The sequence below is a fragment of the Epinephelus moara genome, chromosome 2, assembly GCF_006386435.1.
Source record: "Epinephelus moara isolate mb chromosome 2, YSFRI_EMoa_1.0, whole genome shotgun sequence".
Classification (NCBI taxonomy): domain Eukaryota; kingdom Metazoa; phylum Chordata; class Actinopteri; order Perciformes; family Serranidae; genus Epinephelus; species Epinephelus moara.
Genome location: NC_065507.1, coordinates 32642982 through 32714775, shown reverse-complemented (window position 1 = coordinate 32714775; position 71794 = coordinate 32642982). Strand labels below are relative to the sequence as shown.

Sequence of the window (71794 nt, the reverse complement as noted above, 5' to 3'; positions counted from 1 at the left end):
GCCTTGTTTCAAGATGTTTACACTCACAGAGTTCTGTAACAAGAGAACCCACATTGGATCGAACAGGAGTCTCACTCCACTCACTGAAGTTTTATTTTGGTTTCAGAAGGAGACATTGTTAAGACTCAGTGCAATACTAAACAGGCTCTGACTGTGGTGATTTTTTACAGTGTGCTGGTCTGAGTGGAGCTTGCGACATGCTAGGTTGGGTATGTAAACCACAGGACTACAGAGGGCCTGGCACTCTCCCCTCCTGTGAAGCAGAAAGCAGGTCCATGTCAAGGAACGTGTGTGAAGTCCTGGACGAGCTGACCTGGAAAGAGCCAGATGGGGATTGGGGTTTAAGCACCATAGAGGCCTTCTGCAAACAACATGTGGAAAGGCTTTGGCGGCTAATGTAGCGTGGAGTATTTATGTACTGAGTGCAGACTTGACCACTGTCCATCAGGATCTGGGGAGCAGATATGCCACATACAGCCACGACCTCTGCAACCATTTCCACAAGACCACCTCGTCTGGACCAGCCTACCCCCAACCCCATCCCCAACACCGCCCCCTTCTCCAGCCTTTCTCCCCACGGGACCCTCATACTGCTCCTGGTTCAGCTGTTTAGTGTACAGTAGCTCATACCCACAATCCTCTCTGAGCAGGTGGTCTGTCATAGGCCTCTTTGTTTTCCAGAGTCTCACATGGCAGCTGAGGACAGAGAACAAGAGGAACATACAATAATCCAGCACTTTAGGCTCTTTTGGCTGCCCCTTCTCTGATTTAATTCATTTAGTCAGAATGTCATCAGATTGGGAGAGCAAGGTTGACATAATGGTTTTCTCAATGAATATTTCATTTGGTGGTTTAACATACTTTGTTTTATAATGCCTATAGGGCCATATTGAAGGCAACAGTGACTGTAGCAAGTTCTGCTTTGATGTTACTGTAACAAAATGTATCCTTAACATATTCCTCCTGATCTTTACGATATTTGAGCCTGCTCTGTAACTATTGTAATTTGTGGGGTTTGTGTGTTTGTGAGAGGTCAGGGAAAAGTGCCAAAAACTCTTAATTACATTTCAGAAACCAAAAACCTTCATGTTCACAAGATACTGAAGAATCAGATGAATACATGATTTAGAGGACTACCTGTCAGTGTTCTGTGTTAAAGGGATAGTTTGGATCTTTTTAAGCGGTGTTGTATAAGGTACCATATTTAGTGTATCACATACAGTAGATGCCAGTCAGCATGCCCCCAGTTTGGAGAAGCAGGCTGGAGTCTGACACGAAAGCTGAGCACTGCCATGGGGTCAGCAACAAAATGGATTTTAGCCACCTAAAAAATGTCCCACCTAAAACAAATTAAAATTACCGTTTCTGTCAGTGCAGTCTGGTAGTTTTGATGAGAGCAAACATATGGCACTTCCACATCAGAATGGGCTGTCTGACGGAAAGGTAAAGCTGTGAAAATACTCTGAATATAGCATTACACCTAAATTCTTCTAGATTTTTTAGGTGGGACTTTTTTTGAGGTGGCTAAAAAGGCAGAACGCTGCCTAGCTTCTTTGTCTGTACTCTTGTCTGCTTCTCCAAACTGGGGACATGCTGACATTATGTATGTGCATGTGATACACTGAATATGGATAAGTACCTCATACGACGCAAAAAAAATTCTGAACAATCCCTTTAAATGTTTATGTGCCATACCAGAACCCATACGGACACTGGCCCCATAGCATTATTTTGTGTACAATTAAATGCTACATGTAGTCTGATTGACAAGAAATGTCCAACTTGACACAAACAAGTACTGTAACTGTCTTGAGACTAGGCGGCATGGTGATCATATAAAGGACAATGCCAGTGCTGGTGCACTTTTTTAAGTAATGGTTATTTGATGTCTTGCAGAAACTTCAATGAGAAGATCAGCGCATGTTTAATATCTGTACAATTAATATGTCACTACAACCAGCAGCTAGTAAACTTAGCTAAGCATGAAGACCGGAAACGGGGGAAACAGCTGGTTCTGTCCAAAGGTAGGAAAAAAAAACAGTTTTGTTTTGTTTCTCCAGCCATTCATACTTCATGACAATCAACACAGATTTAGAATGACAGAGACTTGAGTCTTACTCTATACTTAATGCAATGCACTTACAGTTATTGATGACATCTTACTATTGTTGCTAATAGGCTGAATGCACTCATTGACCCTTTGAGACAAAAGCTTGAAAGTAATGTAATCCGTTACAGTGAAAATCATATTTAGTTTGAATTTTCTGCAACAGTGATGATAATGTGTGTGTCGCAAACATTTCCAGCTATTCTGTTTTACCATCTAACAGAGTGACAATAAAAACAGACATGGAATAAAAAAGGAACTAATGGAAAGTTGGTAAAAACAAAGTTCATGAAACTAAAACTATAGCATGCTTTCAAAAATGATTAGCAGTAATATTAAATGTACAATATGTGATGTGTCTTAAACATGCAGAAACACAGGTGTTTAAATGGCTGTGGGCAGATGCTAACTTGATTTTTTTCCTTCAGTGTCAGACACCATATTTCACTGTCACTGTGACCCTTGTTTTCTTGTTCAAACTGTTTATACTACAACATTTGGGGAACACTTTGTATTATTATCCAATTTATCACCAGATGTACGACAGTAAATTATCAGACTCCCTCAACAGAAGCCAACACTGTGGCATGTCGACAATTTAAATGTTGAGACGTTTCCCTAAAACCAAAAATTAGCTGCAAAAATGCTTCAAACATGACAGTGAAATTACTATTTTGTTTCCAATGGTGTAATAGAGTTGTCAAACATGGTTTAACTCCTTCGTCTTCTGGAAAAAAATATATTCTGTGTGTAATTCACGAGCACAAGTGGGAGTGTGAACGTGCGGGATGCTGGTTGGCACGATACTCACTGATCCAGCAGGGCAGAAATCTGAGAGTCTTTGCAGCAGAGTCTCTCAGCTTTGGTAAGATCAGGCATGAGTTTGCTTAATATGCAGATTGAGATGTTTATTTTATTTTAAAAAGAAGGTTGAAAGTGCATCAAAATATCATTGAAATCATTAAGACGTAATTCCTTTGTCTATTTCTCCACACTCAAATTCACAGAACAACGACTACTGTGGACTACTAATTGTGGGTTCATGTGCATTTCTGGACTTAACAACATGTCTTCTCTGCTGGAATAAATATATCCATTATCTGTGGTGACTTAATGGAACCAACTATGATCTCAGCTAACATCAAGCCAGTTCATAACTCCCATGCTACTAGCTGCTAATGTGTATATGTATCACCCCACCCGTCTGTTGGCTCACACCTAAAGCACTACAGCTGGTGATCAACTTCCAGGCTGACATATTAATGAAATACAGCCGATGCTGTTGCTGTGAAGTAACACTAATGAAATCACATTTTTGCAACAGGGAGAACAAAAGAAATTACCATTCGAGCTTCATCGTCACTTGGAATGACGGAAAGCAGTATTAACTTGCACGCCATGTTTTTAAGAAATACAGCCAGCATACAGGTCAACCAGATAATGTGTTCCACTGATTTCATTTTAAACTTATGCATTATGTAGGAAAAAAAAAAAGCCATTACACAGTGGTCGTGTTTGAGATTGGTTACTTTTTAACACAGTCTGCCAATAGTGGCTCAATTTGTTGGTGACTCAGCCTGTAATATTTAATATGGAGGTGCCTATAATTCTGAGGCTCTCTACTTTATAATTTCCCAGATGTAAATGTAAAAAAATGAGAGGCTGCATGGTTCATGGCAATATTTTATCAATGTTTAAAATGTTAACGGCTATTAGGTGGGTATCTTGAATTAACCCACCAGCCTTTTATTTTCAACAACAGTAAGAGGCTAAAAGCTAATCTATATGCTTCTGAAACTAAATTTGAACATTCTAGTGATATTTTTTGAAGTATTGCCACTCTGAGTTGCACAAAGACTTAACAAAAAGGCCTGAACAGTGCTTTATACAAAAAAAAAAAAAAAAAAAAGATGTTAATAATGAACAAAAAAACTTAATTACCAGCTTGACATTCATCAGTCCTCAGGACTTGGCTGGACAGTTTCTTGTAATCTCAAGCACCTCAATGTAACACGTGACAGATGTTTCCATGTAAGACAGAGGTTAAAACCCACCATCAGTTCCTCCCGTCTCCCTGTTCCCTTCAGCTACTTTACAAGCTTCTAAAATGGATACTTGCTCATTCCGAAGTGGTTTCTACCATTTATATGAAGGAGGTCACGAGAGCTATTTGGATGGGAAAGGTGACTGTAAAGTGTTCAGTTACTGTTGCTTTTGTTTCTCCTCTCATTATTTGGACCTGATGAATATTACAAGAAGAAAGAGACCTGTGTTGTCACATTTGGAAAATAAACTCTGCATCTTTTATTTTTGAAAACTGTATTTTGAATGGAGAATACTGTTTCTCAGTATGGATTACACACTTAGATATGTATGTAGAGTTAAATTTACTGTAGGTGGTGTTAAGGTCTTTTTGCAGTAAGACCTGCACTGGAGGTGTGCAGAACAATGCTCAGACACAACATTTTACTTTTATGTGTAATCTGTCGTACAGATGGAATAGAAAAGAATAGATGTTAATACTGTATAATTTCACCATCAGCTGAAGTTTGCACACTCGTCGCAAAGGGAAACCATAGTCTGTGACTTTGTGCTATTCCACAAGCTCATACCTTTTCCAAAACTACTGACACTGTACCTGGCATGCTTCTATTCACACATGCAGTAGTCACGTAAACAAACATCAACAAAGATAAACTAAACTATCTTCACGGCCCATGAGTTTTACAGACTGACACAAATCTGTGACCGGTTGTATCGTGTAGGTTTCTCCGCTCACTGCATAGTTTTTGTAAGGTAAAGACATTAAAGCATTACATTTTTTTCAAAAACAAACTTGAACCCTGGAGTGCCTTCCCCATCTGGAAGCAGTAGAGTGCTTGTCTAAAAGATAAAAACGATATGAATTGCTGCTGGCAACTCAAATGTCCAGTCTGGGATCAATTACCTAGACAGGATTCAGAGAGAGAGAGAGGAGGGGAGCACAGATTCTATATCACAGTCTGGTCCAGCATACTCATGTAGCCCACATACACCCACACACAAACACACACGCACACACACACTAAACAAACTGCTCTGTGACCTGCAGCTTGTGCGCACGGTTCCCAGTGTCTGGTTATGGATTGGCTGAGACCGCATGCTGCCATGTTCCCGCCCCACTCGCACACTGCATTTAACAAGCGACTGATGGCAGTTCCAGATGAGGCCGCTCTCAGCCAGCTGCTCTGTCATGTGGGTTGGGGCAAGGATTTCTGCTAGGATCAATAGAATGAGATGGTTGTGTCTTTTACGGCTCTGTGTAGCTTTAAAGTATAAAAGAAATCTTATACGAACACGTTAATTATTCAATTTTAAGGATTATTTCCTGGCTTTATGTTCAATATCCAAGTTTGTCTAACATTTCTTTATGCAGGATTCATATGGTTCAGTACCATGAAAACATCTGCCCAGCAGCCTCAACGAAATGCATTGTGGGACGTTTGAGACAGAGGGGAGGAGGGTCGTAATGGAATGAATATGAATAACACAAAGTAAAAACAGACAGCACAACCAGGAGGGGAGAATGGGAGAGAGACAAAAGGATTTAATAGGATCCAGATTGTTTTGAGCTCTCACTGTTTCAAAGGGAGACGCTGCCATATGTACGTCTACACTCACTGTGTTTGTTGGAGCACTGAGCGGGCAGATCTAGGCATTCGGAGCTTGAGAAAAGGTCACAGCAACACCTTCATTCCCCATAACCTTTTTAGGGTCAAGCTCCAATGCACAAATAGTGCAGGACCTCACCTCATGTAGCCCCATTAAACTTCATAGGCATGGCCTGCTCTGTGTCTCCCATTACCCTCACAAATGTAAATACACAGAGTTGCAACTGGTCGGTTGTTACACATTATTGCACAGTGTTATTTTGATTTGCAGGCCAGTTACATGCGGTATCAGATTAGTCAGATTAATTTGAGTTGATTTCAAATAAAACATTACCCATTAGCATAATTAGTTATTATAAAACAAAATTACACCTGCAAAGCATCTGTCCAACTGAGAATGTCTTTTCCTGTCTTGTGCTGATGATTAGGGAACAGAATAATTCTTATATTGTCAGTACATTTTTTTTTACTTTTAAGCTTACTTTTTACTTTATTACTTTTTAAAAAATGTGCTTAACAATACAATCTTCATTTTATGTTTTCCGGTACTGGCACCAGTTGATTTCACATTTTTCATCTTTTCTTGTAAATTGTTTTAAAACTATCTAATATTAATTTATCAAATATTTCATGTTTAAAGACGAGTAATATCCACGGGTATGTTCGTGCACTAACTCGAGATTTGAATTTCATGCAGTTCGGTTGTTTTGGATGAGAAATGCTCTGCCAACATGGTACCCATGGCAGTTTATATAAAACCTGAATTTGCCGAATGTGAATATTTTTGGAATCTAAAGTTATCTGCTTTTCAGTGAGCCATACCTGCAAAGCAAATCTGTCACTAAAGGAAGGGAGCAGTGAATGACTGTGACCATGATTAAAATTCACCAGAGCAACTCTACTGCCATCTACTGTCTGCTCTTGTTTTCCACAATGAAAACTGTGCAATTGTTCTATTGTGTGGAGGTAAACCTTGAGCAGGAGGAGATTACTCTGACCCCTAGCATGATAAAAGAGGAGCAACATTGATCTGAACTGGCTGCAATGATAACAAAGAGTCTTGATCAGCTAGTTTTGTCCAAATTTGAAACCTTCTGCATTTCAGCTAGAAGACAAACCTCTCTGAGAACAATGTGGTCAACATGGGCTTCCACTAATACCTGGATTCTATCTAAATCCTGTGCCAGACTGCTGTGATTCATGCTTCGTGTTTTGGAGTTTGGAGTTGCTGCTTTTCCAACTCAACATAGCTCACCAAATGTCTTATGGATTATTGGTATTTTGCCATCATGGAGACAACATTCTTTAGTTTCAGTTAGGGGGTTCATGCAGCTAGTGTTATGAAATCCTCCTAATTCTTCCTGTCTTTATATGAACCTAATGTTTGTAAGTTTTATTTGGGTTCATATACTTACACTTTTTTGTCTGGCTTTAGTTGTAGTATATGTATAAAACCTCCCATGCACGCCAGCATGGAGACAAAATTGGAATATTTGTGTTTTAATGACCACCCTGCTGTCAGTGTAATAATTACTGAACCCAAAGTATCCAACTAAACATTACCTTCATTCACCTCCTTCCTGGGCCTAATCCAAGAAAACAAGTTGGCCATCTACTAGTGAATTGGCCACATGGGTATTTAGTTGTGCCAACAGCCTCGATCATAACACAAACAAGACTGTGGAGATTAGATTGACTTCCACAAGAACCCAGATGCTCATCTCCCCCTGGTAATCAACGATACTACCTTGTACACACAGCTGAGTCGATTAAATACATAAGAGCACTCAGATCGGAAGAGGACATTTCCAGCTTGACTGTAAGATGCTCTTCCTGTCTCAAACACGTCATGGCAGATAGTCCAAATTCTTATCTATGATCATCATCATCTTCCATCCCTGCTTGGTCTGGCTCCGCCTCCTCCGTCTCTGAGCAATTTGTCATTTCTGTGTGTGCTGGCTGTCCTCCATCAAAGACCTGCATGATTTTAAAGTAAGGGCAAGAGGGAAACATGATTGTTGCTGACTTTGCCCATCTGGGAAACCACCTGTTTGAGATATCGCTCCTGTGCATCGGTGCCTGCACCAGCCGCCACGGCAACCGCTACTCCCCAATTACAATTACCCTCTCTCCAAAAACACACACACCCACCGTCAGACTGACTGAACAAACAAACAAATCTGAACATGGCTGCTGGTTATTAGGTTATTCAAGCTATTTATCAATGTCAACCACTGACGCACCATTGCTACTTTGTTTTGTGCTTCACTGCATTCTCAAGTTGATCCTTCTCTGTTTGACATATTTAGGATTATGACTGATAATGGCAGCTTTGTATATCAAGACTATTGCACAGTTTCAGTATAGTTTCATTTCATCTTCACTGTTAAGTCCTATATTTTTCACGCACCTATGTCAGTTCTTATCTGTGTTATATATATATATATATATATATATACATACATACATATATATACATATATATATATAAATTCAGCATGAAAATATATTATACAATTTCAACATGCACAAACATACATTGCCTAAAGAATAATCTGAAGATGTATGATACTTTTATACAAGAGCGCACACACACACATTAGAGCACAAGCAGCTATTGTCTGTTGAGTACATGCTGTTCTCAAATGTACTCTGTTTTCCACTCTGAAACCGGTGGTAGAGATTGTAGGTGAGGGACTTGACTTCCTACACTGATACACACAATGGCATGGGTAGTGTTTGTCACCACGGAAACCATTAGTTTCTTGGCAACATTCCTATCATCTCTAGCCGACTAAAATCAAATCTAATGATGGGATTCCAGCAGTCGGCTGAAAGAGGAATGTTTGTGAGCAAAGTGCTGGTAAAGGCTCTGGCAGTATGAAAAAGCACACAGGTGAGAGGGAAAATAATGATGAGGTACAACAAACTTTTTCTGTTTTTGTCCCTGCATAATGGGTCGACACAGACTTCCTGCTGACAGGTGGCTTTCTTAAGACCAGACGTTTAGGCTTGAATCCTGTCATCTGAAATGTTCTTGAATGAAAAGTGTGAGAGGGTTAACATGCATCTCCATCACTGAATGTTAGCCTATAAAATGCAATAACATTTTTCGTATGCAGCAGTAACAGAGCCACAAGTTGTTTACCCACATTGGTAATTCACATTCTCACACTGACCTCTGCACCTCACAAGCAGATACATGTTTTTAATTAGTCATTTGTAAGTAACTGCACAGAAAGAGATTAGGGCTGATCCTCTCAACTACCACCATCTCAATCCACCATGGAGTCAACATAAGCCTCTACATTCAAAGATCCATATTTCTGTCATCATCATTACTAATATACATTTATTTTTGTTTCAGATCTCTTTATTTGCATAAAATGTTGTGGAAGGTCCTCTCTTAAATACATCTCCCTGCTTATTTCTTCCCTGTAGCGCCATCACATTCCCTAAGGGTAAACCAATTTACATTCTTGTTTTGCTCTTCAGATCCATGCCAGTTTCCATGACAACATAGTTTCACTTTCTCATCCTCTCTGTCTCACTCTCTCTATCTCCCTCCTCTCTCTCCCCTGTTCTCTCATTCCCCACTGCTCCTTTCTTATGTTCTCTTGACCTTCCTCCAATGTTTCATTTTCTATCTCTCCAAATACTGGGCTCCAAATTCCTCCTCTCCTCATTTCCTCACCTAATTGAGCTCATTCCTCTGCTTGCCATATACCAGCAGAGAATAATGGACTCAGATAAAATATATCTCAGGGGAGAACGGCGGGATAGAATTCCCAGCATCTTTTTGCATTTTCATCATAAAATACAAATGCTGCATACTCTGTCTGCAGGCTGTTTTATTCTCTCTTAAATATCCCTGGGCTGGTCTATTTGGCAGGAGTGATGCCTCAAGCCCAGAATTATTGAATCAAAACAATGTGGAGCAGAGTTTTCTTTCTTCTGATCGAAATAATATTCTTGTTTGGCAATTAGTGTCTACACAATAGCACACACAACTTAAAGGGGGGTAGGACAATGATAAAGACAAGATGCCTCAGTCAAATAACCATATACGTTTCCTGATCTGTTAATTTAGTTGTCCAAACATTAACAACAACAACAACAACAAAAGCTTTCATCCTAAACCCAGCCTGAGCTTTTTTTTTCATTCAGTTTGGCATATAATGACAGAACAATATAAAGTGCACATCTCTAACCAATGACATAATTAAAATCTCAAGCTATTTAATTACTCAATGATTAAAAATGTCTGGTGCCAACAGGTGTGATGGCGCTTCCTCGGCTGATTAATGCCAGTCCTTTCTGCCTTGTCTGGAAGGAGAAGGTCATGAAGACAGTGGTCCGTCTCCTGCACGACTTTGACCAGTCTGCCTGCTCACGCTCCATGTCTGCAGGTCAGGGAGTCTCAGCAAGGCACTTTTGTGGTTTGTGATTATTTTTGCTTCTCCACTCTGACTCACATCCACTGCAGATTGCCATTTCATTTCTCTTCATCTCAGTATACATCACTGCAGCTCCCCTCTCAATGATCTACAACTTTATTGTATGTGTCCTTCTCTATATTCAACTGGTTGCCTTATAAAAAAAATCAGGGTTTCTTATTCATTCTTTCAGCAAAAAAGGGGAAGAAATCCTTATACTAAGGATGGTCTACAAACCTACATCCTAGACATTAGAGAAGCAACTGCTGCAGGTGCAAATCTTTGTGACATCTGAACAAGAAAAGCATATGAGATATGCTCTCCACTTGAACAATGTCTTAAGTTGCCTTGATTTTGACAATTACTTTGGTAGAGCTTAGTTGTAGCCAGTACTGGAAAGGTGTAGATGTTTCATACTGCTCCTACATATAGTCTAATGTAAGTGTTCTTCCTTGTATAAATTGCTGCACTAAAACAAGTCTGCCCTGTCAGCCTTTTCGAGGTAACAAATAATGTATGAAACATAAGGCTCCTTAAACTCCTATCTAAATTCAAAAACACAATCAGTGTATTTGCAAAAAAGGCCTTTATCCCATGTTCACTTGAGTGTATGTTGCCAAGCCTACTTCTGCTACCCATACCACCAGAGGGAGTATTCAACTAAAAAAAGAGCAGGTTTAACAGTGCAACAACTGGATCTTCACTCTGAGTAACTTTATAATGGTTCCCCCAAACCTGAAGTGTCTGAATTCAGTTTGCAGTGTCTCTGATTTATTTCTACTTTGAATTTGAAATCTTTTGCAGGATAGTGTCCCATAGGGATGTGGCTTGAGGTGGAGAGGGTGATTTGCTGGATCAGATAGGCCCAATAAAATATAAATAAAACACCTAATATTTGCTATTTTAATGATTATTTTATTCTTACAAGTCCAGGAAAGGCACCTACAGTGTATTTCATGTCTGAAAGACAGCATTTTATTTCAGGGTGTTGCCATGTTCATCATCTGAAAATATTATAAATATCAATAATATTGAAGTGGCATTCATGTAACCCTTAGTGAGATTAAAAAAAAAAAAAGACTGTCAGCCAGCACAGAAGTCCATTATGACATATCAGTACAGTGACATACGGATACCCGTGTGGCCACACTAATTATTGTCAGCGGCTGGGAGTGATATGGACTCGCAGAGAAATGCAACGTCCTGCCCTTCTACATCTTGAATAGTGGGAGTCATGAACCGCTGCAAGGTGACGCGTCCCCTGATTTCAACCGAAACTTCAACCTAGACACGCCGTGTTATTTATCACCATTTGAACCTCCCGTCAAACTGCACCAGCTCCTTTCTTATCAAACATCGGGATCGGGACCATCTTGCGCAGTGGTACGGCGAACGGAGCAAGCGGTGGCGGCGGCCACTCCGGGGAATGTCGACTGGCCGTCAGTCCTGACATCGGCCTCTTCTGATCTCACACACCAGGTAGAGTACACAGCATTTCAAAACATTGTCACTGCTGAAGCATGCTAGCTGTTCGCCTATTTCGGAGTCGTCTCCCTAACGTGTGGACTCGTATAACTTTCTCTTCCTTTTATGAAGTCTTCGGGTCGCTAGCAAGCCAATAACAAAGTTCAAATCCCGTTAGCTAGCATTGGTTCGCTTGCAGATGTGTGCTACGGCAACGTCAGTTTACAAGCAAGTAGCCTAGCGAAGACATGAATTAGCATGCTAAGTTAGCCCATGGACCTGGCTGGCGCAGCAAGTCTCCACTCATGAGCGCAGGGGTTCACACCAGGGGCATGTGTCCTTAAATTCTCCTAACAAGAATGCGGTGCTTGCTCAACTTCTATGCTTTCACGTGGCGTTACGAACATGTAAATCCACAGTGTGTATATCACTAATATTAGCTTGTCAGGAAGCTAATCTGACAGATGCAGCCTTTGAATGGTTTTGTGCTAAGCAGCTACACCGTGTTCGGTAAGGTGACAGACTGCGTAACGATACCTGTCACTTCAACACAGACTCAGCGTGGGCATGTGGAGACCAACATGCTGTTAATAATGCCGCCGCTGCTTAACACTATCTGCCCCCTTTACTGCCACCGTGGTGAACGTTAGCTGTAATGTTGAAAAATGATGTCTGTGTACTTTAAAAATATTTATTTTCAAGAGGCATTTCCTGTTCCCGCTGTGATTCAGTGTCACAGAGAGGAGCAGAATGTGCACCTGGAGTTAATTCCTGAAAACCTAAAACGTTGTCTGGTTAGCTGTCAAAAATATATATGTTGAAATAATTATTACCATTATCATAATTGTAGTTATTATAATTGTATAGATAAATACTGCCATACAGTTTATGAAGTGTCATACACACCCCTTTTCCTGTCTTTCTTCCTCTCTCTCTCTCTCTGTATGTATTTATGTACGTATGTGTGTGTGTGTGTGTGTGTGTGTGTGTGTGTGTGTGTGTGCGCGTGTGCGTGTGTGTGTGGTCTCAGTTCAGTAACCTTATGACAACCCATGACCCCGCTCAGTTCAGCCTGTTGAATATGGTGTGATAATGCTGTGCTTCAACCTGTTCACAGAGAGATACTACAGCTTTCCTCGTTTGCTACACATCCTTTCTGTGTGTGTGTGTGTGTGTGTGTGCGCGCGCGCGAGCACCCAGGCGCTTCATGCTGTTTGTGTATCTACAATATCCTGGTGAGCTATATATAGCACCTAACAGAGTTTGCAACTTGATCTGAATTGTCTTTCAGGGCTACAGTACACTGTGCGTTGCTTTCCACTGGAGGTCAGATATCTTTGAGTTCAGAGCATCTTCTTCTTTTTTTGTCTTTTTTGTTGTAAGAAAAGGACAGTCTGCTGCCTACCTGTAGGCCTAATGCAAGTTTTATGTTGCACTTTTGTTGTGTTTTATCCTTTGGTATCCCCTTAAATGGGGTTCAGGTGGATAATAATAGAAACTTAATCTAACATGTCAGGGCTTAATGGACCAAATATCATTTTGTTTTTACTCCATCCTGTTCTCAGAACTTTACAAACTAATATTTTAGTAATCAACCATGTACACTTCTGTACATTTTGCTTGGACAAAACGTGACAGAAAATTGGATGATGAACCAGTCTTCTAGTAAAAATGAGAAAGCTAATGTGTCTATAATTGTACAGAAGAGGAAACTGTCAGCCTGCATGAATTAATTAACATATCCTAGGTGTGAAAACTCTACTACTGCCTTTTTTTGCATTGTCCAAAGTTGATTTGAATGAATAAACATGTGGCAGCCCCTGCATGTCCACACAGACTGCTCTAGTGCAAGCAGAGACAGATTTGGTGAGCTGCTGACAAAGTGTTTCTTATCTGGTTAAGTGATCTGAGAACTTTGGGGTGAGTTACAGGGAGCACTGCTAAGGTGAGCTATGAAAGAATAATGTGATATTGAGAACGTTTCCACACGACAGAATATACAAAGACACTTATGTACTGGGCTCTGTAGGTCTAGTGACAAAAGCGAGGCCCCACTCTAATCCCTAAATAGGAAGCATTTAGACAGAGCATTTTCATTACGCTTGCATTATGGTTCATATTTATGTCCCATGTCTGTTTTAGTTCTGTGCCTTTCACTGTGTTTATCTTTTGCATATTTTTGCATACAATTTTTGTAGACAAAATTACTCTGTCCACACTGCTTCTGAGCCTGAACCTTTCAAATTGCATTGATATATTTTGTCACACCAGGCGGTATATTCAGACTATTAACGTTAGTTTGTTTGGTGAGGTAAGAACAATGCCATTTGAGCTCAGCTGTATACAAAATAACCACAGTGAAACCTTGTTAGCATGCAGGTCTTGGGCAAACTGTGGTGCTGCTTGCTAGAAGTGAGAATGTAATATGAACCAAATACAGGATTTAACCCTCAGATACTGTGCCCAGCTTCATAATTGCAAGAGGACAGATGTTCACCTCTGTTTGTTAGCACTTACTTGTGCTTGGAAAGCCTTGTGTAACAAATTGAGTCTCAGTGGATGCTTATATTAGGATATTTCCTCATGTGTTCAAAGCTGATGTGAACCCAAGAAAATGTATGATTTAATAAAGAGCAGAGCCAAGTGTATCTCACTTGGTTCCAATTACAGGGAGAGGAATTTTGATTTGTTTTGACTCCTGTCACACTGCCAAACTGTGCTAATATCCAATACATTAGATAATTGTGGGTCTGTGTGACTTTTGTTTACAAGTTTGAAACATGTGACACTAGATGACTCAAACAGGAAAATGCATCAAAGTAAACCTTTCCGTACACAAAACCAACTGTGGGTGTGATCACAGGCTTGGTGATCAATACGCTCACATTTCACCTTTACCATAAGGCCTGAGCCTGATCCTGAGACCGGATCTTACCAGTCATCAAAGCTTTTTTTCAATATCACAAACAGAGTGAACTAAGTAAGCTAAATCTGCACTGTGAAACAAAAATGTGGGAACTGAGGGTTGGCGTCACATTATGCAAGTTTGATATGATAAATACAAGCCTTATTGAGGATGTAGAGAGAATCTTATGTTTGCTGTGGCTGCATGGCACAATGCATTTTCACCCACTGATGCCTCAACACTTAGTCTCCAAAACTTGAGTATTTGAACATAATATCATCACCTTATCTTAAAATCATTTGAAGGATTGTGTGATAGCTCGGTGCTTGAATGTATTTATTGCACATGCTCAGAATGATCAGCTCAAAGCTGCTTTAAAGTCCTTTGCCAAAGACAAAACAAGACAAATATTTTAAAGGCTCCATTAGAGGCCTCTTGGGTCTAGTGGTGCTTCTTACACCCAAACCAACCACTGTGTTTTGAACAGAGCTCCTCACAGTGCCCTTATTTCCTTTAGCAGGGCTAAAAATGTTTGTATTTGAGGAACTGACATTGTTCACAAGCTTAATACCTGTTTGACTATTAAAAAGACCAAAGAACTGTGAGTGCTGTTGGAGAATCGACACACAAAAATTTAATTCATGCAAGTTACTTCCTGGTATGTGAATGCTGAACTCTTCACAAGTTAACTCGCACTGCCTGCTGTATGAATGCACAATAGTATTTTATCTTTGCGTGCGTCTCATGAAGCTCTGTGTGGCTTTAACAATGGATACCATTATTCCCTCAAAGCAGTGTGTATTGCATTTTGTATTACATACAAATGCGCAAACAAACAGACTCTAACTGGGATTCTACAGCCGGATGATGCATCTGTCACCACCTCTATCCTCCCTAAGCTCTCTTGCTTTTGTAATCACACAATTACATACAGTTAGTGTGTGATATTAATGTTTGTTAGACACTTTATGTACCCAACAAATATGTTCTTAAAAAGGACACCACTTTCAAATTGAGGTTTATTTCTTTACAAAGTGTGTGTTAGAGTGCATACTGTAAATTGACCAGCAAAGGCCAAAAGTGTGCAAACACTTCGATGATCTGGAGGTAATTTCCCACCTTGTTTATATCTGTTGCAATAATTACTAGTATGCTTGTTTATCCAGGTGAATTTTCCTCCTTTTTTGGGACTTACTTTAATCTCATCTTCATTTTAAGCTCACAGCTCGCGTCATAGCTCAGGACACTTAGCTTTTTTTTACCTTCACCACTTTTTATTCAGTTATGCCTCATTGTAGGGCCATGTCTAGTTTAGATACAACTGGTGTCTATTTTGTGCTTCTAATTGGAGTAAATCTGTTCTCCAATTTGTTAAATTCTAGGATAATTTATTTTAGTTAAGGTCAGGTTATGTTTAGGCTAATGTTTTGGTCACTGTTTATGGATAGTTCAGTGTTGTTTTGGGAAAAAGATGCCGTGCACAACCTCTAATGCTCCCCAGGGAAACAACAGATACACTTATAGTTCTGCTTGGTTAATTTGCCAAATCTTAAAAAAGGGGACAGATGTAAAAAAAAAAAAAAAAAAAATTCTCTACAAACCCATGTATTGTACGATAAATCATGTGGAGTGATGTGTGGAGTGCATTCTTACATGATGATGATGATGATGATCTTTGACCTGTGGGAAAAACCAAGACTGTATCTGATTGGACAGACTGGTTTTCCTGTCCTAAGCAGACTGGGAGGTGTGTGTTCAGTTTGACACTGGATGGCTTCTGTCCATCAGCCTACTGCTTCTGTGCCATAATGCCTGCCTTCTGTCTGTTCTAAGGCTGCAGTTTGGTCGTTTTCCTTGCTCTAGTTGGCTTTTTTCCCAGAATGTGTTGGAAAGGATACAACCCTTGACCCTATGTACAAAATGAGCCCAGTACTTCCCTATCCCTGAGCTGAGGCAAAGCTATGGACTAGGTGCCCATGGTCTTCTTATGACTTAATTTCCAGCCCATTGAGGAGGTCTTTATTGGTGTTTGTATTGAATCGCCAACAAATCCTGTGTAAATTGCTTACATTGCCATGCCTACTCTAGTTCAGTCAGTCCTGAACACACGTTACAAACATGTCTGATATCCACCGTGATAGTTGCACATATAAACCAGAGGTGGCTTCGTTGAATCAGATAATATTTTAGCTAAAATGTCATCTTTCCTCCTCTGCTTAACTCAGGGCTTTTTGTGCAGTTCATAATGTTTTCTCCTGGTGTGAAAAGAAAGGTACATCTTAGGTCATCTCTTTTGTCATCACTGTTCAGCGAGGCCTGTTACATCAAAAGACAGCGATGCTTTGAGATCTTCACAAATGTCTCACTTTTCCTTTTTTTTTCCTGTGGCCTTTTCTCTGTTGCAGGCCCTTCTCTCCGCACATCGCCTACTGGTTAGCCTATATTTACTCAGCCCCGTGACATGTTTTGTTGCCACAGCAACCTGCCACAACCCCCCCAGTGTGCTGATTTTTTTGTTGGCTGTCACCTGTGTACTGTCCCACAATGCACTGCAGTTTAACCCCAGCAATCATTATGAGCAGACTGAGAACTGCGAGTGCAGAGAAGGCAGCTATGCAGATCACAGACTCATAAACAGAGTTTGTGGGTTAACTTCTCCCAAAAGTAAAAATACCTTTTTGACAAAGGTTAGATCAACGGACCAACCAAATCCCTCTCATTTTTAGATGTTTATTGAAATGACCCACAGTAACCTCTTGTTATGCTTGTGGACTAATACATTCCTACAACACCAGGCTGCAGAAAAACAAAGTGTGTGTTGGGAAAAGAGAACAAGCGTGCGATTGAAGGAAAGTGGGGAGGAAAGAGAAAAAAAAAGTTATAGCAAGGACGATAAAAAGCAAGAAATAGATATGACTATGGGGCTGAATGTGGTCAGTAATCCATGAACAGGGTTCCCCCGCCTATTACACTCTTAGCAGGCCGACTCCACTGCTCTGACCAAAAATGCCAAACATGCAGTATTCTTTTTTTCCTCCTGCAAGACTTTTGAACAAGTTCCAGTTGTGTCCTTTCCTTGCCTACAGCCCCTAACAGCATACAAATATAGTCTTCTCTCAACTTAAAAGTTATGAGTTTTGAATGTACCTTCTCTGTACAAAAAACATTCACACTGGCTGCATCAACACCAGATCAGACAGTAGTTTCTCAGTCCCTGATCTGGAATCAGCTGCCATATGATCAGAAATGGGATGGTTAGTGCTTTCCAATGAAGTGACCCTTTAGTGGTCGCATTGTTAAGAGATGCTTGAGGGAAATAGGTATTTTTTTTTACATGCAAAATCTGAACCTGCATTCATCAACGAGAGTCCAAAAGTTGTATTCTATTGGGTGCTGGCACCAATAATCACTCAAAATGTACTGATGGCTGTAACTTGGAAGCACTGTCACATTATTGGTGTCAGTTGGTTTTTCCATGAGTGGAAGTTGGCAGGGGCTTGATAACTGATTAAACATCTTAAAACCTAGCAGAGCTTGCTTGTCATCATCCTTGTTGATTTTCTAAAGTCGCATGGCTTTCAAATCAAGCTGGCTTTTACATCAGAATGGTATCTGACTGAAACATTTAAAATGCAGTCATTATAAGGCAGTAAAGAAAAGCTCACTATTGATGTCATATCAGAGGAGTGTCCGTTTTGATATTTAAAATTCATTAGCAGATCTTAAGACAATTCTCACTGAGTTGTGGGGTTTATTTTATATAGTGTTTTAGTTTATGGCACTCGAGCATGCTTATTTAATATGCAGGAGGGATTTGAACCACAGGAGAAAGTGACAGTACTTTGCTGTATTCTCTGTCCACAGGTCTAATCCAAACTAAGTCCTTATATGAACAACAGGCTAGTCGTAGCTTTTCACTATTGTCCTTGAGCTGCGTTTAGCTGTGATCCAGGATTGTAGGTTCTATTGTTGGTTTGTGTTCAGTTGCACTGCTGCTGCAAACTGTAGTTTTGATCATTTCAAAAGTAAGGTACAAAGCAGCCCAACCAGTATTTTAAACAGTGTGGAGAAATGACACCATTCATTGCTTTTGCCCCTAATTTTATTACACTATATCCCGCAGTATCGCAGTGCATCCCAATCAAACTGTTCCTCACAGAGGCTTCAATGTGGTCATGGTGTAGCATGGTTATTTCTAACATAAAAGGGTTCAGAGCTGTCCGTGTCACATCACATTTCATAAAATTTGTCACGGTCCACTTAAAGGTTGATTTCATTTCTTAAATAAGGCACACAGGTAGATTCGCCATCTGAAAATGAAAACTGAAATATAGAGCAAGTCTGTCTCAGTGGCAAGTGGTGGTAAGTGTGACAATTTTGGGTTTCTTTGAAACCTTTGTGTGTGGACATGAAGGGAGTCATTACACCAGCCACATAGCCCACATTACATGTGTGTAACATAAAAGCAGGCGAGAAAAAAAAAATCAGGGGTGTGTTGTTTGCTTCATTTGAGCAGGTTGCAAAAAACCAGAGCTGTATCGTTTTTAGGATCCAGCATTTGAGCGAAGGAGGTTCGATGTTTGGTGGCACAATAAAAAAATTAAGTAGTACAGTGACTTTACATTTAGACAGACTCTATAGCTAATATATTATAACTTTGAAGAACTAAAAGAAGATAAAAGTTTCAAACTTGATTTGATTAATGAACAATGCACTGGCAAGTGACAGCAGAAAAAAATAACATTTCACAAAAAATATTTATTAATAAATGTCCATAGTGATAAATAAAAAATAACTTTGCTTTGGAGAAATTTTCTTGCAAGTCAGGATTTTTTGTGTAAAATGGAGCTTTCTTTAATGGTACACTATGCGGGATTTTCCCAAAAACACTGTATAGACAAACAAAAGAAATCCTTCTGAGTCATCACCTGTATTTTCTTGTTTACTTCTTATTTTGCTGTGTTTGGGATGTATGGGTACAATGTGGAGGTGAGGCCAGGCCATTGTAAAAAGGGAGCAACCAGGTGCCAGACTGTAAGCAGCAGGCATCCAGAAGGAAGCAATGAAAATTGCAGGCACAGTGCTAAAAAAGATGCAAATATAGCGAGGCGAAACAGGAAGTGGACAAAGCTTTTTCCAAAATGAGAGTGCATCTGGGGTCTGCTTTCACTTTCGCTGGCAATACTGTTTACAAACATTGGTCGACAACTCCTGCACAGTGTAACTTTAAGTTCAGTTTGAATTCTTCTTGAAAGTGCACTCAGAGTCAGCCACTTCCTCATCACTTTAAAAACACCTAGTTTACTATTTTGTGCAGTGCATGTCTCAACACAGGTTTTCTAAAAATGCTGTTGGTTGAAAAATATATGCAGTCATTCGAGGTGATATGGCTAGACATTCAGATGATTATGAACGTCTTCATGATATGATTGAGCAGAAATTATGCCTTAGGTGGTGAGAATTTGCAGTGTATACCAGAAAACTCTACAGAAACAGTGCCAAATATGAATGACAGAGTTCAAATGAGGAAATGTGTATTGACAGTAGACAGCAGGCGGACAGCAGCAAAAACAAGTTTGACAGTTTGTCAGGACATTGAAACAAAACACGCATGAGTGTGTGTTGTAATGTCGATGTCGTACAGAATCAAATATATTATTTGAAATTATTTTGTGTTTGTTGATTTATGTAATTATTCTTGTAATGTCCAGTAATTGTCTTTTTTTTCTCGTTTTGTGAAGGAGCTACGTAACATGCGATTGTATGTTCCATTGCAGAGGGTAAAATATTTTAACTTTGAACGGCAATGCTGTCTAGTGTTACAGTTGCCGGTCTCACCTAAGTCTACCATCCTGCTCTCTTCTACTAAAATGAAACCCTGTTTGCCATCTACCATGTGCCTGATTCCATGTGAATGCAGCTTAACCGTAAAAAATATTTGGTTACATTGCCTTTGATAGTTATGTGGTCTACCCTCCTCTGGAGAAATCACTAATATTCTTACAGTACTCCAAACAGTGTTTTTAACATCATTTTTATGTGTTGGTGCCTGTCAAAAAAAAAAATCCTCAAGTGTTGCATACTAAGTCAATTACAGCTGATAACGTTTACTATTGTGTATTTGTGATGCTCTTGAACCTTGATAAAGGACCTCCAGGTCAACCCAACAAATGTCCTCTGGTGATCCTAACGTGAATGTTGGAAGTGGCTGTCCTCTTAGATCACCATATTAACTGATAAAAAATTAAGGACTTGGTAGACCATGCAAGGACATGTTTTAATTTAAGAAGTCCTTCACAGAGCATTTATTTTGTTAACAGTCACACATGTTGTGTTAGCTGTGGCCTTGTCCTCAGTTCGAGAGAAAAGTGGCTAAGCACATTCAACTTATTTTTCTTCTTTCAGGCTGTTTGACTGGCGCCATGTGCAAATGAAGTTTGTTAACTGTCAAAAAAGTCTTAACTGTGCATCTCTGTGTAACTGTGTGGGCCTCCGCATCATACACATTATTCATTCATCAGTACTGTTAAACACTTTGGCCTCAGTGTTTACTGGTGTCGATCCACAGTGCAGCACTGTGGCATCTGTGTTTTGGACTTGGCGTCGTATTTTGTTCTCGCTGTTGGCCCTGACTTCCCAGGACTCTCTGGGTCTATTAATACCAGCTCACTCTAAAAATACACAGTACTGTGTGACCCACTGGGACTAAATAGGAGCTCAACCTCTCACCGTAGGCACACTGACATAGACATAAACAGCAGTCATAAATTCTGACCTGTAAAATAGTTGCTGTACTGTTGTCCTGGGATTCACACTAAAACCTTTTTATTTTTTTAAATACCTGGATGGTCAACTGAAAAAATAAATAGTATATCAGTATTTTCCACTCAAAGACAAATAAATAGCTTTTGGGAAATTCATTTAAATCATTCATCAAACCTTTGGGTCTAACTGAGAACAGTGATGTTTTTTTCCTTTGATGTTGAAGGAATGTAGGGGCGTGTATTTGTGTGTGTTGGCCTGCTTTGTGTGTATATGTACTTATCATTATGGCCCTAAATGAGTTGGCCTCATACGTAAAGACCATGTGCTATGGATTCCAAAACTCATTGAATTATTTCCGTAATTTGTTTAGAGCAGCAGTTAGACGCATCTGGACAAGGTCCAATTATTAAATTGAATTTGTTTTCCAAACAACTTGTGAAAATGTCAAACGAGGAAAAGGGAAATGGAGAACATTTTATGCCCCAACACATTTCTTGATTGGGTAACAACTCACCTTTGCATAAACATGTGGCCAACTGATCCTTTCTTTAGCAGGGGCAACATGTTTCATTAATAAGTAACTCACATCCTTAAAAGAAACCAATAATACAAAACAATGTACATCAGGGTGTGAACATAATAATGCCAGCCCTCATATTTTTGTTTTCAGTTTCTCTGCTGGCTCCATGTCGTATGGGCACATGCTGATTTGTTGGTTTAGAAAGCTTCCTCCATGTAATCAACAGGTCAGTTGGACTGGATTGTCATGCATAGATACATTTTGCTAACGTTGGCAGTTAGACATAGTCATGAATACATTTTGTGAGGCATGCATGATGCTTTGGTTGCTGTGAGACAATAACTTCTTTGTTGCAACTAAAGGCACCAGCCTATTTGATACCATTTAATCCCAACAAACTGTAATTATCTCTCTTGCCTTAGTTGGAGACATCTTTTTCTGTGTTTATAAAGAATTGGCTTCCCCTTGACTTAACACCTCTGGTGTTGAAATATGCTAAATTCAGAAGTGGTGTGAGACTTGCTGGAAATTTAAGTAAGCTGTTCTCCCTATACAACTTGACTTTACTGACCTGTATAATTGCTGCACTATACAAGTTGCTAGGGATGTGAATCACCAGTTTCATCACGATAAGATATATGGATTCTTTGGACAACGATCCGATATTTGCCGATATTACAAAGTCTGCCATGATATGATTTCGATTCGATGTGATTTAGGGGCTTGTGATCGAGATGAGATGATATTAGATATCCATTTAACATTTAAGGGGGACTACATATAAGTAAGTATGATCCATATAATTCAACAGCACCATGCACTGCACGCCCCAAAATGACCATTTCAACAAAACCTGAACATTATAATCTTCACTGAGGTCAGACTTATTGTATTAGACCACTCAAGTTTAAGCCTACAGGGTAGTTTTCAGAGATAATTGAGTTGAGACAGTTTTAAAAGGAGACATTATTCCATTCTGAATCAGTCCACACAAGCCTAGTGTTGTCAGAAATATCAATTTATCATTACATATCAATTTTGAAGTTTCAAATTGTTTTTATACTCATTTTTTCGTAGTATCAATACACCAGTTCCAGTTGAGCTTTCTTACTTTCTCTCTTATTGTTAATATTTACTACCATCATTTTGTTGTCCTCTGTTCCTCTGCTTGTCTTTGTCATATTATAGTCCTATATTTATCTTTTAATAAACATTTTAAATGTTATGCCCTCAATGCACCAATAAGATTTGGTATGAAATATCAATATTTTCCAAGGTTTTGTATTGAAATTCCAGTATCGTGACAACACTATTTTAGTAAGTCAGTATCAGTCCACTGAGTGTACATTTTATTGAAATAGCTGCTCAGACAGACTTGTTTGTTGACATTCTCAGATGACTGAACAGACGCCTGAATGGAAAGCAGGATTTCTAGGTTATCCAGATAATTTGTCTTTGCAGAGGTAGGTTTCAAGGGTAACATTTTTTGATTGCGTGCAAGAAATAGTATTTCCTACCTCAGTTACTTTGATCATTTGTGCCGTTAAATCCTTTTTAAAATGTATAGTCATTTATCAGTTTTCACAAAAGAACACCATCAAGCCTCTTAGCAGTAGGAACTGAAGTTACACAACTTGCAACTTAAAAATCCAAAGCAGCTTTTTTTTTTCTTAGTTTATATGCCAGATTTGAAGGGATCCGAGTGTTGCTTAGCAAATGCATCCAGATAATGGACACTGCTTTTGTGAAAACATTAGTGTTTCCAGGTTGTTTTCATAAAGAATTCTGTACTCATATCAGTAGAATGCCTGAACAACATCAAGACTGCTAAATCTCTTCCTCTTCGCCCTCTGTTCAGTTGGCAAACAACAAAACTGCACATCACAGAAAACATCTGGTAAGGAGTGGGACAGACCGCCCAGCTGTCCAAATCATTATTTCATGGTCGGGACGTCATCTGACAGGATCAACATAATATATACAGGTTAATGACAACATCTGTGGTGTATGATTGGTTATACTGACGTTTGAAATGCGTCATTACAGAAAAAGAGACGAGAGGACGTTGTCTTAACTTTGCTGCCACAAAGCCTGTTTCTATGTCAAGTGACAGCCTGTTACACCTCTGTTCCCCTGCTTGATGTGGTCACCTCTACTGTGGTTTAATATAGATGAATCCACAATATAGTTGTACTTGTTTACAGATTTTTTCTGTTTTTGTTGTCATACAACTGACTGAGTATTAAATAGTTGTTTAATTGGGCCCCATATTAACATTATCATTTGCAGCTGCTGTGCTGCAGTTATAAGACCCCTTATTTTATAATTATCTCATGAAATAAACATGAATCCAGGTTAATGGCAACAGCTTTGATGTGTATTTAACAATCACAGAGAAAGTTAGAGGCAACCAGAAGCTGCTAGCTAAGGTCATTGTTTTGCAAAAGCTGGTGTTTTAAGTTTCACACACTCTGGAGGCTATTTTAAAAGAGTTCCCCTTTTGGGGGGGCAGAAAGATGCTGCTTTAGTCTTGATGGACTGAAACAAAAAAGAAAAATGTACATTTACTAATTAATCCTCTTAAAGTGGATGTACTCCCAGTAATTCGTCTTTGAAACAGGCCCGATTTCTTCTTCTACGCAGCTTGACCATTAGTAAGAGTGGCCTTGCAGCAGGTGTGGCCAGGTACTGTTTGGCATGACACAGGATCCCTGCATGCGTAGACCTCTACAGCAGACACAGTTGGCTCTGGTCTGTGCCTGGTCTCCCAGGGCATTTCTCAGACTTTCACCACATGATGAGTATCTTCTCTGTTGGTTCTGATTTTAGTTCTTCTCTGGAGAACTGTGGAGTTGGTTCAGCATCATTCAGCATCTCATCCACACATTTCCCTGTGCTCTGGTTTGACACTGTTGGTTCTTAAATGTTGAATCTTCCATTGTTATTATTACCTTAAGCCATGGAACTGTGGAACAGGTTCACCACCTATGACCTTCATCATGAAATGATGATAGCACATACAGTTTTACAGTTACATACAGTTTGTTTTTTCCCCTCTTTGAATAGAGCAGCAGACTTCAATAAAAGGACCTGCAGGGGTCTAATTATGATTACTGGTGACTGCTGTACAAGACTATTTTCTCTTATTTGTCACCATGAACCAATAAGGTACGAGGCAGTCCTGCACCCATGTGTTTGCACCTTATGAAGAATTACGTTCTTATTTTTATCTAGCTACTGTGCGCTTGCAGTGTGTTATCTACTGAGCAGTGTACATTTGAGCAAGAGTCACATGTCACCCTACTTTAGCTGTAATTATTTTTCAAGCTTTTAGTAGTGTGAGCAAAGATTAACATGGTTTCTTTTTCATGTGCTCTCTCAGTAAATGGCCAGCTGGGAGTTAGTATCAGTGATGCCAGGGCCTTGATTAGTCAGTCTCTGTACACACCAGGTATGTGTGATTATTAATCATAGGAGTCAGTGCCCTTTACATACCAAGTTAAACTGCGGTTTGTACATTTTCAAACTGTGTCAGCAGGCTCTTTTCCACAGTAAGATTTGGGGTTTTTTCAGGTTTCGTCTGTCTATCCATTATCGCTTCTTGCTTATCCTTTTCAGGTTTGCTGGGGGCTGAAGCCTGTCCCAGTGCAATTAGCATTTTGGACCTGCAGATTCAGACATATGAGAGCAACATATTTTCTTTGCCATTGAGAAGTTGTTAAACCATTAGAAAAGAACTGCAGGAGACCTTGTTTGATAAGGAAAGCTTCAGTCTGTCAGGCCAGATGGAGATTTGCAACCTTGTCAACATGAACACAAAAGCTAGACTCAAAAAATGAGCATTCAAACCTGCTTTGGCAGAAACTGTTTGACTGGATAAGGGGGAGGGAATGTGAGAAAGTCTCCCTTAAGGGACATTAACTTTAATTTTACAACCTTGATTTTATTGTAGATTAATTGCATAGCAGCCTGGATGATTTGATTTAATTCATCATTTAAATGTCACCATAATTAAGTGCTAATCATTTCTCAAGCTTAGGTGTAAAATGTCGTGTTAAGTTCATGTTTTGAGGTCAGAATGTAATGAATGCAGATGACACCAATTTGGTTTAGTGTTGGTTCTCTAAGTGTGTCTTATTAATCAGCGCCTTTTTATAAACAAAAATGAGAGCAGAACATGCAAGTCAGATTTTGCTTGTATCTGTACTGCCATTCAATGTACAGTACAGTACTCAAAACAACTATTGAACCCCTGGACTTTACTTTTCAATTTTGCAACATTAAATCAAAGTGGATACAATTTGGCTCTTTAATGATGATCAACAGAAAACAACTTGAGTATCAAAGTGAAATTCATCACAATTCAATGTAAATAGTACAAATACAATACAATAGTAGTTCATACTCTCCCATGACACACCCATGTCATCACCGGTGCGACCAGTTGTTTTAAGAAGTTGCATAATAAATTAAATGGAGATTGCTCTTGTGTAATAAAGGTGTGACAAATAAGTTTTGGATTAATAGGCCTCAAATGAATAACATGTACAATCAGATTACTTAATTTGTTTACTCAAGGTAATTATTTGTAAATTATTAGCCTCTTACAGGTCCAATGTGTAGGATTTAGGGGGATATATTGGCGGAAATGGAATATAATATAATAAGTATGTTTTCTCTAGTGTATAACCATCTGACAATAAGAATCGTTGTGTTTTTGTATCTTTGAATGAGCCCTTTATATCTACATAGGAAGTGGGTCCTTGTCCACAGAGTCCGCCATGTTGCACTGCCATGTTTCTACAGTAGCCCAAAACGGACAAATGAAACACTGGCTCTAGATAAGGCCATTCACATTTTCATGTCAGACACTGTTGTTAGCAGCCCCTTTGACAAGAGCAGCATTGGAAAAACAATGATTTTTTTTTTTACGTGAAACTACTTTATTCCGTGTTTTAGCATGTTTAAATTAACGGGTCTGTTTGTTTTGTTTCTGAGACCTCTGTGGTTAATTCAGCTCCAGGTAAAAACCCTCAGAACTTTGGATTTTAAGTTATCCAAGAGAAAAGGTAAGCATACACGTGCTGCCCATTTGGGCATGCCGAACAGCTTCAAAGAAACACTTTTGTTGTGTGAAACTGCTTTATTCATTATTTTTACTAGTTTAAATTATTGGGTCTGTTTGTTTTACAAAGGAAGAGACCTCTGCGGTTAATTCGGCTCTGGGTAAAAACCCTACTGAATAATGAACACTGGGAGTTCACGCTTGGCACATGGCAGAAGTTTCAGCTGGTTGCAAACTGCAGTCCTCCCAACTAGATGCCACTCATTCTCGGAACCCATCGGCTATATTCGGCATCTGACTTCCGGCAGGCGGCGATACAGCCTCTGGGGGCAGACCCCCGATTTTTTTCATTCCGGTTTGATTTGGGCGGAGGAGGCGAATTTCCGTTTCCGACTTCCGTTTATATATAAGTAAATATGCTGAACCACTGCGATGGATTCAGAGTTTGCAGTGACGGCAATTATGTTCTGCCTCGTTAGTTCACCGCACGGACCGTTTAACCTGGCAACAGCTGCAGCCAGCTCAAACGTGATTGGTCAATATCACGCGGACTACAAACAGTCTACAACCAGAGACCAGGGCTCTTCCGCTCTTCTTCCGGAGGCAAGATCTCCGGGGTTTGCCTACAGACTCTACATTCACTAAATGTAGAGTCTGTATAGAGACTAGATGCCACTAAATCCTACACACTGTTCCTTTAAGCCAAATCTACCATGTTACAGGTCTAATCTCAAGTAACAGTTTTGATTTTTAATTGTATTTTCCTGTCTGAAATGCATTTAAGCACTTTTCTCTAGATGTGTCTTGCGACTCCTCCAAATACATTGCATTTTTAAGCCTGTAAACAGCACTATATGAATAGAATTTCTTGGCATTAATGGAGAAACCTGCTTTGATTGAGACCTGTGACTGTAAGAGCTCAGTTAAACATTAATATGCTAACCAAAAATTGCCAAATCATTGCAGCACCTTGTCTAGCTACTTTTGCAGAAGGTCAAGGAAGAGCATTTATTGGTTTGGTTTAACTAGTTGTAATAATTTTCATACATTGATGTATTACCACTTTACCTAAAAAAACACTCTCAAGTAAAAACCCATCTACTACTAAAAAGGCTTTAGCTGCTCTAAAGTCCCTGTAATGTTCCTTGTGGCTGATTACCTAAATACAGGCTTCATTCACATGGCAAGGAGTGGGCATAATAGTAGTGCAAGGCCTAACTCCAGGTTTACAAAATGTTCAAATGAGACACAACATTTACTCGAGCCTTCAATGACTTGTACCTGCTTTAATGTTCTGTTACAGTCCAAACTGGACTCACTTTGATTTCTTCAGGCTGTTGATATTATCAACTACAGCAGAAATGACTGAGAGTCTCCTTGATATCTACTAGACTGGCATTCACTTTAGATAGGCCTATCTTTTCTTTACTGTCCACTCGAAGGTCAGCGACTCACCATATGATTAGTCTGCCTCCACTCTGTGTTGCACAAAGCAAATGAGTCACACTTTGTCAACAGGAGCGACGTCTGACTGTCCCTGTTTGGGTTAATGAGTGATGAAGCTCTCAGCCGACGAACAAGGCACCTTTCTGTGCTGACATGAGCCAGTGGTAGTTAATGACTAATTACAGCATTATGTTTACCATTACCTGTCAAGGTGAGTGAGTGGTACAGATGGTTTTGTCAGAGCGTGACAGCTGACCTGACTGACGACACTGTGTGCAGTGGTGAGATTGTGTCATCGCTCAAAATGGAAACCAGTGGAAATGTTTGAGATCTGCATCATGTCAGCCAAATATCTCAGCTAGATGTTTTTTGAGCAGGCTATGATGACTGTTTTGACCAACTATTGTTCACAGCAACAGGTGTGGAAGGGTCTTGTTGAGACCTGCAAATACTGAGGAACTCCTAAATGCTCTGTACACAAGCAGCTTTTATGGGATGCACAGCAAGAAAACTTTGTGTTCAACTAGTTTGTAGACTGCATACAAATTCTTCAACACACAGAGAAGAACACCCCAGTTGCAAAGGTTAAAATCAGAGCCTTGGGGTTATGGACACAGGCAGGTGGTGGTGTCAAGAGGGCGTCAGCTTGCAGCTATGGACTTGAACCCACAAGGAAGCCTCATGTGCTGGGAAGTGTCCTCCATTCTTAATGTTGAGCTTGAATCCTGCTCAGTTTACGGCTGGTTTTGTTCCCTAACATTACCAGTAAATGTAGAAGTAGATGTCTGAGAGCTGAGGCCTCGTCATCTGGTCTCTTAGGTCACACCAAAATAGATTAAAAACAAATGCTGATAAGCCCATGAGGTTTGGTGGTGTGTCTAAATAGGCCTTGACTAAAATCTGTAATAAGCAGGTAATCAGTTTTTGCCTGTTTGTGCCTTACACTCAAAGTGTGAAACTGAGAGAATGAGTCTCTCTGAGTGGGTAAGGGAGGGAGGGAGAGACAGGTATTGCTACAGACAGTGTTGTGGAATGTGTGGTGGAGTTTTTGTGGTTTGCAAAGTGTTTGGTAGGGGGAGGGACCTAAAACACTGCTGAGCTACTTCTGAGCTGCAGGTTCCTCCCCCAGCTCAATCTCACTCTCTGCTCTCTTTCCCTTAAAGGAACAGTTACCTCGCAGTAGGCCCTTATACACAGCCTGTTCAAGGTGGGACTGTTGTGCCGTTATTCCACCTCACTGTTCTGTATAAAAGGTACAAACACAGAAGGGGGGGGGGCATTGTTGCTCCGCTGCTAAACCCACAGCAAAAGGAAGTCACAGAGGCGAATCAAAATCTGCATAAAAGGGACAGCTGGCATGAAGGGACTACCCGCATACACACACACACACACACACACACACACACACACACACACACACACACACACACACACTGACTGTTGTGTTTACACGCCTTTTTTGCTTCCGGAGCGCAGGCGTGCTGTCTCAGTTCACACACTGGAGCATTATCTCAGGTGATGTTTGGTTCAGTGTAAAAAAGCAAAGCCGGCATAATGGCAGTATTGCAGATTCTTTGTTTAAAAAGGGTTTGTGTCTCTGGCCCAGCTGTCTTATCAAACTTTTAGCTCCTTCTCTCTCTTATCTGTCTTTGCTCATGAAGTTGATGTTGACCCACAGATATCTCTGACTGTAAAGGTTGCTATCTGGCTCCACTGAGATGATATTACTCTCTTGCTGTCCCCCAGGTCCATGTGTGGTCAGTGAAGTGTCCTGGAGATCAGCATGGCAATGTATCAGTTAAGCGTCTGGTTGAGATGAGGTGAGTGACCAAGTTGAAAAGTTTGCTCTTAAGGCCTAACCCTAAACCAGAGTGTGCTGCCTATCATCCACTCAGTTTAGGCAAGAAAAAAGAAAAGAATTAAATACATGTCTAAACTCTATCCAGTACCTTTTCTAAATTTGTAGTTTCACATTTCCTAATTGCTGCTTGTGCGTCGGCCAGATTTGTATTTACTCTCAGATCAGGCCTCGTAGAGAAAGGGGCTGAAACTTTCTTTCAACTCATACAGAATTTAAGTCTGAAATACTGATACTGATTTTTCTTCTCTCCATCAGTGTCGCCTGTAAGCAATGTGAGCTCCACTGACAAACAGCTTTTCTCCATACCAGACCTCCACCTCAATCACCAGCCAATCAAATGCACCCAGACAATAAACTGGCCAATCATGGCAAGCAGGTCACCAGTGACAGCCGATCTCAAATACCCGGTGTAAACCAGCAGGCTCAGCAGCAGCAGGGAGCTGCTGGCCACCTGGGTCCAAAGGGTGTTGGTGCCGGGAACCATGGAGTCAAAACCAACCAGATTTCCCCCGGCAACCCTGGACTGAAGGCGGTCAGCCAATCAGTGAGCAGCGTTGGAGGGATGTTGAAAACCAAATCCAAGCGAGAGCGGAGCGTCTCAATTGACTCTGGTGAATCAAGAAATGCTGTTCCTCCAGCGCTGGAGACTGATGCCAAAGGAGGTAAGGCCATTCACGCACAAACAAAACTGTGTTAGCAACTGGGACATATAGACAGTGTGCCTCTGTTCTAAGTATGCAGAAGTTCACTTCCTTTACCCTCCTATCAGCCAAATCTTTACCCGAAATACCAGATTACGTGCATTCACCTCCTCCACAGCAGGAAGTGAATGTAAGGACTGAGAGGACAGAATAACTTGTTTTCTCTCTAGCTAAAATGCCCTGACCTTTCAGTGAAGCGTCAGAATTTCCCCCTGGCTTTTGATAGTTTGTGCCGTGCCCGCGCGGCAGTGACGTGTCTCAGATGAAAAAGCATCTGGGCTTTCTGTAGTGCTCAGAGGGAGAGACAGGTCATGAGGTTGCGAAAACTTAGTAAGCCTAGAGAGGTTGTTATTAAAGCAGAGACAGCGAGTGGGTGGGAAGAGTTAAAGTTCCCTTTGTGAGTGTTTGGTAAACAATTGTGTTCATGTGGTTCAGTACAGTGTTTGATTTGCATTTGTTTGCTGTTGCTTACTTAAGCGTTCATGTGAGCGATTGACTGCAGATGACAGTATGATTTTGTGAAACTCATCTGGGCTTCCTGTACATGACTTGAACCTCTTTAAACACACACATAAACACACACAACTTGACACACTCAGAGGTGTGGTTCCAACACAAAGAGCAACAAACTGAAAGATGGAGAGAAAGAAAGATAGGGTGGATCATTTGAGGGGAAATCTCCTCTGGCTCCATTTGACCTCCACACACACACACACATACACACACACACACACAAACATACCACACACTGCCTCTGTCTCGCTCTTTCTGTCTCACTCCCTGTGATCTAATTTCTGCTTGTAGAAAAGTGCATTCAAATGAAACCCAAGCCTCCCTACTCTTCACTTCAAATCAATCCGCCATCAAACCCGCAGAGAGTCAGTGACAAACAGTCTGAACACGGTTAAGTTTCTTTTTCTTTTAAAAGTTTCTTGTTAAGATAAACCAGTAACTGCCACTAACAAAAACATTCACAGAAGAGGTCAGCTCTTTCAGACTGTCTTTCTGTGTCAAGGTAGTAGCCCTCCCTCTGCTGTCCTTTTCTCTGTACTGTCACTGCACACTTCCTTCCTTCCTTACTGTACATTTGCACATTTTATATGTGTATGGTTACCCAAGCTCATCCGATGTGTTTATTGGAAGGTAGTTTTCTGCCACAAAGTGAGTAAGATGTTGAGTAATGAACCTGAAAAGCCTTCACTGATTTGTTTAAAAAGTTTCTCTAAATATGTGACAGTAATCAGGGATATTGCCAGTATACCTTTCTCTCCCGTCACCATTTAAGTGAGATAAACCCACAGTTGTATTTGCTGTCAGAAGTTAGTTTTGCTTCTTCTACTGTGGGTTACCTTCTGGAAATGTTAAAGCTGCTGCATATTTCCTGCAGCTGCTTGCACCCACCGGTGCACAGCAGCTTGTGCATCCACAAAATCATAATTACACCATGTGAGAAAGCTCAGCACATGCTTCTCAAAACATTGCATCTGCAGATGTGATTAGTATGCATGGCATTTTGTTGTGAAAAGAAAAAAGAACCAATACAGAGACGAGCAGAACTGCAAATGATTCTAGTGTTTCATTTTTACCCGCAAGCATTTTTGATAATTCAGGTGTGTAAATTTTAGTAGCTCTGATTAACATAATATGTGATTACATGACTATGGCACATTTTACCAACATGACTTTATGATGCAGCTAATTTCCATTTTCACTGAACAACATTTGATGATTGATTTGAAGTGATTCTGACATCCTGTTCAGGTTTAAAGTGATTCCTTACCTTTGCCAATGCAGCTGTGGGGTGGGATTGTATAACTTACAGCACATTAGACAAACTGCATTAGCATGTCAGCTTCTGGCTCTGGGAAACATGGGGATGGCTTTTGACCTTTAGTGGTGAATTATAATAACAAAATTACATTGATGTGCTCTTAAAAGAGACAATACTATGGCAGTTGTTGTCCAAGTGTTGATGTGTGTGTATTGTCCTCTAGAGGGTGTTATGCGCAGCAAGCGGCGCTGTGTTCTGGAGAAGAAACAGCCATATAGTGGAGATGAATGGTGCTCTGGACCTGACACGGAGGAAGATGAAGACAAGCCACACACTGCGACACACCGTGAGTCTGCCCGCCTCCACAGATGGGGAAACACACTGTCAGTTGCTGTTGTCTGAATGTAGCATAGTCCTCACTAACAGTAGTGTCATTGTGACTATACCTTTGAAGGCCGCATGACTGACATGTAGAAATCCCCTGCTGCGTCTCAATTTTGTTTTCTCTGAAAACAACAGGTTAAAGCCATAAATTATCCAGAGCAGATCCTGCTCACACACACTGAAAGGAAGAGGCTGTCAGCTTGACGTGCCACACTACTACTTTCCACTGATTTGACTTTATATGTGTTTTAGCTCCATCTAGTGTTTAGATGTTGTAGCCAAAAGGATGTACTGCTATTAAAATTATAAACCAGGGTACCACTTTAACCAAATTGTGTGCTGCTGATGTTTTTAGGAGAGCGTGGGCTGGCAGGTCCTATCCAAGGGCTCTCTGATCGCCTGTCTGCAGGGCCTGTGTCTGAACCTGCAGGTCCTGTAATGGGATGTGGAGTGGGACCAGGGTTAAAGACAGAGCCACCTCCGCCTTCACAGCAAGTGGTGTACGTTTTCACAACCAGCCTAGCCAACAGGTAAAAGCTATTTGCAGGCTGTACATGCAGATGATTATTCACATCAGAAATGGAGATGTCGAGATTGTCTTTTTGATTTTGATCAGATCTCCAGTTAAACACTGAATTATGTAATTGTAATGATGATTTATTTTGTAATATTGCTCTGTTTTTTTGACAGTGCTGCAGAGGCAGTAATGAAAGGACAGACCGATTCCATCCTTCTGTTTCACCAGCAAAATGTATCACGCACCAAGTTGGAGCAGGTCAGTGGCAAATTAAATAAAGGGTCAAGTTTGTGTTAAACCACGGGGAGGTTAAAAGTGTTTTTCCACAGTAAAGACCACAGATGCAAAGCATGTGGGGAGGTTATTTCTTTAGCTATTTTGGTCTCAGAAAACTGCTTGTTCCTGTTTCCATCAGCAGCTGTTATGACTGCTGCAAATGCGTGTGTTGAGAAAGTGAAGTGCACTGTGTTGTTTAGGCAAATCAACAAACGGACAATATACTATATATACAATAACTAAAATTTCTACTGCTACTAGTGAAATACCTATTATGCACTTAATGTAATTGTTTCTTTTTTCCTTTTGTCTGCTACAGGGCCACACATCAGGAAAGCTTCCTAACCAGTCTGAGAAGGCAAACTCTAGCAGCTCTCCACCCACAGGCACCCCTAAATCCCAAAGTGGAACTCCACGGCCAGCCTCTGCAGGAGTTGGAGGCCCATTGCATCCTGCAGGGACACCGTCATCAGCGGGACACTCCGATAATGAATCCTCTCAGACCAGACCTGGCGGAGTTTCCAGCAATAACAATATCGTTGTCCATAGGTCAGAGGGAGGAAGCACGGCCACACCTGCAGGCCCAGTCCCAGGAACTGGAGATGGGGAGGGTGCAGGGGGTATGTCTCTTCCTGTTGCTACTGTTTCTCCCTCGGGCAGTCCCTCCATTCTTTCAGCACACCTACAGGGTGATACAGGCCAGAGGGGTGGCCCAGGGCACACGGATGGTCTTTCCAAAGAGCAGCTGGAACACAGGGAACGCTCTTTGCAGACACTGAGAGATATAGAGAGGCTGCTTCTGCGCAGTGGGGCAAGTGGAGGCCCAGGAGACACAGGAGGCTCCAACAACAATGCTAGTAATAATTCCTCCAACCTAAATAATAACAACAATACTGATAGGAGCGGTATACTCGAGGACAGTGACAATGGTACTAATAACTCTGGAAACTGCAGTAGTGGTAATATGCTATCCTCAGCCTTGGCTCCAATGGGGGGGATGAAGAAATATGAAGAACCCCTTCAGTCCATCATATCTCAAACACAGTCCCTTGCTGGACCTGCCCTTGACAGCCCTCAAATGGACTCTCACCATAACCTACCACAACACCCCCATCACCAGCTGTCTTCACCTGGGGTGGACATGGGTCCGTTACTTGGACCAGAAGGGCTGACCCCAGAGCAAATGGCATGGAGGAAACTTCAAGAAGAATACTACCAAGAGAAGAGACGACAACAAGAGATACAACCCCCCACACATCCACAGCACTTTAGAATGATGACAGAAATTGGCATGCATGGAGGTCCTATGATGATGAGAGGACCCCCTCCTCCCTACCACAGCAAGCCTGGAGACCAGCAGTGGGGTCCTGGCAATATGATGGGAGGAGGAATAGGTGGAAATGCACGAATGATAGACATGCACCAAGAGGGACCCCGTGGCCCCAGGTTCCTGGGACAAATGCAGAGAGGGCCACCGGGGGGAGGCGGTTTTCCTGGTAGTGCAGGGGGAGTTTTATCAGTGGAGGGTCTCGGACCTCAAAGGCCCACCAGGCCAGGGATGATTTGGCTTGATGATATGCCCAACAACATAGGCGGCGGAGGTCCCTTTCATGGCTGCTACCCTGGTGGACCTCCTCAGCACATGCAAGGGGACCCAGAACATCTGTTAACACATGAGGAAATGTTTCGCCTCATGGAGAAACGGCAAATGCAGGGGATTCCCAGGTTTGAACTTGACAGATTGGCTAAACAGCAGCAACAGGGCAACCTTGGTTCAAGAATAATAGATAATCCTGGGGGGCCAGACTTTCACAGTTTGGGAATGGGCCGGGGTCTACCCTCAACTCGAGGTGATCCTATGGACTTTCCTGGTTCACGGGAGATTATGGGCTCTCCTGGAGGGGGTCCTCAGATAAGAGACCTGGTGGATTCTCATTTAGGGAGCAACCTCCCAATGAACATGAACCCACAGATGAATGTTCAGCAACAACAGCAGATGATGCTATCTCAGAAGCTCAGAGGAGGTCCTGCAGGAGGAGGGCCTTTAGGTGACATGTTTAGCCCTGGAGAGATTTCAAGAATCAGGGCTTCACAGAATGGAAGAGGAGCAAATAAGGGAATGATCCCAGGACCTGATGGCCCCTTCCAGTTTCCTAATCAAGGTCCCTTCTCTGGAGGACAAGTAGATGGGCCTTATCTTCAACAACCTGGGCCTGAGATGTTTGGGCCTGAGCAGCAAGGTCATAATCAAATGGGAGGTACATCACGGCTTAGTCATATGCCAATGACTGGAGGCCTCAGGGGAGTAGACCTTGGTCCTAGGCACCCCTCTGACCTATCAATCAATGTTAACCCGCTGACCTCTCCTTCTGTGCCTCGTCCCCATCAACTCAAGTCTCCATCCCTCAACCAAGAGCCATCTCCTCTTCTACCTTCCCCCTCTGCTCCAGGACTGAAGTCACCCTCACAGATCTCCTCTGCAGGGCATCACCCCACTCTTGCCCCTGCGTCTGGTGCTGGGACTCCCTCCTCTTCTTCCATGAAGTCCCCCCAGATAATGGGGTCTTCCAACCTTGGGTTGCACTCTCCATCTGCTTCTCCTGGACGACTCAAGTCCCCTGCCATGGCTGTGGGCTCTCCAGGGTGGGCGTCTCCCAAAACAGCTCTTCCAAGTCCAGGTGGTCCAACGAGTGGGAAGGTAGTGGGCAATGGAGGAAGTAGTTCCACTGAGACAGGTACACTCAAAATCCAAGATGATGTTTGATCATTATTAAAGCGGTTCCTTTCATTAATGTGACATTAATTCTTTTTAATGTTCTTTGCAGGCCAATCACTTCCCCCCAGGAGTTCCAACTCTACACCTATTAGCCAGCCAGGCTCTATGAATCCTAGTATGCCATTTACTTCCTCTCCCGATAACCCTCCATCTCAGAATCCTTTATCTCTTATCATGTCTCAGATGTCCAAATATGCCATGCCCAGTTCTACTCCTCTCTACCATGATGCAATCAAAACAATTGCCACTTCTGACGATGAAATGCTGCCAGATCGACCTCTTCTATCTGGTGTCAGCATTGGAGGTATGAAAGCAAGGATACATTGTGACACATACGGAAAATACCCTATACAGTTCTGCAGTATGTAGAGAGGAAGCAGTAGAATGACTCTGGTTCAGTGTGTCATTAGTAGATGCTGCCATGCCATCAGAGAAAGACTGACTGACTGAATAAATAAATAAAATGTGTTTATTTGTAGATCTATATTGCTTTTCCTGTAAAAACCTTCTCTCAGCCAAAACCCTCATATTATAATAGTGCTGCTTGAAAATATGAATAGACCCCCAATTAATATTTTAGTTGAGGAAAAGGGCAGTCTATTTTCAAATGTTAATAATGTGATTTTCCACATGCTGGTTTTGTTTTATCACCAGGAAACATGGGGAACTCCCAGACCTCCCAGATACTTGTCTCCCAGGGCTCCATCGGTCCCCACAGTGATCCACAAAGCCCCATGGGTATTGTGAGCCAAGGTCAGCAACACCTGCCCCATGATGCCTCAGGACCTGTGCTTTCATCCCCAAACCAAATGGGCATGCCTGCCATGAATTCTGCCATGATGGGAGGAGGTGCACCTGAAGGAATGGGGCCCTGCAATGTTTCACCAATGTCTCAGAACCAGATGACAGGTTTCCCTCGCATCCAGCCACCACCTCATGGGCACATGCACTCACCTATTGGAGGAATGTCACAGAATTTCTCTCAGTCGAATGAGGATATTCTCCCACCTCAGCAGTTACACCTACTTAGAAAAGGTCATCCTCACCAGCGCCCCTCTCATCCCTCAGACTCATTTGCCTCTTTGCCCATGGGGGATGGCCCAGATCTAAGTGAAGTTATACGACCCTCTCACACAGGGATCCCTGAGTTTGATCTCTCCCGCATCATTCCTTCTGATAAGCCCAGTAGCACTCTTCAGTATTTCCCAAAGAGTGAGCCACATCAGAATCCACATCAGGGGCCACCATCCCAGCAACCTACTCCACAGCAGCTCCTCAAACAGCTATCATCTTCTGGCCCATCGTCTAACCCCCACTTAGCAAACCTACAGAATATGATGGCTGAACAGCAGCTGCCACTTCACCCCTCACATGGTGGAATACGCCAAAACATGGGCATTCCTCAAGGGGGCACTAGGGGTATGGTGTCTGGTGGGGGTATGGGCCCCATGTGCCCCCCTGGACATATGATGGGAAGGACAGGCATGGTGCCCCAGCAGCAACTCCAGCAACAGCAAGCCATGATGGCGAACAGCCTTCTCCACCATCCTTCCAATCCTTACCCTGGCATGATGTCCTCTCAGCAGCACCCACACAATCTGATGGCACAGCAAAACATTATGATGATGCAGGCTAAGCAGCGAAGCATGCCAATATCCGGGGATCCCTTTGGTCCCCAGGGTCCTCTAATGTCCCCTCAGGGTCCCATGATGGCCCCTTCCCACCCACAGTCTGGTATGATGGGCCCCCAGTCTCTCAGACAGCGGGGAATGTCTCTGGACAGTCCTATTGGCTATGGCCCTGGAGGTATGGCCAATATGCCATTCTGATCCAGCTAACATAAACTGTATAAAAAAACATGTCCACTAGGTCACCTTCCCATTGAGTCCAGTTTTTTCATTAATGTTATTCTTGCAGTTATTTGAAAAGAGGAACTGTAAAAACAATAAATCAGTGATACTCTTTAAATTTTGGATTACACCTGATGAAAACTGAATATTTAAAAGCACTGTAACACAGTTCAATAACAAATCTGAAGCCATTTTCTAAAATACTGTAAAATATGTATATTTCAAAGATGTGTGTATTTGTTGTGGGAACAGAGTGGCAGTCAGGAGAGGAGTGCCTCAAATTTCTATTTGTTTTAATATCATTGATTTATTTTCTCCAACTACCAAACTGTTGTGCAAAGGAATTATATATAATATATACTTGCTGTATATAAGATGCAATTTGTGATTGTTTGCAGTTGTTCTGTATAACAGTGTTTTAATAGAAGTCTAAAAATAGAATAATACTGATCTCTAAGGTGGTTTTAGTTTTGGTTATTGTGTTGTCAATTATTGTTGTTTGATAACACTGACAAGGGGACACAGTTGCTGTATAATATATGAAATCTTTATTGAGTTCAAGTAGCAGAAGCTAAAATACAAGCAAAAACAGTTTCCGGCCAACAATAACATTTTTTTCTTGACTGGGTAAATAAAACATCTTTTAAATGCAATCAAAGAAGCAATGGGTACTGTATTGTCAGAACATCTGATAAAATTTAAAACATCATTACAAATGAAATATTGCAGAACCAAACGGAAGCATTTTAGTTACAGCTGACATTGTATAAGAGTTAATTAGATGAGGATGGTGCTGGTTGTTGTTGCTCCATCAGAAATGGAAGGGCGACTGTGACCTTGAGGTCTAATGAAAGGTAGGCAAACTCGGCTGCAGCCCAGTTTACAAATTAAGTGTATAAGCTCCCTGCGAAACCGCACCCCAACAAAGGCGTACAAGAAAGGGTTCAGGCAACAGTGTGAGAACCCCAGGCTCTTCGTCACATCAAGGGCGGGAGGCAGGTTGACCATAAGTTCACAGTTTATATTATATTGGTCACTCACAGTTTTTATCAGTAAGGTGATATTATAAGGCAGCCAACAGAAGAAAAAAACGAGAGTGACAAGTACAGCCAATCGAATTGCCCCTTGCTTAGCTTTGCTTTTTTGACTGTTGCGCAAAGTAACTACCACTGCTGTGTAACAATAGCTCATGACAGCCAGAGGTAGGAAAAAACACAGATGATCTAAAACTCTGTTGGCCAAAACCCAGTTGTTTCCATGGATACGGAAATGATGATAGAAACAGGAGAGCCTAGGTGTGCTCGTAGGGTCTTCCTTTACAGAAAGAAACACAGCATTGGGTACTGATAAACCAAAACAGACCAGCCACAATAACATGCATGTCAGGTGCACTGTTCTCGGACGTCGACTTTGCATACTAGGAATAGCATGAACAATAGCCAAATAGCGATCAAACCCAATGCATGCTAGAAGGAAACACCCACAGTGGAGGTTAAGATTTTGCATCAGGCCAATAAGCTTGCAGAGAAACTCCCCAAACAGCCAACCATTTATATTTTCAACTACATAAAAAGGAAACGTGACAAGGAGCATGAGGTCAGCCAGGGCGAGGTGCAGCAGGTAGATCTCAGTGATGCGCAGCAGGCGCCAACGTCTCAGGAGGACTGTTATCATCAGGCCATTCCCTGCGACACCCAGCAGGAAGCTCAGGCTGTACAGCAGAGGTTGAAACATGGCATGAAAGGTCTGCAGGCCGATCCCCTTATTGTCCTCACAGAAGGTTTCTTCTCCTTTTGTGTTGCTGTAATTGTAGTCTGTGTCATTCCCCAAATCATATGAGTCACCCAGCTGTAAAATATAAAGAGGAAAATGTTCATATGAAGTATTTCATCACAGTTTGAGAATTATGTTTGTGTTGTGGAATAATACACAATTGTATAGTCAGTTGATTTGGGCTAAATTCTAATAGTTGTTTTTTTATAATGAAATGAAAAATTAGTTGTAACATAGTCTGTTAACGTAGCTTTAAAAGAACTACCTTGATTTGTGCTTTGTTCCTTGTGGTTTTCTCAGTCAAATTATTAGGCAGGAAACACCGAATATGCTGCTTTTTTCACTTCCCCTTCACAGTAAGTAGGAAACATTTTGGGGTGTATATGCCAAAACATCATACTTTGGCTGTATACTAGTAAATGAATCCTGTTGACTTTTTACCCCACAATCAACAAAATAATATTACATCTGCAGGAGAAATCAGAGCTGTTAAAACCTTTCTTGTTACTGTAAATGGCTACTGCTCAGGAAAAGATTTAGTGACTGAAGGCCTGCAAAAATTGCCATTTCTCTATGTTTAGTAATGTGTTAGATCAGTGGCCCAGACACAAAACACATCTATCTATCTATCTATCTATCTATCTATCTATCTATCTATCTATCTATCTATCTATCTATTGTCCATATTATTAAAATATGGGTAAAATGTTATATACGAACATTCATAGTATTACACATACTGAATATATCCTCTTAAATTTCATCGCATTCCAATGTATTATTAGTAACAGATTGCTGTGCTCTGGTATTTTTATGTTACTTCTAGAATAACGATGTCTTTGAATAAGACCATAATACATATTTTTATATTTAAATATATTCATGATTCTTTGAAAAAGTATTCTGTTTGATGAAACAAAACTTTATGTTTCAAAACTATAAACTGTAATTATAATTTATTCATGTAATAATTGTTGCCGTTACCTTTAATGTTATTATTGAGCCTAAAATTCATAGTGACAGTTACACTATAACTTGCTCTTATATCACTTTTTTTAATGTTAGAATGTAACTTCTTCACAATAATCAAGTTTGTAAATTACATACATTTAGATTCATATTATAAGCAATAATCATCAGGAAGATAATATGTTTTGCTGAACGACTCTGATTTGAAATCAGAAATAGTCACAGATAGAATTGAATTGTTTAAAATTATATTATTTTTTACCATATACACCAGTGTCATTATAAATGAATTGGAAGCTATTTGAAGCTTGTGATTAGATCCTCTGATGAATTACAGTACTTTTTCTCTCTGGCTTAATTCCCTAGTGAGTCAACGGGAAGGACACAATATGTAACAAACCCACATCTGTTTAGGTGCATTTTTATGGTTCAGTAATTCAAGCCACTGTAGTTCATGAATTATGTTTCTCAACTTTTTGGCAATTTTAAAATCCTATAGTTTAAGCTTAATCATAGAGAGCACTAATATGTTGCTTGCTACCTTGAAAAATGCCAGATGCTGCAGTGGAGGTTTAGAAAATGTTAAAGATTTATGCAGAGTTATGCTGTACTGTTCTCAATAGTAAGCTGTAGCATCTGGAAAGTGTCTACTAGAAATTTAAGGATATTTGACAACAGACCAAATCAAGCCTTTTGCTATGACACCCACTCTTTTAAGACTAAAAAATACAAACTAAACATACACACAGGCAACATTTCAGTATCTCAAATTAGATGTGAATCAATCTGTGACCTGCTATAGACCTTTACAAACATCTATAGCAGTTCACAATTCACTTCAACAATTCTTAATTATGTCTTACCTCATAAACTTGAAAGGTGTTTGTTACAGCCATGTGGGTTAATCTCAGTCACTTGAATGTATATCTTTCACTGCCGTAATGAAATGTGCTTGTACTTCCTGTTACTGCTGGTTCTTCTACATTTGCTTCGCTGCTGTCTTCATTAGCGGTGCGTTTGGCAGAAACAGCAAGTCAAATCTGACAAAAGGTTTCAATACCAGGCTTTTTATACTGTAGTACACATGAGAGAGAAGTAATGCAAGTCCAAGTAACCACACCCCACAGTACATTGTAGCTTTGACAAACTAGAGTCAATCATACAGAACTAGACAGATTTATATGGGTATTTTTGGCAACACATCCTTATAAATCTTATAACATCCAGCCATCCTCTGACAAGAAGAATATGTTGATGTGGGATAATCATACACACCATCCAGCTTTGTCACTGGTATCAGTTCTGTTTTTGATTGTAATTAATAATTTACCTCAAGAAGCTATCTTGCAAAATTCTGGGGGGCAGTGAGAAATGGGTTTGTAACCTTCATCTTCTTCTTCTAACCGCTTCATCCTCTTGAGGGTCGCCGGGGGGCTGGAGCCTATCCCAGCTGACATCGGGCGAGAGGCAGGGTACACCCTGGACAGGTCGCCAGACTATCGCAGGGCTGGGGTTTGTAACCAAAAAGTCTAATTTGTTGTAGGTAGCTGGTTTGCAGGATACATTCAGGTGGGAAAAGCCACTGAGGAACCGATCCTCAACCCTCAACTCTTCCAGTGAAACTGCTCCGTGGCTGTACTAGGCATCTCTCTTGAATGTGTGAGTATGGACCTGGCATTTCTGAAAAACAGAGCACATTGCTGTCAGTGATATGCCCATTAACTAAAGTTTTCAAAACAGCTGTACATGGGTATTCAGTAAATATCACATATTGTTTCCAGCACCGGTATAAAACTATAGAAAATAAATAAATAAATAAAGACCCCCTTTATTATCCACATGCCACCCCTTAATTCAGGGATATTCAGCTGTTGAATCGTAAAGCTTCACAATAGTATTTTTTATGTAGCTATGTCCTAAAACTTACGGTATGATAGGCGATAGTGCAAAGTGAAGGTTACTTGACTGTAATAAAATTAAAATACAGCCAAGTTATTTGCCTATGAAACATTAATATAAAAAGACTAAAAACAAGAAAGGCCTACTGTGTCTTGCAACCATTTTATTCCTATGCTCGAAGCATAGAATTAAAATGGTTACAAGCTTTTGCATTCGAATACAGTCATAGTCTACCTCAGCTACCCTGGGTTGTTTCCTGTGGGTTTACCAGATCATTCTATTGCCTTTTTGTTTTCACAGTGTTTTAACTCTTAAGTTTGGTAGAAAAAAACAGGGTACACACAATATAGCTTTGGTAATTTGACTATGGAAGTATATTGCTTTGACCTAGGGTAATCTAGTTTACAGGATTCCCCTCCACACAAGTGATCACAGTGTGTCAGAGTGGGTAAAGTAAGTAACAACAGCGGTGAACACTGTGTTGTGTTATTTGTTTACTTAATTTAAGGTGGCATTAATCCCAATAATATAGATGGACGTTACGTACATTTGAGTGAAAGACGATGGCACTGATGGTACACAAATTGTACACTGGATTGTGGAGTGGAGTTAGTAATAGTCTAAAAGTATAATTTTGACAGGACACCCTAAAGTAAATCCTTGATTTGAAATGAAATCAGCTGATTAGTTGGATGGGGGCGGGTTCAAATACGAGTGGAAGCCATCTTGAACGCTTGGTTGACAAGACTCTTTGGTAGTCAGCTAAAAAATTGAGTACACCTTACAAACACCGCATAGGGAACCGGTTATTTCCGTTATCCAAGGTAAATGCATGCACATCTTAACTATTTCTTCTTCTGGATAGTTCTTTACCAGATATCCCAGTGTTTTGTGGGGACTTTTACGACATGAGTTAACTGTAAATGGTATTTCGCCATCGATAGCCAGTTTGTTAGCTTGCTAGCACACCTAGCACGGCAGTTGAGTCGGCTGAGCTGGCTGATATTAGCTATGTGATTGTGGAGATCCTGTTTTGTTTGTTAGCTAAACTTGAAAACGGTGTCAAGTATCATTTGCACTAGCGCTATAACATACGGACTGGTTTACAAGTATCCTGACTCAATTATGTCAACGTTGCTTACAGAGCAGCACAACATTAGCATGAAGCTAAATCTTCATATGCTAGTTAGCCGGATGTCGGCTAGCTGAAGGGTAACATTAACGTTAGCTTGTTTTCCTACTAGTTGGTTGGCTTTAACAGAATAGGCTTCTTGTTCGTCATGTGGTTAGATATTTATCCGCCAGACTTGTAATATGGCAAAGTTGAAGTAACTGGACTGATTGTGTATTTCGGTGATTGACTTTCCGTAAATCTACGCCGTTTCCACATTGTTAGCAAGGGTTTACTAAATAACGTCACGGGCCACCGCTGTGTCGGCTAACTTTTGACGTTAGGCCAGCGCAGTACTGTCACAGTTATTGATGAACTAAATATTAACTCGATAAGTCACCGTACACTCAAGATATAGGATATTTTCTTCTTCCACGCAGCATCATTGTTTTTTTTGTGAAGTATGATGTTTCTAATAACTGTGTCTCGTATGTTTCAGGGTTGGAGAAACCTGAGAAAGGACGCAGCGGCTCAGTCAGGCTAAAGAAGCTGGCTAGCTAAACAGTCTGCTAATACCTGAAAGCTAGTCAAGCCCTCCTAGTGTGTGGTTTTCCATATGACAATGGCAGATTACATCTGCTTTAAGCCCTAATTTGCTAATAAAATCTACCCTTAGAAGTCTTCTAAAAATTGAGAAGGGGAATTTGTTTTTGACACTTGAGGTCCCAGAAAGAACAATATTGTTGAGACAAAATACTTGAAATACTTTTATTTGGATAATTACAAAAGTCTCAAGAGGGAAGGACAATCTTAAGTTTTGAGTGGTCCCAGCAGAGTGGACTCACTCCATCTTTTATTTTTACTGCTATTGTAACAGAAAAGATAAGCGGAGTAAATATGAGTACAGCCAGGACAGAGAATCCAGTTATTTTGGGCTTGTCCAACCAGAATGGACAGCTCAGAGGCTCAGTAAAGCCTGCCGGAGCACCAGGTGGAGGTGGAGGAGGCCCTCAACAACAACAACTTAATCAGATGAAAGGCACAATCAACAATGGCAATTCCCAGCCAGCCCCCACAACTAACGCTGTCATCAAGTAAGTTATTCAGTACTAGAAATCCAAGACTTTGGATATCATGTTTTCTGCATGTTGGCACAATTATTACTGTGTGTCAGTTCTGTGTTATGCTTATTGCTTACAATAATTTTACCCTCCACAGGCCTGGAGATGACTGGAAGAAAAGTTTGAAATTGCCCCCTAAAGACATGAGGATGAAAACTTCGGTTGGTACAAGATAGTTCTCCTTTTATTGAGCTGAGTCATCCAGATTGGAAGTTGAAATTACGGATATCTGTTTTACTTGTGCTTTACATGGGTCTGTTTGCATTTCATGTCACTGTTATGCAGTCATGCTAGCAAATCCTGCTAAGCTTGGCTATACATTTGTCACAAAGGAATTTATTGTACATACTGTTACCACAAACAAAGTGTGACTGAAAGAAGTTTTACTTTTGTTAAAAAAAAAAAAAAAGACTGCCATGTAATGCTTGTTCAACGTGAAATTGCAGCCACCATACATTTGGATGTCTGTACTCTGATCTTGGGTGCTTAACTATTTATGTGGTTTTCTTTTTTTAAAGCATACATTTTCTTGCCACTGTTGTCCTCACAGTCTTCAAATCACTTAAAGTCATTTAAGTTTTCCTCTTCATTGGAACTGTTGCAGTGGTCCAATAACTGTTCTTAACATGGTTTCTAGTTGATCTCTAAGAGAAACTTGCTGCATGACTGCAATTTACAAAAAAAAAAGTTTATATTTGTGTAACTAAAAAAGCTGGTCAATTAAAGTAATGCACTGAGACATTATCACTTATTTTACAAGCCAATAATCTGTTTACATCTTGTCAACCAAATTCGAATTATTTTTTTTATTTTATGATTACAGGATGTGACTGCAACTAAAGGCAACGAGTTTGAAGATTATTGCCTAAAGAGGGAGCTGCTCATGGGAATCTTTGAGATGGGCTGGGAAAAGCCCTCTCCAATTCAGGTACATTCAGACATGCAAGTCAAGATTTGATCCCTTTCAGCAGCTGGACAAGAAGGTGCTTAAGGAAGTGCATGTTTTTATAATTAAAGATTTGGGTGTGTTTGAAAAAATTCTGGCAGACATTACAGTACCTAGACTTTGACACTTTACTAAGCTTTACTTTGATACCTTTGCTAAATTAAATTTATAAGAAGTCACACTGTGATTGTCTATCATTAAATGACTTCAATGTTATATAAATATAGTATACTGGGTTTTGGTATGAAAGAATTGTACTACCTGCTTCTAGTTCAGCGTTAATCATAATGATCCTTTAAAATCTAGTATGTATCGGGTTCAGGGGTTAAAATTTGGAAAGGGTTAGAATTAGGTTTGATTGTAAATTAGACTCTGATGAAACAAATAAAAAGGTGACTCAAAGTTAAACTATTTTTAGCCATGATAGTGGATTGCCAGTGTCAGTCAGTTGGGTTGCCACTTTGGTCCAGACTGAAATCTCAAACTAAACGATTGATTGCCATTAAGGTTTTTTTTTTTAACATTCATAGTTCCCAGACTATGTATTCTAATGAATTCGATGGTCCCCTTAGTTCTCCTCATCTGACCCCTTCAGATAGACCCCCTAAGCTTGTTTAACCTGGTCTGAATGAGGTATTAGTGGGCCAATGACACAGGACTTTAAAAATTACTGTTTTACTTTTCATCAGTCCAGTACGTGTTATTTTATGTGACCAAACCTTTGAATTAAATGTTTGAATGTAGTTTGTTCAAGTAGACGTAATGTGGTATGAGCCAAAAATGCAATGACTGTACCCAGCCCCCCAAAAACAGTACTGTGTATGAATCTATTATTACTGCTTGTGGCACAGGAGGAAAGCATTCCCATTGCACTGTCAGGAAGGGATATCTTGGCCAGAGCCAAGAATGGCACGGGAAAGAGTGGAGCCTACCTCATTCCCTTACTTGAACGCATTGACCTGAAGAGGGACTGCATACAAGGTGAGTAAGCTCATTTTCTGCCATAGCAAATGCTGGGAAGTTGAAACTGGACTCTCAACCCAATCTTAATCAAAGTCATCCTTAATTTTCAAGGCAAAATTCCTAGATTTCAACTTTTGAAATGTCAATATATTATATTCATAATACTATTCTTATCTTTGTGTATATCGAATATCTCAAGATCAGTTGATAATTAAATGTTAGTTGCAGACCTATTTTTCTATATATTCTCTACATGTATATTCAAATGGAGTAATTAAAAAATGAATCGACCATCTACAGTGTGTAAAACTACTTTCTTTTGGAACTGTGTGTAATACCTAAATAAAAACACTAATCAAGGTATCTTTGTTATAGTGCGTTTGAAGCTTCCGTGCAGTTTCTATCTGTAGTTGTTGTGATTTCATTGTTTTAATGGTTTGGGAAAGCTGTGTTCATGTCTCCAAATTAAGACTAAGCTGGTTTAATAATGTTGAGTACTCTATCACAAGATTGTTTCTCTTTTTTTCAGCTGTTGTCATAGTGCCCACCAGAGAACTGGCTCTGCAAGTAAGCCAAATATGTATCCAGGTCAGCAAACACATGGGTGGAGTGAAGGTAATGGCAACCACAGGTGGCACCAACCTACGTGATGACATCATGAGACTTGACGAAACGGGTAAACTTTTTGTCTTCATTGGAAGAACTGTGTTCATATCTCTCTGGAATGACTAAAATAATCATGCTGGTACCTTAGCTGTCAGTCTAAATCATCCTCTTTGACAAATGCCAATGAATGTGTAAATAATATTTCAGTGCACGCAAATGAAAATCCGTATTTGATCTGTTCATAGAAACATGAAAACATCAAATGAAGGCATTATCATTTAAAGTGGAATTCTAATTTATATGTCTTGGCACTGTACTTTGTAGAGGAGTAATCTTAAACACAACAGATATATATTTAGGTCCAGATGATGGATGTCAGTCTGGCTCATGTGTTATGTTTGGAGTCTGGAAAGTCCATCTGATCTTGTCAGTATCTAACACAGATAATGAAGGGGCTCTGTCCGGTTTGTTTGAATATTGGCAATCTGAATGTCTCAAAAAGCAATCTATTTAACTTACTGGCCACATCACAAAACCACAGTGTGAGGTGGTTGTTTGTTTCTTTTTGTTTAAGGCCTTCATTATTGACCGCACTATTTGTTGTCACTACGGAGTATCAGGAAAGAATTGAAATATGTCGTAATAGCTAACGTATGCCATCGGCTTGGTTTGTTTTTTCTAATACCTGTGGTGGTTGTACAGCTGTATTATTGGCAAGCAGGGGTTGATAATGATTGAAATATGGCAGCCAGTCAAAACATCTGCTCTGTGGCTGAGTGAATATTGCCAAATAAATGGAGATTTTCAGTGAAGTACAGCTTTCTATACTGTGCAGTCACCAGTTGCTGAATATTACCAGTACAACAGAGACATGATCCTTTACATTCATAGTGCTACACTCAAATCTATACATTTTTAAATCCTCTGCCAAGTGATAAAACTGCATTACTTAATGCAATTCTTGTGTTATGTGTTTATGTATAAATTAATTTACCGATATTTATTATTATTATTATTATTATTATTATTATTATTATTATTATATATATTTATTTATTTATTTATTTATTTATTTTTTTTTATAGTACATGTAATTATTGCCACTCCTGGGAGAATTTTAGACCTCATCAAGAAAGGAGTGGCCAAAGTCAATCAAGTGCAGATGATTGTTCTGGATGAAGTGAGTTAAATAGTTCATTTTTTATTCTGTATAACCCATTATACCATTATATATCCCATACTTTTTTTGTAAATAAACCAGTGAGTTTAAAATTTAAGTAGTCGCTTCAGACAGCTCTCAATGTGTTTTTCCCCGATCTCCCTTTGTTCAACAGGCTGACAAACTCCTGTCTCAGGACTTTGTGGTTATGATGGAGGAAATGCTGGGCTTCCTGCCCAAACAGAGGCAGATTCTACTTTATTCTGCAACCTTCCCTCTTAGCGTGCAGAAGTTTATGGTGCATATTTCTCATTTTTTATTTAAGTACTTGTTTCATCATTTCTTATTGCTGATAAACAAAATCAGCCTTCATAATCTTTATCACAACTTGAACATAACTCCTGTTATCACCTGCTTTGTAGAATGCACACTTGCAGAAACCCTATGAGATCAACCTGATGGAGGAGCTTACACTGAAGGGTGTGACTCAGTATTACGCTTATGTAACTGAAAGGCAAAAAGTTCATTGCCTTAACACCTTGTTCTCCAGGGTAAGTGTTGCCTTTATGCAATCCATGATCCTGAATCTATGTCGTCAAAACAGCTGTAAAAGACTTTTATTCAAATGCCTGTCATAAACACAGGGTATTTTCATGAGTTCATTTCTGTACTTTTGTTTTGCATTGGACACTGGAAATGTTTATTATTAGATAATGGCTGGAAACCTCACAATTCAAACAAATCGATTTCACCAGGATTTACTGCTGTTGCTGTTCTGTTGTTTCAGCTCCAGATCAACCAGTCTATTATCTTCTGCAACTCCTCTCAGAGAGTGGAGCTCCTTGCCAAGAAGATCTCCCAGCTTGGTTATTCATGTTTCTACATTCATGCCAAGATGAGACAGGTCAGCTCAAAGTAGTGCCTCAGAAATACCAGCTCTACCAGCTTTAAGACCAAAATACACACAGGTGGCAATGGATGCATGCCAGAACAGCTGCTGCTATTACGTTTGGTGTGCATTCAAGTGGTGCATCATGTAGACATGCATGTACCTCTGCTTGATGTGCTGCTACAGTTCACACCAATGCGCTATTTCTGGAGTGTTGCTACCACTACCATTATCCTTTCCCCAGTGAGAAACTGTCCTGTTGACACTTGGCTAACTGGACTGCATGTAATATGAACAGCAGCTTTTGAACTGTACCTTTGTCATCAACAGTATTGGCATTTGAGCCTAGTTTTGCAGCTTAGCTTGTACTTTACAATGTATAAAATTTTACATTCCATAATAATAGGCTACATGCACATAACGTGGTGCTTTTTCACAGCAAAACAAAACAAAAAATGTTGTACTGCAGAGTCCATCACTTATGAGGTTTTCATGTTATAACATTTTTTCTCTCCAGGAGCATCGCAACCGTGTATTCCATGACTTCAGAAATGGCCTCTGCCGGAATCTCGTCTGCACTGGTAAGTGCCATGTGGATGTACCTGTGCTGTATTTTACGTAAGATTGTGATTATATATTTTGAGCTTGTCCAACCAGAATGGACAGCTCTTTGGTTGGAATGGGTAGCTATTGTGAGACTGGCTAGACATCATCACCACCAGGCAGTCTGGGCCCACTTTGACCATTATTTTCCACATAGAGAGTGGTGATGCACACTGCTCAGATTTTGAAACTTCACCACTGAGCTTATAGTTTAAATGATTTTATTATCAACCCTGCTTGCCACTGACTTTTCAAAGCGTGTCCAATCAGATTACAGCTGACCTAGATTCCTGACTGAGTGACTGAGTCACCAGAGATGTAATTTTTGTCTAGTTTGAAAGGTAAGTGCTTGAAGTGCAGGAATTTCAGTTCTTGTCTAAAAGTTCTGTGATGACATATCAGCATGAGCTGAGCTAATGGCACTAACGCAGCAGTGAGTCCAACTCATATCATGTGAGTCAGTCATTATTTATTTAAACTTGAGAGCCTTTAGAAAGACAGAGCATTGTTGCATCACTCAGCTTAGTGGGTAAATCTTTTTAACTGACAGACATTTGGCTGCTCCTGCTTGCAAAAAATATATTTTTAAAGGTTTTGCACAGAGAAAAAATGATCAAAAGACAAAGTACATATAGATAGGATGGCAATGCACTTCAAGCTGCATCGAGATCTCAACAAGATCTGGTTGCCACAAATCCTTTAACTGGAATCACCCACCTGATCATGGAACAGTGGAAACATTTTGATGGGTTTAGCTAGCCAGCCTGTGCACACCCCAAATGGGGTGCCACAGTTCGACCATAGTAAGCTCATGTTGCTTGTGGGAACACATCAAACAGCTTTGTTCAGAGTGTGCTTTTGGCCTTGGTTTTGGTAATGGAAAGGTTTTGCTACAATGATAGGGCTGTGTGAGCCAAAAGAAAGTGAAACGAAAGTGAGACTGATCCTCTACGGAAGTGGGATGACGCATGCACACAAAAACTTTCGTGGTGCCTTGTTTGGTAGACTGAACTTGTTCCACGGATGTGTCAATGTTTTTGTTTTCCAAACAGAACTCTGTATTGTTTCCATCTCATATTCAGTTTGTAGTGACTCATATGGGTTGAAATTAACTACTGCTTGTCTTTTTAAAACTTATTCTACAGATACTGTAAGGTCTGGTGTGTAGGATTTAGAGAGATATATTTGCAGAAATGGAATATAATGAGTTTGTTTGTCATCAGTGTATAATCATTTTTAAAATAAGTATTGTTGTGTTTTTGATACATAGGGAGCAGGTCCTCCTTTATGGAGATTTCCACGTTGCACCACCATGTCTTACAGCAGCCCAGAATGAACTAACCAAACACTGGCTCCTAATAGGGCCATTTGTGTTTTCGTGCCAACCGACATAGTTAGCAGGCCCTCCAAGACCAGCAGCGTTGGAAAAACATTTTTTTTAAAACATGAAATGGAGAGGAAGAGGCCTATGAGGATATTTCAGCTCTCGTAGAAAATATCCTAAATGTATGGATCAGAAAAAAGATGAGCACACATTTATTTACTAGAGAAAAATGGTGAGCACACATTAGTAGGTGCTGGGCTAGCGGTCCGTCTTCGACGAGCTGAACAGCATCTGGTCCATTTATTTTAGAGAGGAAGAGATTGCAGATAATTCGGCTCCTGGTAAAAGCCTCCTGAACACTTAACACATAAGGAATTCTAAATAGGAGAAGTTAAATCTGGTTGCAATCTGCAGTCCTCACCACTAGATGCCACAGAATCCCCCTAAATCTTACACATAGCTCTTGATATTTTGCTCCAGATGTATATGTTTGTGTTGATGTAGGTTTGGTTTCTTGCTTTTTTTTCCCTCTAGACCTCTTCACAAGAGGAATTGACATTCAAGCTGTGAATGTTGTGATCAATTTCGACTTTCCCAAGCTGGGAGAAACGTACCTACATCGCATTGGTAGATCTGGTAAGAGAGCATGTTGTGATTTTTTTTTTTTGTGTGTGTGTGTGCAGGATCTTATCTGGTACAAAGATTTATTGTAGGTGGCAAACAATAGAGGTAGGGATAAAATAATAATTAAAACCCTCACATCTTTAATATCTAGGCCGCTTCGGACACTTGGGTCTCGCCATCAACCTCATCACGTATGATGATCGCTTCAACCTGAAAGGGATTGAGGAGCAGCTTGGAACAGAGATCAAGCCCATCCCTGGCATCATTGACAAGAGCCTATATGTGGCAGAGTACCACAGTGAGAGTGGCGAAGAAGTCAAGCCATGAGCCAGTGAGTACATAGACATTGACGGCCAATATATATACATATATTCACTCTTTCAGGATAGTCCCAGGATGGTTAAACTACTTTTCTGTGTTCCCATTTTCTGTCTTTTTTTTTTATGCCAGTGTAGAGTTGGGCGATCTTGTCCATATCCTATCGTCCTATCGCTATCTAGTGAAATCGCCGATGAACGATGTCATCGCCTGGGGGGGGGGGGGGGGGGGGGGGGGGGGGGCGGATCATTACGCGTCGCCGCTGAAATGTTCACTTGGAGCCTCTCTTTGGCGTTTGCGCAGCTTTATAAAACTCTTGAACATGTAATGGCTCCTTAATTAGCAAGTTGACTTTACATAGACAGCATATCTTTTCAATTTCTCCTGACATTGTATTGTTTGGTTTGTTCACCGCTCCGCGACATGCGCGTTAAGGTCCGCAAGCCCTGTGCGCGCAAAGCTCAGATTTTACGACCGCGCGGACTCCGCTCCGCGCACCAGTGACTGCTCGGCATGTATTTTTCACACCGCGGGGATTTTTCACGGACATTTTTACAGGAAACTACAACGCGGAAGTGCGCTCGACTATGAAAGCCCGAATGACTGCGGACATTCCTCGCGGAGTCCGCTTCGCTTATAGTACGCCCGAGTATGCTTGTGTCGAGCGGGCGGAGGCATTGATCCCCCCACCCTCTGCTCTCTCACTAAGCAGCCTCCCTCTGTCTCCTCTCACTCAGTCTCGTTCAGCCTCGATCTCGTCAGCATGCGCCACACACGCGCTGTCTCCCCCCCACACCTCGCGATTGCATCGTCATTTAAAAAAGACATCATGAAACAACCCTTCTATCGCTGATGGGCAATCGGATCGCCCATCGGCACAACCCTATGCCAGTGCAACCATTTTAACACAAAACTGCATGGATAAAAGAGTTTTTATAATTAGACATATTAATGGCAGACATTACATTGTCCTTTGCCAGTGCTGTGCTATGTTGGGCATGCTGGGTTATTGGTATAACTCACTGGCACAACCAAAGGTAATTTAGTCATTATTACTGTCATCACCTTGATGGTGCGTTTCTTGCCGTGCCAAGTATAAATGTTCCCGATGAGAAAGGTCTTTTACCTTTTTTAAACATGAAAAAAGATGAAGCAAAATGAGCAATACCTCCAGTCACTCTAAAACTGTCCTTTTAATGCGGTTGTCACTGTGCTGTGACAAGGTTGCAGTTTTTAACTTGAAAGATTGTGTTAAAATCCCATGTAACAAGGTGTCTGACCTGAAGTGTCCTTGATTCAGACACTCAATGGCTACCAGGTGCAGAGGGGATATTCTTTGTCATTTCAAGAGTTTTCTTTTGTAAAAGTCAAAAGAAAATCTGGGATGTCATCAAGTTTTTTTGGCCCTGATCTGAGTCATTTTAACATTGGGTGTCAGCTGATACCAGGACTGATCTGCTACTTGGTTAAATTATGTATGTGATACATTGAAAAAACAAGTGTAGCCCACGGAATTTGTTGCACCTTATTTTTCAAGGTCTTTTAGATCCAAATACTGAACTCAAAACTTATTTATTGTGTAAGCTTAAGTTATTAAGATACGAATGAGAGTTAAACTCGAATGTGGCTGCTCGAGTTGTGGAAACTAAATGGGGTATAATTAGACTGATTGTGTGCTACAAGTAATCTGTGAGGGAACACACGACCCTTAGCAATTGAATGCAGTTAGAGGGTACTAATGTAAAAAAAAAAAAAAATACCAGGCTTCGTTCAAGTAACTAACTTAATGTCACTCTTCTCTCTCGACAGATCAGTCCATCCTCCATTCCCCTTTGTATCTTTTTTTCATCCCCCACCTGTCTTGGAGTTCTTTTTTTTTTTTTTTTTTAATGTACAGTGTCTGTCTGTCTTCTTTTTTGGATGCCACCATAAGGAATGTGTATTTTGATGGACGCGTTTCGGAAGAACTCATTTGCCTTTAATAGGGCTCTGTGCTGCACCACCACACCCTGAAGACATAAGCACCAGGAGGAAAGCACGGGACCAAGTCGAAAATGTATCAATGCACATTGAAGATTCATATCCACAATGACACAAAGCCAGCACCAACAGACCGCTAAATGACACCCTCCATTCTCCACGTGTTATTTTAGAAGTTTTAACCAATTTGTATCAAGTGCCTTAACAAGCAGTTCAACTCGTTCTAAAGTAATAACCCTCCATCATCCGTCATCTTGCTCACTTCATACCACACACTCATGTTCACCTAATTGAAAATTTGTTACACTAATTTAATGTCCAACCACATAGGTGAATTCATTTTTGGTTGGCTCATCCGTTTGCAAGGAAAGGAGATAATAAGGACGGAGGCTGGTCTGAAATATCTTTTGCTGGCTTGGCTGCACTTGAGTCTGGCTGATAAATGAGGACAAACTTGGATGTTCCATGGACAGAGATGCTGGATTTTTTTCCAAGAGACAGCCAGACTGTCCAGTTGCTTGTGAAGGAGCTTGTGCTTCAAAAAGACCCAGACCCTTTCCTCTGTCTTCAGCATCAGAACACTAAAAATGAATAAGCAGCCTCTCAAAACCATGAGTCATGAGGATTCCTGTTTTGGTGGAGTTTAATTGTAGGGAACGCTTTTTGTTTTTCCTTTTTTTGTCCTGTGTTTCACCTTCCAATGGATGGCCATACTTCAGTCTACGAGATGTGCAGCCGACATGTGTGGTGCATCTTACACCTTATGTATATAACTTCATTTTAAGATTGTTTTAAACAAGTTCAAAAGGCTGGCCGACAAACTGAAAAGCTTTTTCCTCCCTTCTCTCTTGTTAGCACTGGAGACTGTGTCCTTAACTGCCAGTTTGTTTGTTCTGCAATATTGGCCTGTGAATTTATTTATAATTTTAGAAATTGCAGAATTTATTAGAACCCAAAACATTTAAATCCCTTTGTGCATGATATGTTTTTGGAGGCAGAGTTCATCACTGATTATCTTTTAACCCCTCCAAATTTGATGGCAAATGCAATTTTTCAAAGCTGCACTTAAACTGAGATTGTTTAAATTGTTGCCCTTATTCTCCTGCTACCAGTGTTAACAAGTGTTCAGTCTAGACAGATGGCTTTGTTAAGCTTGTGCATTTGAGTAATGAATTCTTTGTTGTCACCAGCCTTAACTTGTGAAACTGACTCTTGAGGCACACTCTAAGATCTCCAGTTATAGAGTGTGTTGTTATTGGAAGAGAAAATAATCATAGTAGTACTACTTGCTGCAGTGCAGCTGAATTGGCAGAGAATTTTTGTTATGGGGAAAGTTTAGCTGTTACGTTGATCTGTGTGCTCTTTAAGCCCAGCTGCATTGCTTCACAAATCTTGAGGAGGAAGCTGTGGATTTATTTTTCCCTTTTTCAAAGAATGCTGGCCAAATGCATCAAAATGATCTATCTGACCTAACATGTAGCAGGAATTCATTCTCTGTGCATTGCAAGTTAGCTGGCTTTACTAAAAACCAGCTAACAAAAGATGCCTCACTAAAAACAACCTGAGCAGGTTGGGCTGCACTTAACGCACAGAGAGATGGGTTCAGGCAATAACAGTGACTGCACTGCTTTTTGTACACCCATGATGCCCACATGGAAGGGAAGTGTGATGCAGAACATTGAAAAAATAATAATAAAAAATTGGCACGGAGGGGGGAATGGGCATGAAGGATAACATTACTATTAGTCGGACTGCTTGTTTAAGAAAATAACTTGGGCACCTCAGAATGCTGAGTTATGGCTTTTTTCTCTGCCCTTTATTGCTTTGATATTTTGGGTTTTGGTAACAGTTTTTTGCATTTTTATGCAACACAGCCTTATTTTGCATTAAGGTCAACTGTTTGTTCAGCTGAAACCTTTCTGCAAATGAGGTTCCCTTTTGTTATGGTGAGATGCTCTCTTAACTGTTCTAATCAATGAGAAGTATTATCCCACATTTAATTTAAGCTCCTTTTAAAAATATACCTGTTGCAATGTTGATTAGTTTAAAATGACCATTTTATTTCTCATTGGTTAGGACTGTGATCCCTGTTCACTCAGCTCTATTGTTGTCCCCTGAATACATGTAATTTGGCTGTTTTGACTTATGGTTTGGGTGGGAGGGCTGTATTTGTTAAAAATATTCAAATTAAGCATTGGTTGAATGGATGGGGATCTAATTGTTCAGGCACTTGGCAGCTGCCTGTCTCTCGTCAGTCCACTGGCAGTAATCACCACAGCGAATGCTTTCATGTCTAAAATTGACGATCCCTCAAATTTTAGTGTATTGCTACCTTTTGATGGAATGCTGCTTTACTGCCAGTGGCTGCCATTTTGAGAACCTTAAAGACTGAGACAAGAGCATCTTGCCCCAGATTGGGTGACTAAATTGGATAGTATGTGTAACTAAATTGTCTCATTCTTTAAGGCCTTTTTTTTTTTTTTTTTAAACTTGTGGGGAGGTTTAAATTAGTGCTTTCGCTGCCCAGATGCACATGTTAATCTTCTCTTGATAGTTCCAGCACATTTAAGGTAACACAGCTTTTGTGTACAATTTGGCCGTCTTATCACTTATCTATCAAGGAGGATGAGAAAAGGAGTCCATTAGGGATTTCTTTCAAAACTGATGCATCTGTAAAATGAAACAGAGAGAAGCTTTTGGGCTTTACAGAAACAGGATAAGATCTAAAGATCCAAAGTTATGGTAATGGGTATAAAAACGTTTCAAAATGATGCCCTTAGATTTGGATTTTTTTTTTTTTTTTTCCAAATGGAATGTTCAAGTGGAGTAAACCTTATTTATAAAGTCCAAATTTAAGTGAAGAATTTAAAGCCTAAGTTCATTTTTTTTTTTATTTTGATGGAAAATTGGTTGTTATTTAATTGGCTCATTTTTTCAGTGAAGCTAATTTTACAATGGACTTAAGTTAAAAAAAAGATGTCCTGAATATTACTGGATACAATTGAAAGTTTTGTTGAGAATAAAGCTCACTGAAATTTATTGTGTCTGAAGTTTTTGTTTTCATTGGCAGCCACTGCAGTGTGCTGTTAAACCGCTCTTTTAAAGCTAGGTGTCAGTATGTTGCTGCTCTTTGGTTCAGACGTAATGTCTTAATATAATCTCTGACCTGGAGGAAGCTCTCAGACCACAGGCTTACTTGTTCCCTGGTGTCACTTAGTTCATTGCTTAAGATGCATGTGTTGGTTGTGTTATGCATTTCGTCAGTGGTTCTTTTTGCCTGTGTAAATGGCGCTGTTCCACCGTCATGTGACAGGTAAGATAAATGACTGTTTTCCTTTAAAAGGTGTTTGTATAGGAGACTGTATGAGCCAGTCTCCTGTTACTGCACTTCTCTTAATTATAAAAGGATTGATTAATGTATAGCTGTAAAACTGATAAGTTAATCCATAATTTGTCTGAACACCATGGGCAACCCTAAATCTTTAAACTTTGCCCTTTGGTTTGAATTTGCCACCAAAAACTATTGATCTGTTCAGTTTTAAACTACTGCAATGCTTACAATCAAAAATACTGGAATGCCTCCATTTTGTCAAATGACTCATCTTTTTCCATCACATTTCCTGCATACTGTGTGCTTGACTTCCTTAAAAAGAATTCGCACTGTAATGGCAAACATGTCAATAATTATCTTGGCATTCGAGAGCTATTTATTCATCTGTAGCATTATGTTTGTAGGATAACATCAGCCTTCTGCTGCGGCTGAACTCCTAGAAGTGGTGGTGTTTTTTTCATGTTTATCTCCTTAAGCACATATTAAGTTGTTAGCAGACCTTTGCCTTCACCTGCTTATTATTGATATGGTTTTATTACTTACTTGCAGGACTCTGTAACAAGAGGTCAGTATATTGTAGTAATACACATAATGTCTTTCCTGTCTAATGATTCACAACTCCTAACAATTTCAGTGAAATATACTGCACTGGGCCCATCTTGCATCAGGTACAGGAAGCTAAACTGTTTGATGATGACAAGTACTTTGTTGACATGAAACTGAGGGAAACTCCTGGTGAGTCATAAATCAGTAAATTAGCTTCTTTTTTTTTGGTTTCTTTTGTCGACTATGTGACTGCTTTTGTTGCTCACTGTGTCTTTTCCTGTAGATGTTGTTTTGTCTGCGTTTCACAATCTTTCAAATGACTCGCCAAACACCACTGTACCGCCTGCCAAACTGCAGGAGTTCCTCAATACTTACTTTGAGAAACCAGGGACTGAGTTTGAGTCATGGACACCACCAGACTGGCATGAAAAGTGAGAACCAGTTATTAGAGGACTCTTGCTCAGATGGTACTGTATTTTTTAAGTGTGCTTTGCTGGAATGAGTTGATTTTTATATGCAGGCCAAAGTTCCTGGGAGGAATAGCAGACCAAGAACTACGCAGCTGGGCTGAAAAGATACACGATCTGTGGAAGCTTCTGGGCAGAAAGGTGATGAGCTTAAATGGTTGGTTGCTTAGTAAATCTGCCTAATTTTGCTTTATTTCAGCTATTCAGTAACTGAGGAAATATTGAGGTCATTTAGAGTAAAAATGCCCAAACTATATACAGTATATATGTATATATCTTCAGATTTTGTTCTGTCTGTTGAACAGTACAAGCTATTTCAGATTGACCTTTAGGCAAATGTTATTCACTATTTTGATTATTTGTGGACCAAATGACACATTGAAAAATTATTCAGGTTCATAAATAATGAAAGTAATTGTTAGCTGCAGCCCTGATGAGGTTAAAGGATCCACGTACATGAGTCCAAAGCTTTTAAAATGAAAAATAATCTCTCCTTCAGATCCACACTGGTGTTAAAGATCACCCAAAGCTCTACTCGCAGATATACACCCCACATCCTGTTGTTGTGCCAGGAGGGCGCTTTAGGGAACTCTACTACTGGTGAGTGAACGATGAGGCCTGTCTCAGCTGTCTGTCTGAGCGTAAAGTGTCACCAGGTCAGAGTGAGGAGAGATCACAGCCAGGCTCAGTCAGGGGTCTCTGCTCAGAGCCCACCTGGGTGCCATATGCCGACAGTGACGTGAGCTGTTCTGTGCCTAACAGGGACTCCTACTGGGTTATCAATGGGCTCCTGCTGTCAGAAATGACAGCCACAGCCCGTGGGATGATTCAAAACTTCCTCTACCTTGTCAACAGGTAAGCTTTAAAGTACATTTCATCTTTCATAGCACTTACAAAGTCCAGCTTGCTGCAGGTTGTTCAGCAGGCTCATTTTGAATAATAAGTCATTTAGCAACCCAAGTTGTACACTTGGATATGGAGCTCTCAGGGGGGAATTCAGGATTTGTGAAATAAAAGATTTTTTCAATCACTCTCCTACAGATATGGCTTCATTCCAAATGGTGGGCGGATTTACTATGAAAGGCGCAGTCAGCCTCCATTCCTCACTCTAATGGTGGAGAGCTACTATCAAGCAACCAAGGATAAAGAGTTCCTCAGGTGATATTTAGGCCTGAGCTGATGTCCTGCCAGACACATTATCATTCTTCAGCTGCCTCGTGTCTCTTCCAGAATAGAAAAAAGACGTATTTAACATCAAAACCTCAGTGCTCGTGTCTGTCTGCGCCTCCGGTGTTTTGTTTCCCCTAACACACTTAATTAGAACGTGACACCCAAACTTTTGTGTGTAATGATATTAAGGACTGTGAAAAGTAGTCTGAATTAAAACATAGCTCTCTGCTGTCTGTACAAACTTTCATGGTTTAGAGCAGCTTTGCCAGCACTGGAACAGGAGTACCAATTTTGGATGCAGAACCGCTCTGTGACTTTGAAATTAAATGGGACAGAGCATGTGCTGAACCGATATGATGTAAAGGTGGGCTTGCCCAGGTAGGCTACATTTGAAAGAAATATATTGAATTATAAAAACAAATTTAAGATGTGGGTATTGTTGATTGTGCTACACTCACCATGTCTTTTGTTCTCTTTAGGCCTGAATCCTACACAGATGATCTGGAACTAGCGGAAGGACTCACCAATGGTAACGGATTAATAGTGTTTATACTGTATTGTTGGTGGTTGAATGAATCCCCCTTCATGAGCCCTGCTATGGTCATTTTATTCCATGAGAGAGAAAAAAAAGGCTGATGCTGTGGGATGGATGTACTGTAGTTTATCAGTGCTCCTCGACAGAAAAGGGGAAATATTCCCCTCGATTTAAAGATCATTACCATGTTTTGATGTATATTTAATATGTTAAGCACATCCATTTTTGCGTATTGTGGCTTACAAGCTGAGCATTAATTTCAAGAAAAGCTGTTTTAGGGAAAAACACTGTTGTTGTTTGCTAAAATGTTGAATTTTTCTGCCAGCAAAGTGTGTTTGCTCAGATTTCTGAAGATTTTATGCAAGAATATATTTATATTTATTAACAAATAGTCAAGGTCAAAGTCAAGTTATTTCCTCTTCTTTGGGGGAGACGTTTAATTTTTTGTCTCTAAAGCTTTTGAGAAATGTTGCAAAACTGAAACAACAATGTTATTCAGGGGCTGCATATTTTACTTTTTCCACATCCAGTTGACAAATGGCACATACATAAATAAATAACAAAGTTTAGATGCTGATTTGTTGTGGCTCTACTAGTGAATTCATGTTGTTTTTTTTCTTGCCCCCAGACCGTAAGGAGAAGCTGTGGATGGATCTGAAAGCGGGTGCAGAGTCTGGCTGGGACTTCTCATCCCGCTGGTATATAAACGGTGACGGCCACAACAACGGCACCCTGGGGGATACCAGCACCAGTCAGATCCTGCCTACTGACCTCAATGCTCTTCTGTGCCTCAATGAGAAGACTCTTGCTTCATTTCACAGGATACTGGGTGACTACATGAGCAGCCTTTGACCTTGGAACTAACTTTGGTCTTCACACTGCTTTTAGCTCCTAACTGGTGTTACATAACGGTGATGTGCTGTTTCCTGACAGGTGATGGTGACTCAGCTGCACTGTATGACCAGGCTACAGCCCGCAGGCTGGAGGCGATAGAGTCTGCGCTGTGGGATGCTGAGAGGGGTGCCTGGTTTGACCACAACCTAGTGACGCACACCAAACACTTTGAGTTTTACCTCTCCAACCTGGCACCTGTTTGGGCACAGTGCTATTCTCAGCCTGAGATGGGAGAGAAGGCAGTACAGTATCTGAAGGTCGGTGGACAATCTTGCCTTTATTGTGGTTTCAATTCATAAATGTGGAAGAAGGGGTAACTTTTAATCCAAATCACAAAAGATGCATATTTTCCCCATTCACCTTTAATAGAATCCAGCTATGCAGATACTGCATGTTGGTTTTTCTTGAGTAGGTTTTGAGAAATTGGTCTCAAAAAATGCCTCATTCTAAGGTGAAAAAAAAGATTATAGCTATGGAAAAATAGTTATGAACATTGCAAAAATTCATTCATTTCTGCCAATAGATGCCCCTAAATCTTACACACTCGACCTTTGATACTGAGGCCACAGATACGGTAGGTGCTGTACTGGACTACATTATATTGTAAGGTGTTTTCGTCCTCCTTATTTACATACATAGGGGGGGAAGAATATTAGAAACAATTCTGAATATGGCAGATCTGTTATGTACCTAATAAAGTGACAACTTAAAGTGTGTATTCATGCCATTTGTGTGAAAAAACCCTTTAACCTGTATTTCTCCTGGTTGGTATGACTTGTCTCCTCTTCTGTTGGCCACTGCAGCTCCACTCTGTGAGTTACAATAGATCTAATTAGCTGCTCAGCTGCAGCACATTAAACACGTAAACATACCTGCAAATGTCACTTCTGTCTGGTTAGATGCTGGTATGGTCCTTACTCTTAAATACCAGTAACATCACGTTGTTTGACCATGACATGTTGACATTTTTTATTACAAAAAGGGTTAACTAAATGTGATTTTTGAATGTTTTGCCTAAGTGCCTCTTGACAGTTGTTGAGGACGAAGAGATTGTTGCTCATTTATTTCCCCACCACCATTTCCAACCAATTAATCCTCCCTCTACTCAGAAGCCCACCTATATGTCACAAGCTTTATGAACTGTGCTCATTTGCTCCAGCAGATGGAGCACACACACTGCACTGCTTTAATCCATGCATGCTTCTAAGGTTGCTGGTTTTCCTGTGTGTACAGGGGAGTGGTGCTCTCCAATTTCCCAATGGAGTTCCAACATCGCTGAGAGAGTCTGGGCAGCAGTGGGACTATCCTAACGCATGGCCTCCTTTACAACACATGCTCATTGATGGTAGGTGGTAATAAACTGATCTACCATCATGAGAATTCCTTGAAACACATACTGATGATGCACCGACTGTTCAACATGTTGCTCTGTTGATTTTGCATAATAATTTGTGAGAATGCGTAGTGGCTGTAGCGTGGTGCTTTATGTTTTTTGCTCTTGCTTTGTATTCAAGGACATCGATTTAAAATGAAACAAAGCAGGTTAAACAACTGATCTTCAGGTTTATTTGAGGGTGTTTACATCTGTTGATTATTACTCACCAAGGCATTGTGTGCATCTGTGTGCAAATGTGTGTCCTTGTGCATGTGCACAGTACAAACTAAATGGAGACCCACTTGTAAAAAAAAAAAATCTCCAAAGTACAACCAGTCGTCCAAAACTCCACAGGATAGCTTTAGGTTACATAGAGTCATTATATTTTATATTCTGCTTGAAATCCAACCACCCATAGAGATCTGCAGATACTTGATATCTGCTCTGATGATGCTCTGCTAGGCCCTTAATGTACCAACCTTCACTTCTTGCTTTTTAGAAGGATTTTTGCTTTAGTTTGGTCTAAAGCAAGTGTGACTAATGATAAGAGAGTGACCCTTCAAAGTCCTTGGTTGCCTGGTCTGTATGATCACTGCCCTGCTGAATGTTTCTCTGCCTCATGTATGTTTAAAAAAAAACTTTCTTAGGCTTGTTTAGTGATTTAAGTCTTCATGTGTTTCCAGGTTTATTAAAACTGCCTTCAGAGGATGCTCAACAACTAGCATTTGATTTGGCCCAGCGCTGGATCAGGACAAATTGGTTGGCATACATGAAGTATGATGCCATGTTTGAAAAGGTGAGTCTCTTTAGGTTTCAGTGTGTCAGAGCTTGTGTTGCACGGTGATAACACAGCTGGCTCAGAATGTGTAATTTTCTTCCTCCTGACAGTATGATGTGAACGGCGATGGCAAACCTGGTGGTGGAGGAGAATATGAAGTTCAGGTACTTCTTGTGTTGATGGTGTAAAACTAATGTGCTTATAGTCTTTCTGATTTCACGCAGAGCCCTGTCAATTCTTTCTACCTCAGTTTTGCTTCTTAACTTGAACACATTTGCATTTACACATATACTCTCACTCCTCCTCACTTCTTTGTCATTATCCATCTTTTTTTGTATAATTTTCTACCCTGTTGGGTCTTGTTGTCTTTTACCTTTGACTTGACTCTTATGTACTTCCATCAGCACAAATTAATCACTTGTTTTTCTCAGATCACTGTGTTTTGCTGCTTTACTAAAGTGTTATATAAAAATGAAAACATCTCTTATGCACCGCTGTGTTGCCCTTTCTGTAGCTGGGTTTTGGCTGGACCAATGGCGTGGCCCTGCAGCTCCTGAACCAGTATGGGGCGACTCTCACCTCAGGAAGCGGGCGAGTGTCTTCTGGCCTCCTGCTGCCTCTAGTCGTCTCAGCCGCTATCATGCTCCAGTGAAACAGAGGTGACGAAAGAGCCTGACTGGAGGTTGGATCTTATTTTTTCTGGTTTCACTGCACTACAACACTCCCGTCCACTGGCTGACTTCAAACAAACGGATATTGACATTAAAATGAGACTAAATTGTGCATATTTTAACAAGTTCTGATTTCTTTCTAAATCGTATATGATCAGGATCACTCTTCTTTGTAGAAGGAACAGGATGTGATTTATCATAAACTAAAAATTCCTTTGATGAATATTTTAGTATGTATCCTCAGAGGTAAATGATCTCTGATGATATCAGAAGATGCAGATCATGTAGGCACTTAAATGGACTCTCTCCAGTAATTCAAGCTGTTAGCGCTGGCTGCTGCTTGGATCACAACATTAACTCGTCCCAGATATTGAACTGACATTACAAACAGTTATTCACCTAATTCAATTATAAAGTTTATTGCTATGCTGCAGCTTAATTCACTCCGAGGCCTTCTATTTGCATGTACACTGAAGTTGGACTGTAAACGAGCTCATGTGAGAATAAAATGCGACATGAATACAATAATGGTGTTTAAAACATACAGTTTTTATTACATCTGTCTACTCAAGACACCTTTATTCATTTTTTACAAATCAACCGAGGAATTCCAGGTTGCAATGCTGGTATGATAATCACATGTTCAATATAGTGATGAATTCCTGCTAACTGACAGCACTAAGGTTATTTGAAATGCAGTGTTTTGGTCTTATACCTTCATTGGGCATGGGTGGTCTATGACCATGAAGGAAGGAGGATGCACAACTCCAATATAATAATAATATATTATATAAATATTTCCAATTGTGATGGGTGCAAGTTGCAGAGGGATTCCTAAGCCTTCTTCAGTGCATCTTTTGATACACTGAAGAAGGCTTAGGCCGAAATGCGTCTGTCATTTTGTTTGGCCGTGTGTCGCCCTATTAAAACATAGATTTTGACTCTAGTCTTTTGTGAGTGCTGTTGCCTAATAGTTTCTTTGGTCTATGACCATGAAATTGCATTTTCAATAAACTTTGTGCTGATTTTAAATTCCTGTGCACCTCTCTACCAATGCCTATTTGTGTATTAGACAACACAGAGCAAACATGGCAGACATGGCAGACTCCAGGAGAGAGGACCTGTTCCATATATATTAGCGGCTCATTCTAAGGTAATAAAAACACAATGCTTATTTTCAGGGGAGTATTATAAACTAACGAAAACATAGTTATGAATATTATATGTCATTTCTGTAAATGGATGCCCCTAAATCCTACACACTGGACCTTTAAAGACACTTTATTTAAAGACAGAACACTGCTAACCACAGTGACGAATACATTGCCTGTGGCTGCTTCACAATATAAGCCACCTGTATTCCACTTCAATGTTTAACAGTAGGAAGTTTGGTTTGCATTATTGTTAACCTAATGCAGCTCTGACATGATGGAAATAGAGAGGACAATAAACAGTGAGGCCCATATCAATGACATAAAATTACGACAACAATTTTTATATAGGTGCAGTATTGAGAGAGGCCCCTGCAGCCAGCAGCCGCAAAACGGGCTGCAGTGTAACCACTCAGGGCAATAACGCACCATCAATGCACATCCACTAAAAGTTCTTGTTGTTATCACTGACAGGCTCAGATTTTTATTTTTAGTGCATAATTTATGGAAAGAACCTTTACAGAGAAATAAAACATTTTTCTTTACCTTTCACCTGATCCGATCTGTTTGTGATTGTGTGTAACAAAGTCTCGCTCATGGAAAAATCTCGTTCCAAAATGTTGTGAGACATGACTTGTTGCATACAACAGTGTAAACGTTGGTGGCAGTTGGAGAGGATTGCAAAGAATAGTTTGTTGTGTTGGAGTACATAAATTGTAGTGTAGTGTTATCTAAAGATTTTCCATGTCATGGCTGAATATTTAGCAGATTTTGACTGTGAAAAATTCAGCAAGATTTAAAGACCAGACTTCTCCTTGAGTGAGAACAAACTGACCGGATCAGTGAATGTTAATGAAAACATTTAATTTCTCTGTAAAGTCCCTTCCATAAGACACTAATAATAACAATCTTAACCTGTCAGTGGCAAAATAAAGCACTTTTAGTGGCTGTAACTTGATGGTGCACAATTGCTCAAGTGGTTACAATGCAGCCCGTTTCATGGTTGCAGCGCTTCCTCTCAGTACTGGGCCAATATCAAAAATGACTGTCCCCACAAGTCACTGAGACCCAAAAACATGGGAAAGCAGGTTGAAAATACAGTAGTTTCCCTTGAAGAATGATGAAAATGATGGGCACTTTTTCCCCACTTTGGGAAATGTGTTTTCTGAAATGTTGCGTTTAGCACTTAAAGGCCACCATAGTTATACAGTTAAACCTCTTTGACATTAAAATAGTCTACTTTGACATTTCGGGTAATTGTGTTCTCACTTCAGTTTGAACTCAGGCTCACAAAACACAGAGTGAAAAAAAGTCAGGGACCTTGAAAAATTTATGAAGGCACAGTAAATGTTTGACTGTAACTCACACACATACATACTGCTAATCTAAAAAGAAACAAAGACAAGTCAACATTTTTATGCCATTTCTGATTGTTCCAAGCAAGTCATTCTCTCTTTTGCATTTCTGCTTACATCTATGGTGAAATGCAGGTCAAGCATGAAATTAAGTCCATATAGATATTCAAATGGTCGTGGGGGAAAAAGTAATGAGAAATTTGCTCCTTAAAGAAGAAAATGCATCCCTCTTGGCTGTGAAGATATGAGGCCCAAGCAGGGATTTCACTGCATCTCTCTCCTTAGCATGAGTGCACACAACGGATTGACTGTGCAACTTAAATGGGCAAAAGGCCAATAGGTGCAGTGGTCCGTGCAACCCCAAAGATCACACTCTGGTAATGCGCTATTGTGAGTCTCCATCTACAAGCCATATCATCATCTTTTTTTTTTTTTTTATCCCCATGCATAACTGTGACACCCACACAGTAGCAGCCGTGTGTATTATGCTGTGTTTAGAGAGGTTTAAGCAGTAGGCAGCAGTCATTATGTTTTCAGCCCTCGCTGACAGCAGTAACTCAAGTAGAACCTGCTCCTTTTGATAACTTGCACATTACCATGCCGTTTTAGTAGAAATGTGTTGTGTTCTGGTAATGAGATGGAGCTGTAAAGTGTGGAATAAGTTGTCCGGCAGTTAAGTGGCGATGAGGTGAAACTACAGTGTGTTTGTGGGTGCACGTGCGTGTGTGCCTTTTAATTACACAAATCGGGGGACGTTATTCTGAGAGGCACGTTCCATGGGCGGTCTATGAATTGTAAGCAGCGGCGACAAGTGCATTACATGTTGTTGTGGAAGTAAAGGTCAGGGTGTCTTGTCCTCATCAGTCATCCAGTAACTGGCACTGCATACAAACTAGCATTCACATACAAACTTGCTTTTTCTTTTGAAAGTGCATCACATTTTAGATTCATTACTCTTTGTGGGAAATGTACAGTTTACAGACAAGGAGATATGTTTGAAGTAACGTGGCTAGAGACAGGAGTCTTTTTTTTTATTTGAGATTTCATTTATTCTCGTGTCTTTCAAATTCTACATGCATCTCTACGGGTCTTTACTATATGAACCTCTGGTCTTAGATATGTTAAAAAAAAGATACTACTGTGGCTAACACACTTCCTGATTTCCATAACGAGAATAAGATGCAGGATTATGTGCAGAAATGTGTAAAATCTTATGAAACAGCTGTGGAAGTGAAAAAAGTAGATGCATAGGACAATGGAGGTGGATTCATATCCCTGAATGTCTGTGTGGCTTTAGATGGAGGCCTGGGCTTCATTACTCTTCCCTGGCTCAGCCTTCACTAGCCCCTGCAGCATACATCACAAAGACTGCTCATTATCCACTGAGTCCTCCTGGTGCCGCTGAGTCCTGCTTGGTGCTGCAGGAACCCTGCTCTGCACTGCCAGTATAATCCCCACCCCACCCACCCACATCCCCACCGTCTGTGAAGACCCACGATGGGGATGTACAGGGCTGCCTGTCTGTCTGTTCTCTGATGGTGAATCAGAGAGCCAGAGATCGTTCTACGACTCCCATTCAATATGCTCTGATCGATAACTCATTGAAGGATTATGCCAGTCTTCCTGTGTAATTATTTCCCTAATTATGACCATGGCCTCCGCAAAGAATTGGTTTGTCTCCGGTTTAGCAGGCAAATTGTTTGGAGAATAGGCCAACTCCTTGACCTCTAAACTGGAAGGATTGGCTAACTGGAGGCATTATAGGGATAGATATGAGATAGCTTAGTAATATTGATTCGGCACTGTCCAGAGATATCAGGCTTTTTATAATCAATAAGTCTTGAGGAATCATTCCTATAGAATTTCTCCTGCTTAAGAGAAGATTTTAAAATCCAATCTAATGGAAGGAAGAGCTATCAGCGAGAGAAAATTTAATATTGTCTCAGCTGATCTGCACCCTTGAACTCCAGACTGGGAGGAATCTCTCAAAAAAGAAAACTGCATCAAAAGCAGTTCACCTTGCTTATGCAGTTACAAGTTTTATATCCTTTTGTGAGGGTCCTAGGTGGCTCTTACATATTTCTCTATGATATGGTGAAGTGCAGCTGTGGATATATTCATGCCTTTATGTTTTGAATAAATGCTGAATAAAGCTCTCACACAGCACGTCTGATTCAAAGAAGAACCATAAACCTTTAATATGTTTCACATAATGCTGTTAAGGGCTCGCTGTGGTCTTGTCTAAATATTCAATCAAAATGGTCTGTAAATGAAATTATAATGGCTTAAAGACTTTGAAAACTTTTTGTTTCTTAAGTATTCCTCTCACATAAACTATTCATGGCTAAATATGCAACAATTAAAGTTCAGAAATAATATCCTCAGTTATTATCAGTTTAACACTCAGAAATTCAGCTAATCTGCTTCTTCAGGATTGTGTGGATGCGCTTTGATCAGATTTGACATTGCTGGCAGCACAAGCAAACAGCTCTACATCTGTCATCGCATTTTGATTCAAATGTAGCTAAACTCTGATTTGTGCACAGAAGTAACATCACCTTTTTATAACTGCGTCGCGCTCAGTGAGAAAAGCTCAGACAAAAACACAAATAAAGAGATCTCTTGTGTGAAATCAACAAAGCTTTTCTAACTTTGGCAGAAAATAGCATGTTCATGTTGAATCACATCGCTCAGAGTGAGAGGCTGATTGAGAAAATAAGTTTTCAGGGCCTGCTTTACTTTTAAATCCCACTTTGTTTGAAAATGAAGTGAATATATATTAAAATAAGGGAATTAAACTGATGAAGACTGTATACAGAGATATGACAATTCTTGATTAAGTAATGGAAAGGCCCAACAAACCCTTATTGCTCTCATGTTTGTGTTTTAAGTGTTTCAGTCAGACAATTGTTATTGAAATCTTCCAGACATCTCCTCTCAGAGGAATGACCACACAGTTTTACTACATGATGTCTCTCCTCCTGTCCAAAACTTGTGAAAAAAAAAGGGCTATTGCCCAAATGTGCCACTGTGAGGCGATAGAGCTCTTTGTTGTATTGGATGATGCACCTTGTTTTGCCAGTCATGCCATTTCGTTCTGGTGAGCATACAATCAATATGGACACCACAAAAGCCTATCACCATTTGCAGTGTGGCACAGTGTCCTTGCCTGCTGCCTGAAGGCTTTTACTCGACACTTTACATGGTTAAAGAAAAAACGAACCACATTCTGTGAGTTTGTCTTTGAAGACGGTTCTGTTGTTTGAACCATAAGCCAAGAGAATCACGCGCAATATTTCACACTGATTTTTCCATTACCCAGCTGAGTGGGATGTCAGTATGATGACTGGCTCAGATCAATAGTGTGCTGTTGGTGAGGACTTGGATTGTTAGATCTTGGGCTGTACACTCTTCACTGGAAGAGGGAGTTTTTGTTTTGTTGGAGTAATTGAGAGTGATCACGCATTGTGTACATGCCACAGAGAGAGCACGAGGAAAGTTATCACATTTACGCTTGCAGCATGCCTTCAGCAAAAGATGAAAGCACTGTTGTGTTAACTGGCTGGGCTTGCTGCGTAATGGCAGGACGTAGTGTGTGTGAGAAAAAGTGTCTGAGACATTACTGCACACAGGGAGTCTGACTGCATGGTAGCTCCATCGTGGGACGCAAACAAGTCAGTCAAACAGCCATGCAGGGGAGGCCATGCCTGGAGAGGGGGGATGAGCCAGAACCAGGAGGGAAGAGAAAGCAAGGGAGTGAAAGAGAGCACATGAGGAGTCCTGCTTATTACAGCTGCACAGATGGTGCAGCAGATGAGATGGGAGGGATAGATGGATAGATAAGGAGTGAGAGTAAGACAGGGAGAGAGAGAAATGGCACGAGAGCACGTGTTTGACAGTGTACATAAGGAGCGCCGGATTGGAGAACTTCCAAGGGAAACACTATAATATTTATTGTTCTGTGGCTGGTCGGAAACTTTCTTTCCACCTCCAATTCCTCAGCAAGAAAAATGGCTGAGGAGCCGCCTGTGAAATATTAATTCCATTGCAGGGAAGCGGGATGCTGAAGGTATGCAGGATAGAGCGACATATGGTGGGAGATCCTGAGGGAAAGAACACCAGGAATGAACACTCCACAGACAAGAGAGGGTCGACGCAGTGAGGACGCGAGGCGGAGTGAAGGAAAAGAAGGAGGGAAATCAAATTATTGGGAGGAGGATTCAGTGGGGCTCATGAGTCTGCATTTGCAAGGGATAATAGGCCAGACTTTGTGCTTTGTAAGCTATTATTGCAGGCACAGTCAATATTCATTCAGTCTGTCAACCAGGGATAAATGCAGAAGTAATAAGGAAAATGACAGTTCTTTCTTGTATTAAAAAAAGGCAACCTCAGCTGACACTAAGGCTTTACAGTTCTCCTCTCTAGACTTAGGTAATATGTTTGATGATCATCACTGTTCTGGGTTATTTGTTAGATCTTAAGAGTGAAATTCAGACACTGAAGATTTGGGTAAGTGGTATTTGTGACAGATATAAATTGTACACTTCAAACAGTAATGAAAACAGTTTTTGAGTGTTATTGTACAGTTTTTGACATAAACATAGTCGGTTAGTACACCCCATAGAGAATTAATGCTCTCATCCCACTGGAATCTTCACACTGATGGTGAAAAAACTGAGCATATGGCTTGTGGGAGTGTACCTACTTTATGATTCATGATAACAGCCCTTGTTTCCTCAACA

At 40.5% G+C, this 71794-nt stretch overlaps 4 protein-coding genes across 4 annotated transcripts; 3 read left to right on the top strand and 1 right to left on the bottom strand.

The window, feature by feature from the left end:
- Positions 1–11394: 11394 nt before the first annotated feature.
- bcl9l (bcl9 like) lies at positions 11395–38955 on the top strand. Its single transcript, XM_050064790.1, has 9 exons — positions 11395–11672; positions 30105–30178; positions 30475–30881; positions 32915–33037; positions 33431–33605; positions 33766–33850; positions 34188–36603; positions 36694–36948; positions 37299–38955. The coding sequence occupies exons 3-9, from the start codon at positions 30557–30559 to the stop codon at positions 38471–38473; spliced, it is 4554 nt and encodes a 1517-aa protein (XP_049920747.1). The 5' UTR covers positions 11395–11672; positions 30105–30178; positions 30475–30556; the 3' UTR covers positions 38474–38955.
- Positions 38801–42261, bottom strand: LOC126402738 (C-X-C chemokine receptor type 5). Its single transcript, XM_050064956.1, has 2 exons — positions 42100–42261; positions 38801–40342 (listed from the first exon to the last, which is right to left on the bottom strand). The coding sequence occupies exons 1-2, from the start codon at positions 42130–42132 to the stop codon at positions 39272–39274; spliced, it is 1104 nt and encodes a 367-aa protein (XP_049920913.1). The 5' UTR covers positions 42133–42261; the 3' UTR covers positions 38801–39271.
- A 1584-nt stretch (positions 42262–43845) lies between these two features.
- Positions 43846–57818, top strand: ddx6 (DEAD (Asp-Glu-Ala-Asp) box helicase 6). The gene is made up of 14 exons (XM_050064942.1): positions 43846–43959; positions 44746–45340; positions 45465–45528; positions 46191–46295; positions 47165–47294; positions 47806–47952; positions 48968–49062; positions 49217–49339; positions 49464–49592; positions 49829–49945; positions 50448–50511; positions 52392–52493; positions 52633–52812; positions 54609–57818. The coding sequence occupies exons 2-13, from the start codon at positions 45144–45146 to the stop codon at positions 52806–52808; spliced, it is 1449 nt and encodes a 482-aa protein (XP_049920899.1). The 5' UTR covers positions 43846–43959; positions 44746–45143; the 3' UTR covers positions 52809–52812; positions 54609–57818.
- A 176-nt stretch (positions 57819–57994) lies between these two features.
- On the top strand, positions 57995–64562 carry treh (trehalase (brush-border membrane glycoprotein)). Its single transcript, XM_050064855.1, has 15 exons — positions 57995–58092; positions 58745–58845; positions 58940–59087; positions 59177–59264; positions 59623–59723; positions 59886–59978; positions 60165–60281; positions 60549–60671; positions 60773–60822; positions 61457–61657; positions 61762–61979; positions 62956–63067; positions 63781–63893; positions 63986–64039; positions 64390–64562. Exons 1-15 carry the CDS (start codon positions 58010–58012, stop codon positions 64525–64527), a joined length of 1740 nt encoding a protein of 579 aa, XP_049920812.1. The 5' UTR covers positions 57995–58009; the 3' UTR covers positions 64528–64562.
- Positions 64563–71794: the final 7232 nt, after the last annotated feature.

Bases quoted from the DNA above. Each gene is read 5' to 3' on its own strand.
- bcl9l (XM_050064790.1), top strand. From the start codon at position 30,557: ATGCACCCAGACAATAAACTGGCCAATCATGGCAAGCAGGTCACCAGT. The intron at 30,882-32,914 runs GTAAGGCCATTC...ATTGTCCTCTAG, and splicing joins GGAGACTGATGCCAAAGGAG to AGGGTGTTATGCGCAGCAAG. The intron at 36,949-37,298 runs GTATGAAAGCAA...TTTTATCACCAG, and splicing joins ATCTGGTGTCAGCATTGGAG to GAAACATGGGGAACTCCCAG.
- LOC126402738 (XM_050064956.1), bottom strand. From the start codon at position 42,132: ATGGCTGTAACAAACACCTTTCAAGTTTATGAG. The intron at 40,343-42,099 runs GTAAGACATAAT...TATATTTTACAG, and splicing joins ACACCTTTCAAGTTTATGAG to CTGGGTGACTCATATGATTT.
- ddx6 (XM_050064942.1), top strand. From the start codon at position 45,144: ATGAGTACAGCCAGGACAGAGAATCCAGTTATTTTGGGCTTGTCCAAC. The intron at 47,953-48,967 runs GTAAACTTTTTG...TTTTTTTTATAG, and splicing joins CATGAGACTTGACGAAACGG to TACATGTAATTATTGCCACT. The intron at 49,340-49,463 runs GTGCATATTTCT...CCTGCTTTGTAG, and splicing joins TTAGCGTGCAGAAGTTTATG to AATGCACACTTGCAGAAACC.
- treh (XM_050064855.1), top strand. From the start codon at position 58,010: ATGCATGTGTTGGTTGTGTTATGCATTTCGTCAGTGGTTCTTTTTGCC. The intron at 59,088-59,176 runs GTGAGAACCAGT...TTTTATATGCAG, and splicing joins CCACCAGACTGGCATGAAAA to GCCAAAGTTCCTGGGAGGAA. The intron at 63,894-63,985 runs GTGAGTCTCTTT...TCCTCCTGACAG, and splicing joins ATGATGCCATGTTTGAAAAG to TATGATGTGAACGGCGATGG.